At 36.4% G+C, this 60,637-nt stretch overlaps 1 protein-coding gene across 1 annotated transcript; it reads right to left on the bottom strand.

Moving 5' to 3' along the window:
* Nucleotides 1-25,843: 25,843 nt before the first annotated feature.
* On the bottom strand, nucleotides 25,844-59,654 carry TNFSF13B (TNF superfamily member 13b). The gene is made up of 6 exons (XM_010384750.2): nucleotides 59,049-59,654; nucleotides 58,859-58,943; nucleotides 48,137-48,193; nucleotides 30,832-30,944; nucleotides 30,593-30,743; nucleotides 25,844-27,510 (listed from the first exon to the last, which is right to left on the bottom strand). Exons 1-6 carry the CDS (start codon nucleotides 59,385-59,387, stop codon nucleotides 27,398-27,400), a joined length of 858 nt encoding a protein of 285 aa, XP_010383052.1. The 5' UTR covers nucleotides 59,388-59,654; the 3' UTR covers nucleotides 25,844-27,397.
* Nucleotides 59,655-60,637: the final 983 nt, after the last annotated feature.

Genomic DNA, 60,637 nt, shown 5'->3' with positions numbered 1-60,637 from the left:
TTCCCCCTCCCACCCTTTCCCCCAACTCCTCAAAGTTCATTGTATCATTCTATGCCTTTGCATCCTCATAGCTTAGCTCCCACTTTTGAGTGAGAACATATGTTTGGTTTTCCATTCCTGAGTTACTTCACTCAGAATAATGGTCTCCAATTCCATTCAGGTTTCCGTGAATGTCATTATTTTGCTTATTTTCATGGCTGAGTAGTATTCCATGGTCTATATATACCACAATTTCTTTATCCACTAGGTGATTGATGGGCATTTGGACTGGTTCTATATTTTTGCAGTTTTGAATTGTGCTGCTATAAACATGCCTATGTATCTTTTTCATATAATGACTTCTTGTCCTCTGGATACTCATAGTGGGATGGCTGGATCAAATGGTCGTTCGTTCTACTTTTAGTTCTTTAAGGAACATTCACATTGTTTTCCATAGTGGTTGTCCCACTAACAGTGTAAAAGTGTTCCCTTTTCACCACATCTATGCCAACATCTATTTTATTTTTATTTTTATTTTTGGATTTTGGCTATTCTTGCAGGAATAAAGTGGCATCATATTGTGGTTTTGATTTGCATTTCCCTGATCATTAATTATGTTGCACATTTTTTCAAATGTTTGTTGGCTACTTTTATATCTTATTTTGAGAATTATCTGTTCATGTCCTTAGCCTGCTTTTTAATGGGATTGTTTGTTTTTTCTTGCTTATTTCTTTTAGTTCATTGTAGATTCTGGATATTATTCATTTTTCAGATGTACAGATTGCAAAGATTTTCTCCCCCTCTGTGGGTTTTCTGTTTACTCTGCTGATTGTTTCTTTTGCTGTGCAGAAGCTTTTTAGTTTAATTAGGTCCCAGCTATTCATCTTTGTTTTTCTTGTATTTGCTTTTTGGATTCTTGGTCATGAAGTCTTTACCTAAGCCAATGACTAGAAGGGATTTTCTGATGTTGTCTTCTACAGTTTTTATGGTTTCAGGTCTTAGGTTTAAGACCTTCATCCATTTTGAGTTGATTTTTGTGTAAGGTGAGAGATGAGGATCCAGTTTCATTCTTCTACATGTGGCTAGCCAATTATCCCAGTACCATTTGCTGAATAGGGTGTCTTTTCCCCACTTTATGTTTTTGTTTGCTTGGTTGAAGATTAGTTAGCTATAAGTATTGGCTCTATTTCCGGGTTCTCTATTGTGTTCCACTGGTCTATGTGCCTATTTTTATACTAGTACTATGCTGTTTTGGTGACCATGGCCTTATAGTATAGTTTGAAGTCAGGTAATGTAATGCCTCCAGATTTGTTCTTTTTGCTTAGTCTTGCTTTGGCTATGTGGGCTTTTTTTTGGTTCCATATGAATTTTAGGATTTTCTTTCTAGTTCTGTGAAGAATGCTCATGGCATTTTGATAGAAATTGCACTGAATTTGTAGATTGCTTTTGCAGTACAGTCTTTTTCACAATATTGATTCTATCCATCCATGAACATGGGATGTATTTCCCTTTGTTTGTGTCATCTACAATTTCTTTCAGCAGTGTTTTGTAGTTTTCCTTGTAGAGGCCTTTCACCTCCTTGGTTAGTTATATTACTAAGTATTTTATTTTATTACTTTTTTTTGCAGCCATTGTAAAATGAGTTGAGTTCTTGATTTGATGCTCAGCTTGGTCACTGTTGATGTATAGTAGAGATATTGATTGGTGTACATTAATTTTGTCATCTTGAACCTTTGCTGAATTCATTTATCAGTTCTAGGAGCTTTTTGGATGGGTATTTAGGGTTTTCTAGGCACACAGTCACATCATCAGCTAACAGCAACAGTTTGACTTCCTCTTTCTCTTGTCTGATTTTTCTGACTAGGACTTCCAGTCCTGTGTTGAATAGAAGTGGTGACAGTGGGCATCCTTGTCTTGTTCCAGTTCTCAGGGGGAATGCTTTCAACTTTTCCCTGTTCCGTATATCGGCTGTGGGCTTGTCACAAATGGCTTTTATTACATTAAGGTATGTAGCTTCTATGCCAATTTTGCTGAGGGTTTTAATCATAAAGTGATGCTGGATCTTGGTCAAATGCCTTGTCTGCATCTACTGAGATAATCATGTGATTTGGCTTTTTAATTATGTTTATGTGGTGTGTCACATTTACTGATTTGTGTATGTTAAACCATCCTTGCATCCCTCATATGAAACCCATTTGATCATGGTGGATTATCTTTTTGATATACTGTTGGATTCAGTTAGCTAGTAATTTGTTAAGGATTTTTGCATCTATGTTCATCAGGGATGTTGGTCTGTAGTTTTCTTTTTGTGTTATGTCCTCTCCTGGTTTTGGTACTGGGGTGATACTGGCTTCATAGAATGATTTAGGGAGGATTTCCTCTTTTTCTATCTTGTGGAATAGTGTCAATAGAATTGGCACCAATTAATCTTTGAATGTCTGATAGAATTCAGCTGTGAATCCATCTGGTCTTGGACTTTTTTTGTTGGCAATTTTTAAAATTACCATTTCAATCTCGCTGCTTACTTTTGGTCTGTTGAGACTTTCTATTTCTTCCTGGTTTAATCTAGGAGGGCACTATATTTCCAGGAATTTTTCCATCTCCTCTAGGTTTTCTAGTTTATGCACACAAAGGTGTTCATAATAGCCCTGAATAATCTTTTGTATTTCTGTGGTATTGGTTGTAATACCTCCCATTTCATTTCTAATTGAGCTTATTTGGATTTCCTCTCTTCTTTACTTGTTAATCTCACTAATGGTCTATCAATTTTCTTCATAAAGAGAACCAGCCTTTTGTTTCATGTATCTTTGGTATTTTTCTGTTTGTTTGTTTAATTTCATTTAGTTCTGCTCTGATATTTGTTATCTATTTTATTCTGCTGGGTTTGGGTTTGGTTTGTTCTTATATCTCTACTTCCTCAGGGTGTGACCTTACGTTGTCTATCTGTGCTTTCTTTGATGTAGGCATTTAAGGCTATACGCTTTTCTCTTAACACCACTTTTGCTGTATCTTAGAGGTTTTGCTAGGTTGTGTTACTATTATCATTTAGTTCAAATAATTTTTAAATTTTTATCTTGATTTCATTATTGACCTAATGATCATTCAGGAGCAGGTTGATTTCCATATATTTGCATGGTTTTGAAGGTTGCTTTGGGAGTTATTTCCAGTTTTATTCCACTGTGTTCTGAGAGAGTACTTGATATAGTTTTAATATTCTTAAATGTATTGAGACTTGTTTTGTGGCCTATGATGTGGTTTGTCTTGGAGAATGTTCCATGTGCTGATGAACAGAATGTATATTCTGCAGTTATTGGGTAGAATGTTCTGTAAATATCTGTTAAGTCTATTTGTTCTCAGGTATAGTATAAATACATTGTTTCTTTGTTGACTTTCTGTCTTGATGGCCTGTGCAGTTCTGTCAGTGGAGTACTGGAGTCCCCCACTATTATTGTGTTGCTGTCTATCTCATTTCTTAGGTCTAGTAGTAATTGTTTTATAAATTTGGGAGCTCCAGTGTTAGGTGCATATATTTAGGATTGTGATATTTTCCTGTTGGACTCGTTCTTTTATCATTGTATGGTATCCCTCTTTGTCTTTTTAAAAAGCTGCTGCTTTAAAGTTTGCTTTTTGTGATACAAGAGAGGCTACTCCTGCTTGCTTTTGGTGTCCATTTGCATGGAATATCTTTTTTCACCCCTTTACCTTAAGTTTATGTGAGTCCTTACGTGTCAGGTGAGTCTCTTGAAGACAACAGATACTTTGTTGGTGAGGTCTTACCCATTCTGCTATTCTGTATCTTGTAAATGGAGCAGTTAAACCCTTTACATTCCATGTTGATATTGAGATGTGAGGTACTATTCTATTCATCATGCTATTTGTTGCCTTAACATCTTGGTTTATTATTATTATTATTGTGTTTTTGTTTTACAGGTCCTATGAGATTAATGCTTTAAGGAGGTTCTATTTTGGTGTATTTTGAGGATTTGTTTCAAGATTTAGAACTCCTTTTAGTAGTTTTTGTTGTGTTGGCTTGGTAGCGGTAAATTCTCTCAGCATTTTTTTTTTTTTTTTTTTTTTTGTCTGAAAAACACTGTATCTTTCTTTCGTTTATGAAGTTTAGTTTTCCTGGATACAAATTTCTTGACTGATAATTGTTTTGTTTGAGGAGGCTGAAGATAGGGCCCCAATCCCTTCTAACCTGTAAGGTTACTGCTGATAAATCCACTGTTAATCTGATAGGTTTTCCTTTGCTAGTGTGATCTTTTGGGGTGTTAAAGAATTTGTTTCATCATATTCCCAGAATTGTTTTTCTGGTTTCATCTCATTTGGGTAGACTATGTCAGAGGGAAGATCTGGAGCTCAAGAGTTACTGTTCAGATTTCTTTGTCCAACAGGGTACTCCCTTTTTCTGTCTTTCTTCTTCTTCTTCTTTTTTTTTTTTTTTTTTTTTTTTTGAGACAGAATCTGTCTCGCTCTATTGCCCAGGCTGGAGTGTAGTAGTGCAATCTTGGCTCACTGCAAGCTCCGCCTCCCGGGTTCACACCATTCTCCTGCCTCAGCCTCCTGAGTAGCTGGGACTACAGACACCCACCACCACACCTGGCTAAATTTTTGTATTTTTTTTTTTTTTTTTTTAGTAGAGACAGGGTTTCACCGTGTTGGCCAGGATGGTCTCGATCTCCTGACCTTGTGATCCACCTGCCTCAGCCTCCCAAAGTGCTGGGATTACAGGCATGAGCCACCATGCCCGGGCAGGGTGCTCCCTTGATGTAGTGCTCGCCCCCTTTTCCTAGGGATGTGGCTTCTTGCATGTTGAACTACAGTAATTGATATGCCTCTTTTTGGTCTAACCACCCAGAGGAGCTACCAGGCTCCAGGCTGGTACTAGGGGGTATCTGCACAGAGTCCTGCAATGTGAACTGTCTTCGTGTCTCTCAGCTGGGAATAGAAGCGCCTGCTCTAGTGGAGGTGGCAGGGGAATGAAATGGACACTGTGAGTTGTGGTTTTGTTTACTGCACTATTTTTGTGCTGGTGGCCTCCTGCCAGGAGGTGCTGCCTTCAAGAGAGCATCAGCTGTGATAGTATAGAGAGGATCAGGCACTGGGTAGGGCCCTAGTGCTCCCAAGAGAATAAGTCTTTTGTCTTTGGTTACCAGGGCAGGTAGAGAAAAACAACAGGTGGGAGCAGGGTTAGGCCTGTCTGAGCTCAAACTCTCCTCGGCCGGGGTTTGCTGTGGCTGCTGTGGGGGATGGGGGCGTGTTCTTCAGGCCAAGGGAGTTATGCTCCCGGGGGCATTCTTCCCGCATCGTCTATGTCATGCAGGTTGTCAGGGAAGTGGGGGGAAAGTTGGCAATGACAGCCCTCACCCAGCTCCCCATGCAGCTCAAAAGGCCAGTCTCATTCCTGCTGTGTTTCCCTCAACAGCACAGAGTTTGTTTCCGGACAGTGGTGAGCAGGGCTGAGAACTTGCCTCAGGCTACCAGCCTCCTGGCTGTGAAAGCAAGCAGGGCTTTCAGGTTTTGTGCCTCCCCACCTGCTGCAGCTTCTGTGCTTCATCTGCACTCCTGATTCACCCGCTACCCCCACCCCGTGAGTTCTGTCCAGGAACATTTGCCTTCCATCGAAATTGTTAACCAAGTTCAGCTGGAAGTTTCCTTCTCCCTGTCGTCTTTTCCCAGTTCTTCTTGCAGCCTTCCCCAAGGGCGTCTATGAGACAAAGTCAGAGGTGGCTTCCCTGGGGACTGAGAGCCCACAGGGTGCTCTCTGCTGATTCTCTACCTTTGTATCTCACTCAGCTCTATAAGTTGTCTCAGCTCCAGGCAAGGTGGAATCCTTCTTCCGGGATCTAGACCATCAGGTTTCCCAGTGACGGTGCCTGTTTGGGGGTGGATGGCCCCCCTTTCATACTTTCACACTTTGGGTACTCACCGTTTGGGGGCTGCCTCCTGGGGCCTGCAGGAGCCATCTGCTTCCTTCAAAGGGTCTGTGGATTCTCTTGGCTTTCTCGGTATTTTCCTGTGGTAGTTCTTGGAGCAAAAGTTCGCGATGTGAGTCTCCACCTGCTGCTTTTTCCGTCCAAGTGGGAGATGCAGCTTAGTCCTGCCTCCTAGTCATCACTTTCCTCTAGAAAAAAACAACATGTTAAACTTATTACCCAAGAGAAAACACTAGCTGACAGTATAAAGAGCTTCAAAGAATTTAAGAATTAATGGACAGTAGATCCATAATAAATAAAACCACAGTGGTGGCTGCAAACTCCTGATATTCAAGGTTGACACTGGGAGCCAGGAAATAAATCCCTGGAGGGGAACCCCAGAATGTATGCAGCAGGAACCTGTACGGGTGTATTGCTATGGGCGGAATTGTGCCCCATTCATATTTGAAGCTCTAAGCCTCAATATGACAATATTTGGTGCTACAACCTTTAGGTAATTTAGGTTAGATAAAGGTGATAAGATTGGGCACTAATCTAATAGGATTAATGCCGAGAACGAGACAGCAGAGATGCATGCACAGAGAAAAAGCCTTTTGCGGACACAGCAGGAGGACAGCCATCTGCAAGTCAAGGAGAGAGGTCTCAAAAAGACAAACCCTGGTGACTCCTTGCATTCAGATATCTGGTTCCAGAACCACGAGAAAACAAGTCTCTGACTGAATACGGTGGCTCATACCTGTAATCCTAGCACTTTGGGAGATTGAGGCAGGTAGATCACTTGAGGCTAAGAATTTGAGACCAGGCTGGCCAACATGGTGAAACCCCGTCTCTACTAAAAATACAAAAATCAGCCAGGTGTGGTGGCAGATGCCTATAATCCCAGCTACTCAGGAGGCTGAGGCACGAGAATTGCTTGAACCTGGGAGGTGGAGGTTACATTGAACCAAGAGCTTGCCACTGCACTCCATTCTGGGAACAGAGCGAGACTCTGTCTCAAGAAAAAGAAAAAAGAAAAAGAAAAAGAGAATAGGTCTCTTTTAGTTAAGCCATCCAGTTTGTGGTATTTTGTTATGGCAGTCTTAGCAGATGAATACATATGTCATACAATACAGTATAAACACAACACACTCTTATTAACTGATTTTACAAAGCAACTCACAACAATGAGGGCAATCAAGAAAACAAGGAGTGGCATTAAGGCAAGCATTTGTTTTCCTATTTGAATGGTGATGAATGCTATCATTGATGTAAAACATAGGTAATTCCCTATAGTGGAGCTCACAAAGCCAATTCGCCAGCAAGCTGCCAATGAATGAATATTTCTGCAGTTAAAGGATCATCAGTTTCTGGCCCCAAATTTGATAGTTCGATATTAGAAGGTGTTGGTGATCTCAGCACAGTTTGAGAAAGATTGGCTCTGTTGGTAAGGCACCCACAATGTCACCCATGTGCCTTTTGTTCTGTGGGTGTCCTTTGATCAAGCACACTACAGAACACGATTTCTCTCTCCTTGGAACATATCTAGGCCAAAGTGGTTAAAATGAAGATAGTTGCACACTAGATCTCACTCCTGAAGTTTCATTTTCCCTTCCACAAAGGAAAGGGCTAAAGTTATCTTCTGTGTGAAAGTTACAGCAGACTTTAAAATGTGATTCTTTAAGAAACCATCTCATTATTCACTGACAGTAAAAAAATCACCTCCTGTTGGTCTCAATCCATCATTTTAAAGGCTGTATCTGATTTTACAGTATTTAAAATCTGTTCTTAAGCGTTTACTATTGCTAGCCCATGGGCCTTCTTTTTCTTTTCATTTCTAAGTAAAGCATTAGTGTCCAGATGGAAAAATAGACCAATATCAGGGGCTCGCCATCACAACTGGTCTCAGCTGAGTATGAGTGGTCTGCTCTGCAAAGCTAATGAGTGCTTAGGACAAGGGTGATGAAGCAGAAAGCTTAACAGACTGCACTCACATTGCCAGGCTCCGCATTCTAGATACACTTCACACTAGTTTTTGAGACTTTGGGCAAGATACATAACTTCTCTGTGGCACTATTTCCTCATCTGTAAGGCACAGTTAATAATAGCATCTGCCCCAATGAGTTGTTTCAAAAATCAAATTAGATTTAAACAATAAAAAGTCATGGATGAGGAGAAAATGTTTGCAAAACTCGTATCTGACACATAACTTGCATCCAAAATAGACAAAGAATTCTTAAAACTTAACAATAAGAAAACAACTCAATTAAAAAGTGGGTAAAAGATCTAAACTGGTATCTGGCCAACGAAGATATACAGACGGCAGGAAAGCGTATGAAAGACGCTTAACATCATAGGTCATGAGAAAATTGCAAATTAAAACAACAATAAAACACTTCTCTTCACCTGTTAGAATGTCTTAAATCTGAAACACCAACATTAAAGGCTGGGGAAGATGCAGAGCAATGGGAACTCTCATTCCTTGCTTGTGGGAATGCAAAATGATACAGCTACTTTAGAAGGCAAGTTGGCAGTTTCTTGCAAAGCTAACCATAGTCTGGCCATCGGATCCAGTAGTCTTGCTACACAGAATGAGGCATTTGTCCAAATAAGTCAAAAACTGGCATCCACTCAAAATCCTACCTTTATAGCAGTTTTATTCCTAATTGCTGAAAATTAGAAGCAACCAAGATGTCCTTCAACAGGTGAATGGATAAACAAATTGTGGATTATCCACACAATGGAATACTACTAGGCAATAAAAAGAAATGAGATATCAAACCGTGAAAAGACATGGAGGAACATTAAGTGAAGATTGCTGAGTGAAAGAAGACAATCTGAAAAGGCTACATACGATTGTTGCAACTGTATGACATCCTGAAGAAAGCAAAATGATGGAGGCGGTAACGTATTAGTGATTGCCATGGGTTTGCATGCGAGGAGAGAGGATGATGAGGTGGAGCTCAGGGGCTGTACAGGGCAGCAATAATATTCCGCATTACTGTAATGGTGGATGCAGGACTTTATGCACTCGTCAAATCTCACAGAACTTTATGACACAAAGTGATTCTTAATGCAAACTATGGACTTAACACATCAAAGTTTTTCAAGAAACGCAAAAATGTTCATTAATTATAGCAAATGTCCCAAACTAATGAAAGATTTCATCAATAGGGGAAACTGTGGGGTTAGGAAACAGGGAGTATGTGGGAACCCTGTGCTTTCTGCTCAATTTTTCTATAAACCCCAAACTTCTCTAAAAAACTAAAGTTTACTAATTTTAAGAAATTAATTTTTAAAAATTAAATTAGATAATAGATGAAATTGTGTTAGAGCAGTGACTGATACATAAACAGCCTAAAAATATAAACAGAGGGAGACAAACATGTGCTATGTGTAGGTGTCAGGATATATCAAAAAAAACCAATAAAGGGCAGGTATATATCTCATTGTACATCAATCAAGGATGTGCATATTTTGGGCTGAAGATTAAAAAAGTGTTCATAATCTAGAAAGGGATTAGGAAGTCAAGACATTGAAGAACCAGAAAAAAATATGTCAGACCGAGGAAAAATCCCAGTAACCGTTTCCTGGGAAATACAGGCTAATTTGAGGAGGAGCTGTTTAAAGTCAAAAGTAGAAAGAGATTCCTACAAAGCCTGAACCAATTTAGGGTAGACCTTGTCCTTTAACGTCCCTCTCTACAGCCTCTATCTGCCGTCATTCCTCCTCTTTGCTCCCAAGGTGTGGAGATTGTAAGTGTGTCAAAGTCCTCAGGTACACAACTGATATGGAACTGAACTGGAACCATTGGTTCCAACAAATAGGAAAAAAGTAGAAGCTGCCATGTCGTAAACTTTCATTAGGCATGGAATATGGTTTGAGGAAACACTGAAACCATCTGTTTGGTCTCTTAATATTCTTTCTGTTCATGCTTTTATAAATTTTGGTGTTTGTCTATCATCAGTTTAATTGCATTTAAGAATAACCCAACTGTTCGCTTTACTTGTTCAGGTGCTTCCCTCTAGTGGTGAAACACATGTACATCAATGTAAAGGAAGGAATAGGCTACATTGTCTAGCCTGAATATTTTGTGGGTTTGTTTCCAAATTAATGTAGCATGTACAGTTAAATAGTTTCATGAGTAAAGAAAAAAATCTGAATTTCTAAATGGTCTCTTGGGAATTTGGCAAACACTATGTGGCCAGGTGATCATGTACCCTGATTTGATGAGATATATAAGATGTTATTTTCCAAAAGACATATAACCCGCTCCTAACCATAAGAAAAATATCAGATAAACCCAAACTGAGAGTTACTCTATAAAACACCCAATACTCCTTAAGACTGTCAAGGTCATGAAAAATAAGGAACCACTAGAAACTGTCAGAGACCAGGGGATGTTAAGGAGACATGTCAGCTAATGCAATGAGGTACAGGTGACTAGACTCAGGGCCCGAAAAAGAACATAAGTAGAAAGACTACCAAAATCCCAATAGAGTATGGAGTTTAGTTAATAACAATGTACCATTGTTAGTTTCTTAGCTGTGACAAATATTTTGTGAGTAATGTATTAAAAATAGGAGAAACTGGGTGAGGAATTATAGGGATTATCTGTACAAGTTTGCAACTTTTGTAAATCTAAATATATTCTAAAATTGAAAAGATATTAAAATTGACATGTTCTCTCAAAGGGTGCATCAAGACTTTTCTCAGCCTACCTTTCTTTCTCTTTCTCTGTTTCTATTTCTTTCTTTCTTTTCTTTCTTCTTTTTCTCGTTCACCTTCCTCTCTTTCTTTTTCTTCTTCCTTCCTTTCTCTTTCTTTCTTTTTTCTTTCTTCTTTCTTTTCTTCTTTCTTTCTTTTCTTTCATTCTCTCTCCCTCTTTCTTTCTCTTTCTTTCTTTCCTTTCTTCTTTTCTTTCTTTTGCATATTCCTTTAAGTTCTCTCTTCCTGTGATTCTAATTTCAAGTTCCTAATATTTTTAAGTAAATTCTGTAACTTCTTGCACAGCTTTGTAAACATATTAAAATCATTGAATTTCACATTTAAAATAGGTAAATTTTACAGTATGTATATTATATCTCAAGAAAGTCTTAAACTCTGTAAGTTCTATCAATTGATTCTAATTTTATCCTGTCATGTTACTGCTCTTTAAATATCAAAAATATCCCCTTCCTTCTTTTTTCTCTTTTTTGCCTTCTTTATTTGAGAGGAGGATGTCCTTCCTTCTGTAGAGAAGTTTTTAAGTCTTTACATTTCATTATTTGACATTTTCTATGTTTTTCACTGTCAGGTCATTATCTCTTAGACACGTCCCAGAGTCTGAAAAAACTTCTACATTTGTGACCCATTCTGAATGCAATACATCAATTGGTTCTAAAGTGAAAGTCTTATTTTCAGTTTCAAATGTGATTTCTAACATAAGGGAAAAACATTGTCCCTTCTTGATGATACAGTGCTAGAAATCAGAGAAGAAACATGATACAGGAGGTTGAGCCTAACCTTTAGGCTCAAAGTCAAAACATTTACTTGCTATATTATTTCAGCAACAGTAAGAGTCTTGATATGGTTTGGACCTGTGTCCTCACCAAATCTTATGTCAAGTTTGGACCTGTAATATTGGAAGTGGGGCATGGTAGGAGGTGACTGGATCAGGACATGTTTTTCATAAATGTTTCAGCACTGTCCCCTTGATGCTGTGCTCATGATAGTAAGTGAGTTTTCAGAAGAGATCTGGTTGTTTAAAAGTGTGTAGCACCACCACCCCTTCTCACCACCTGCTTCTGCCATGGAAGATGCCTGCTCCTGGTTTACCTTCTGCTATGAATAAAAGTGTCCAGGGGCCCCCAGAAGCAGACGCCACCATGCTTCCTGTACAGCCTGCAGAACCATGAGCCGATTAAACCTCTTTTCTTTACAAATTACCCAGTATCACATATTTCTTTTTTTCTTCTTCTTCTTCTTTTTTTCTTTTTTAAGATGGAGTCTCACTCTGTCACCCAGGCTGGCGTGCAGTGGTGCAATCTCACCTCATTGCAAGCCCTGCCTCCTGGGTTCATACCATTCTCCTGCCTCAGCCTCCCAAGTAGCTGAGTAGCTGGGACTACAGGCGCCTGCCACCACTCCCGGCTCTTTTTTTTTTTTTGTATTTTAATAGAGACAGGGTTTCACCATGTTAGCCAGGATGGTCTTGATCTCCTGACCTTGTGATCCACCCACCTTAGCCTACAAAAGTGCTGGGATTACTGGCGTGAGCCACCACGCCTGGCCTCATGTATTTCTCCATAGCAATGCAAGAATGAACTAATACAAATTTAGATCAAATTTACCTTTAAAAATAACTTAGAAAAACAAAAGTTGGGTTCTAGGTTTCGAAACCATGTGTTTTTTTTAACCAGGGTTTTATATACTACTATCTATCTACTATTGATCATGTCTTCTATTCATCTAGCTTAAATGATTATTTACCTTTACAGACAAATAAATGCTAAGGGAATTCATTACCACCAGACCTGCCTTACAAGTGACCCTTGCAGGAGTGCTAACCATGGAAATAAAGACCATTAGGAGCCATCAAAAAAACACACTTAAACACCTCGACACTATAAAGCAACTACACAATCAAGTCTATATACCAACCAGCTGACAACATGATGACAGGATCAAATGCACACATACCAATATTAACTGTGAATGTAAACAGGCTGAACACCTCACTTAAAGGGCAGAGTGGCCATTGGATAAAGAAGCAAGACCTAACTGTATGCTGTCTTCAAGATGCCCATTCCACATGCAGTGACACCCAGAGGCTCAAAGTATGGGATAGGGAAAGAGCTATCAAGCAAATGGAAAAAAAAAAAAAAAAAAAAAAAAAAGAGCAGGGGTTGCTATTCTTATTTCAGACCAAAAAGACTTCAAACCAACAACTATTATCAAAAAGGACAAAGAGGGGCATTACATAATGATAAAGAGTTCAATTCAAGAACAAGACTTAACTATCCTAAACATATTTGCATCCAACACTGGAGCACCCAGATTCACAGAACAATTCGTAGAGCCCGATGAAGAAACTTAGATAACCACACAATAATAGTGGGAAACTTCAACACCCCACTGATAGTATTAGGTGGATGTTCGAGACAGAAAAGTAACAAAAATATTCAGGATCTAAACATTTGAGCAAATTGACCTAGTAGACATCTACAGAACACTACACCCAACAAAACAGAATATGAGAATATAAGAATTCTTCTTATCTGCACATGGCACATACTCTAAAATTGATCTCATGCTCTACCATAAAGCAATTATCAACAAATTAAAAAAAAAAACTGAAATCATACCAGCCACACTTTCAAACCACAGTGCAACATAAGTAGATACTTCTCAAAAGAAAACATACATGCCCCAAAGGCGTATGAAAAAAAGCTGAACATCACTGATTGAGAAATGCAAATCAAAACAACAATGGGATACCATCTCACACCAGTCAGAATGGCTAACATTAAAAAGTCAAGAAATAACAGATGCTGGTGAAGTTGTGGAGAAAAAAAGAAACACTTCTACACCGTTGGTGGGGGTGTAAATTAGTTCAACTACTGTGGAAGACAGTGTGACAATTCCTCAAAGGCATAAAGACAATTACCATTTGACCCAGCAGTCCCGTTACTGGATATGGGGTATAACTAAAGGAATATAAGTCATTATATTATAAAGACACATGCATGCATATGTTCCTTGCAGCACTATTCACAATAGCAAAGACATGGAATCAGCCTAAATGCCCATCAATGATAGACTAGATCAAAAAAAAAAAAAAAAAAAGTGGTGCATATACACCATGGAATACTATGCAGCCATAAAAAAGAATGAAACCATGTCCTTTGCAGAGATATGAATGGAGCTAGAGGCCATTATCCTTAGCAAACTAACACAGGAACAGAAAACCAAATACCACATGTTCTCACTTACAAGTGGGAGTTAAATGATGAGAACACATGGACACATAGGGGGAACAAGACATACTGTGACCTATTGAAGGGTAGAGGATGGGCGGAGGGAGATGATCAAGAAAAATAACAAATGGATTCTAGGCTTCACACCTGGGTGATGAAATAATCTGTACAACAAACCCCCAAAACACATGTTCATTTATGTAACAAACATGCACATCCTGCACATGTACCCCTAAACTTAAAAGTTAAAAAAAGAAATTAACACCAAGAAGGTAATTCAAAACCATGAAACTACATAGAAATTTAAACAATCTGCTCCTGAATGACTTTTGGGGAAAAAATGAAATTAAAGTAGGAATCAAGAAATTCTTCAAAACTAGTCCAATCAAAGATACAACACACCAGAATCTCTAGGACCCAGCTAAAGCAGTGTTACGAGGGAAGTTTGTAATGCACAATGCCCACATCCAAAAGAGCTAAGAGCCATATCAAGAAAGTCATTCTGCTCACAATAGCCAGAGATAAACAAAACACCTAAGAATCAGCTAACCAGGTAGGTGAAAGATCTTTATAATGAGAATTACAAAACACTGCTGAAAGAAATCAGAGATTACACAAACGAATTGAAAAACTATGCTCGTGGATAGGAATAATCAATATTGTTAAAATGGCCATACTAACCAAAGCAATTTACAGATTCAGTGCTGTTCCTATCAAACTACAATGACATTTTTCACAGAATTAGCAGGAACTATTACAGAATTCATATGGAACCACAAAAAAAAAAAAAAAAAAAAAAAAAAAAAAAAGGCCCAAATAGCCAAAACAATCCTAGGCAAAAAGAACAATTCTGAAGACATCACATTATCTGACTTCAAAATACACTACAAGCCTACAGTAACCAAAATAACACTGATACTGGTATAAAAACGGACACATAGACCCAAGCAACAAATAACAGAACCCAGAAATAAAGCCACACACCTTTAGTCATCTGATCTTCGACAAAGCTGACAATAACAAGCAATGGGAAAAAGAATTCCTGTTCAATAAATGGTGCTGCAAATATGAAGAAGATTAAAACTGGGCTCCTTTCTTTCACCATATACAAAAAGCAAATCAAGATGAATTAAAGACTTAAATACAAAGTCTAAAACTATAAAAATCCTAGAAGAAAAACTAAAAAATATCATTCTGGACATGTCCCTGGCATAGATTTCCTGACAAATACTCCAAAAGCAATTGCAATGAAAACAAAAATTGACAAGTAGGACCTAGTTAAACCATAGATAGTCTGCACAACAAAAGACATCATCAACAGAGGAAACAGACAACCTAGAGAATGGGAGAAAATATTTGCAAATTATGCATCTGACAAAGGTCTAATATCCAGAATCTACAAGGAACTTAAACAAGTCCACAATCAAGAAAACAAGCAACCCCATTTAAAAGTGGGCAAAGATATAAACAGACACTTCTCAAAAGAAGACATACATGTACTCAACAAGCAAATGAAAAAATGTTCTTCATCACTAATTATTAGAGAAAAGCAAATCAAAACACAATGAGATACCATCTCATACCAGCCAGAATGGCTATTAATTCAGCTACTGTGTAAAGCAGTTTGGAGATTTCTCAAAGAACTTAAAACAGAACTACCATTCCACCCAGCAATTCTATCACTAGATATACACCCAAAGGAATATAAATCATTCTACCATAAAGACACATGCATACGTATGTTCATTACAGCACTATTCACAATAGCAAAGACATGAAATCAACCTAGATAACCATCCACAGTAGATTAAAGAAAATGTGGTGGCCAGGCACAGTGGCTCATGCCTGTAATCCCAGCACTTTGGGAGGCCGAGACAGGTGGATCACGAGGTCAGGAGTTTGAGACCAGCCTGGCCAACATGGTGAAACCTCATCTCTACTAAAAATACAAAAAATTAGCTGGGCATGGTGGCGGGCACCTACTCAGTAGGCTAAGGCAGGAGAATTGCTTGAACCCAGGAGGCAGAGGTTGTAGTGAGCCAAGATCGCGCCACTACACTCCAGCCCTGGCAACAGTGTGAGACTCCATCTCAAAAAAACAAAACAAAACAAAATAAATAAAAAAGGAAATATGGTACATATACACCATGGAATACCGCACAGCCACAAAAAATGAAATCATGTCCTTTGTAGCAACATAGATGGAGCTGGAGGCCGTTATCCTAAGCAAACTAATGCAAGAACAAATAAACCATAAACTACATGTTCCCGCTTATTAGTGGGAGCTAAACACTGAGTACACATGCACACAAAGAAGGGAACAATACGTATTAGGGCTTACTTGAGCGTGGGTGGAGGGAGGAGGGTAAAGATTGAAAAAATACCAATTGGGTACTATACCTGGGTGATGAAATAATCCATACCCCAAACCTGTGCGACATGAAATTTCCCCATGCGATAAACCTGCACATGTAGCCCCTGAACCTAAAAGTTGGAAAGAACAAAACAGACAACCATATTCAACAGAAGCAATATATTCAACAGAAGCAATATATTCAACAGAAGCAATATATTCAACAGAAGCAATATATTCAACAGAAGCGTCATCAATTTTTTAAAAGTTAATGATGTAAAAAAAAGCTTCTGAAAAATAGACTATTCTGTCATTCATTAAATTATTTAGATATTGCAGAATTTGTCACTGATTTGATGAAAATTTATAAAACTTTTTTAAAAAAGACTATTTAACAGAAAGCCCGGGACCCTGATCTCAAACATGCAACCTGTTTTTCATCGATGTCATCAACAAACCACTCTGCTCATTGTCTTCTTATAAACTAAAATGTACTGCCTGTCTATGAAGAATATTTACAACATATTGCCTTAATTTGTAGTCATAATATGTGGACAAAATTAGCATAAACTATCAATATGTAAAGTCCTTATGTCTGCATTGTTTTTCTAATTCTTTAATTTGTAAAAATAACAAGAGCAGTCTACTTTGGAAACACAAGTGGTGGCATTTGCGGAGGCATTGAGTAATGGGTATGAGATTCTAGGATGGCTTACAAACATGGCTTAACAAATGGGTGGTGCAACTTTTTGAAAGCAAGAGCCTTCTTTTGTTTACCATTGCACCAGCTGTGGTTATTGAAATAGAATGTGTTGGCAATGGAGCAGGTAAAACCACGTGTAATTCATATTGAGAAACGTAGGGTCTCTTTCACCACACTTTTGCAGAGATGAGCTATCAAGTGCCTCCCTGGAGTTATCACTCAAGCAATCACTACAATTCCAGTTAGTCAGTGTCATAAATGAAAATGACTACGGACTCTCAAACTCATGTGTGGTTGGAACTTACCTCTCTGTCTTGCATCCACTCAGATAATGCAGGTTAAATGGAACTTACTTTGAACTAGATTTCCTTTCCTACAACGTGGTGAGATGGGGCTTTGAGAGTACAAGCCGCATCTTGGTTCATGAGACAAAGATTTTAAACACGAAGATAGGTTGTCACCTCTGGCGATATCCACTCTTGAAACTGGGTGATGACATTCCAGAGGGGTAGAGGAGATTCCTCATTAGGCAGTTTGCTGTTTTAGAAACCCCTTATTCACTTTCACTGTGATTTTTGGACTCTTATCTAGAAGCCCTGTCAATTCTGAGGCTTATGCTTGAGAAAAAATTGAAACAATTTATCTTAATTTCCAAGACAGTCAGATTGCCATGTATTATGCAATAGTCTTATCTGAAATGCAAATACAATCGTGGCTATGTTTTTATTCTCACCAACTCTCTACACCATCCTTCCTTATGCGGTGCTTTCCATACAGCGTCTCCTGTTACATGGGCAAGCGGGAGCCTCCACCATATACTCCCTCCCTCGGAAAAGCCCCTGTGAGAGTTCACCAGCTTCTTATTATTGTAAAGGGAGGCTGTGGGGTGGTGATGGGAGCAGCCCGAGGGGTAAAGACCAAACAGCCCTGTCTTCCCTACTCATCCCCAGCTCACACCTCCAGGGTGGTCCCCTATGGACATGCCCAGGCCCCAGAAATGATCCTCCTCCTGTACATTTGCTTCCTCATCCATCTCCCTTTTATTCTGTTTTCTTGATGCTGCCACCCGGTTCCTGAATCCTGGCTGCCTTTCACTCCTGCAAGGTTAAATTTAGGGCAGCCTTCTGCTCTCATGCTGAAGTCTTTGCCCCAGTTGTCTAAATCTTGGAAATAGGTAGCCTCTGGGGTGGGATATAGTCAGAGCAGTTGCGTTTCTCATTTGCGCTGCTGGGTGTCGTTCTGGGACCTGATGGATGGACCCCAGCGGTGTTCTAAAGTCCAGGGTGCCGCTCTGCTTTCTCTCTCTTTCGCTTTCTCTCTCTGTTTTTTCCTGTCTACCCAAGATATCTTAAAACAAAACAACAATACAAGATAACAAAACCAGATATTCCTCAGTTTCCGGCCAATTTAGCTTTCAGATTGGTTTTCATTGCTAAAATGAAACCAGACAGTACACTTCTCTTTCCTTCTTTTGAATTCAAATTCGAATTCCTCTTGTTATGTCTGTGTATGTGGGTATAGGCATGTGTGTCTTCTAAGCAAAAGCATTTAGCACATATAATATGGAAGGTACTATTGTAAGAGTTTTTACATGTGCATATTTTTCCACACATTCAGTGTTACTAATGTTATAAAATTAGCAGACAAATTGATGTTTGAATGCTAGACCTTCGGCAAAAGACATGAGGCTCTTAACTTATCCTCTACTCTTTCCCTCTAATATCTTCTAATAGAACTGCTACCTAATTTTCAGGGCCCAGCACTAAATGAAAGTGTAGGTGCCCGTATTAGTCTGTTTTCACACTTCTGATGAAGATATACCCAAGACCGGGCAATTTACAAAAGAAAGCAGTTTAATACACTCACAGTTCCACGTGGCTGGGGAGGCCTCACAATCATGACCGAAGGGGAAAGGCATGTCTCACACGCGGCAGACAAGCAAAGAGAGCTTGTGTGGGGAAACTCCCCTTTTTAAAACCATCCGATCTCATGAGACTCACTCACTATCAGGAGAACAGCCCAGGAGAGACCTGCCACCATAATTCAGTCACCTCCCCCTGGGTTCCTCCCACAGAATGTGGGAATTGTGGAAGTTACATTTCAAGATGAAATTTGAGTGGGGACACAGCCAAGCCATATCAGCACCTTGCTCAAAAATGATGAGGATTTCCAAGACGGCAACAGAGGAGTATTAAAGTAAGCACAGAGCCTCTCTGAGTGTGGGTCCTTGGACATAGGGGGCATGCCAAGAAGCCAGCTGTGCCTTCAAACATTCCTTTCTAATTGTACATTTTGTTTGTATGTGTGTGGCTACAGCGGAAGTCAGGGAATTATTACACCTAAGACAGGATGAGCTTTACTGTAATTTGGCTCATTCAGGCAGCAGGGCATGGGCAGATAAAGCTGTCCCTGAGGAGGAGGGGTATAGTCTGGCCAGGAGAACACAGTGCCCAAGGGCACTGAGAACAAAGCTCAGATCAGCTGTATCTGATATGGAAGATAATGTCAAGGTTGTCAAAGAAGAGCAGGGCAATGGGCTGTCTAAGGGGAAATTGATACATGAGCTCTATGCCCTGGCTGTGTTTGTTTTATGGGAGTCATAGGAGGTTGAATGAGTACAGCACAATAAAATTAATTCTGGAAAGTATCAGTCAAGATGGGCTCAATTACACTGCAGAAACAAACATGCCTATAATGTCAGTGACTTTGGGCAATAGAAATTTATTTGTTGTTCACATTGCCTTTCCATCGTGAACCTCACAGAACAAGTGGCCGGATGAGGGAGTTCTCTGATCAATATAGTTTCTGAGGGATCTAGGCTGATGGAACAACATACCCTGTTTTGAAATTTTTTGATCATGGATCAGAGAGAAAAAAGTATTCTATAGGGCTCAGTTCACAATGGATTAGTCAGAAATAGTCACACGGCCACATTCAGTGACAAGACTGTGTCATTCTACCATGTTCCCAGGAGTGATGAGAACTGGAATGGATTAAATATTCACACAGGGACACAAGTACAGGAATGTGTATAGGAGTATTTATTGTAAAGGGAAAAAGAAACAATCCCAATATCCCTGGCCAAACATCTGTTTGCCCAATGTTTCCATCAGATGGCTAACAGCCATCTCCAAATTAAACCTACTAGAACAATCTATGTTTTTTTCTTCTCCAATTCTTACCATCCCCATCTCAGTCAACAACGCCTTTTCAGTTGATGAATCCAAAAACTTGAAAGTGAATCTCACACCTCATGTTAGAAGATAGCTTGTTTTACCTTCAAAATGCATACAGAACCTGACCATCTCTCACAACTTATCTCTGTGGCCCTAGGGTAAGGGAGGTCTCTAATGAAGTTGCACCCTCATCCTCAAGTGTATTAGTCTGTTCTCAAGCTGCCAATAAAGACACACCTGAGACTGGGTAATTTATAAAGGAAAGAGGTTTAATGGATTCAGCGTTCTGGATGGTTGAGAAGGCCTCAGCAAACTTATAATCATGGTGGAAGGGGAAGCAAATACATCCTTCTTCACTTGGCACCAGCAAGGAGAAGTGTCAGGCAAAAGGGGGAAAGGTCCTTTAAAAACCCACAGGTCTTGTGAGAACTCACTCGCTATCACGAGAACAGCATGAGGGTAACCAGCCCCATGATTCAATTACCTCCCACCAAGTCATTCCCACAACACATGGGGATTGTGGGAACTACAGTTCAGGATGAGATTTGGTGGGGACACAGCCAAATCATATCATCTAGTATTTGTATATAGGCCACTTTCCCATCTGGGTGTTTCCTGGCCTCATGCAAATTGAAGTCTGCTCCCCATCCATGCCCTCCCCACCCTCTTTCATGCAATTTAACAGCACTAACAGTCTAAGCACAACTTCTCTCATGATTTTTTTTTTTTTGGCTTGGCTTCAGGACTCCTGGTTTTTACTCTTTCTTAATGGTAATTTCTTTTTAGTGTCCCTTGCTTGTTCTTCCTCACCTCATGGACTCCTGAACGTTGACATTCAGAATCCATTCTTTCACTGTCTTCTCTGCTCTTTGGACTTATACCCCTGGTGATCTCATACAGGGTTTCTATTCCCAACTTCGTAGATGGTGTCTCTGTTTTGATGCTCACCTTTCAACGAAAATTTAATATGTTCAAAATTGAGCTCCCTTCCTGCCCACTCTGAAGCTGCTGCTTCTAGTCTTCCTCAACCTGTTAGAGGATGTTTATTATTCATGTTACTCTGGCTAAAGCTTGGGAGTTATCCTTCATGCCTCTCTTTTTATCTTCCTGCCCCCATGTTTAGAGAATAAACAAATATTGTGGGCTACACTTTTAAAGATATTATACAGAATATGACCATTTTCAATATTCTCATTGTCAACACCTGTGTTTGATTATTAGACCTGTCATAACAAAGTGTCACAAACTGAGTGGTTGAAAACAAGTACTTCTCACTGTTCTGGAAGCTAGAAGTCTGAGGTCAAGGTGTTGGGAGGTCTTTGCTTACTCAGAAAGATCTAGGTGAGACTCTTTCCTTGCCTCTTTTAGCATTTGGTGGTTGCTGGTAATCCTTGGTGTTTCTTAGCTGGTAAAAGCACCCATCTCATCTCTGCCTTGATACTCACGTGGCCTTCTCCCTGTGTGCATGTCTCTGTTTCTTCTCTTCCTCTTATGAAGACACCAGCCATTAGATTTAGGGGCCTACCCTACTCCAGTATAACTTCACTTAAGTTACATCTTAACTACATCTGCAAAGACCTTATTTCCAAATAAGGTCACCTTTACAGGTACCAGGAGTTGGGACTTTAGCAAATATTTTGGGGAAATGTAGAAGTGGTAATAATCATCCAGTGATATCTTTTCCTGGTTGCAAAGTTTATTAGATTTAAATAGTTTTCTTTATTCCTGCTTTGTTGAAAGTGTTTACCATAAGTAAATATTGAATTGTACTTTTTCCCTCCTGGATCTACTGAAGTGATCATGTGATATTATCCTTGAATATTTTGTTCAACACAGAACACACAATTCAGCCACCCTAGTCAAACTACCATGATTCCTTGCCTGGATTATGGCTACAAACCCCTGTTAATCTCCTGCTTTCACCCATTCTCCTATGTAGACTAAACAGTACAGAATTCACAGTGATTCTTTTACAAGTAAGTCAGATCACATCACTTCTCTGCTCAGAACTTTCTAGGGTTTCTTTTCTCACTCAGACTAAAAGCAATTCCCTCCCAATGTTCAGCAAAGTCTTGTAGGCTCAGTGCCCTCCCCTCCCTACCTCTCTAGCTTCATCTTCTACTTTCTTCACGGATCACTGTGGTCCAGGCATCCTGGGACCACTGTCGAGGACCACTGTCCTCGACAAACACACTGAAGGGATTTTGCTCTCTCTTTCCTCTCTCTCAAATACTCTTCCCCATAAATCTTACTGTATTAGTCTGTCTTCATGCTGCTGATGAAGACATACCCAAGACTGGGCAATTTACAAAAAACAGGGGTTAATTAGACTTACAGCTCCACATGGCTGGGGAAGCCTCACAATCATGGCAGAAGGCAAGGAGGAGCAAGTCATGTCTTACATGGATGGCAGCAGGCAGAGAGAGAGAGCTTGTGCAGGGAAACTCCTCTTTTTAAAACAATCAGCTCTCATGAGACTTATTCACTATCACAAGAACAGCATGGGAAAGACTACCCCCTTGATTCAATTATCTCTCATTCAATTATCTACCACAACACATGGGAATTCAGGGTGAGATTTGGGTGGGGACACTGCCAAAACAAATCATTTACATTACCTTCTCCATGCGCTTCTTCAGTGAGGCCTTCCCTGACTGACAGGCTGTATGGCATAGTGCTGAGGTTGACAGACTTACAACTAAAGGACCTGGGTTCAGATCTTGCCTTGCCATTTACAGCAAACGGTTAGGCAATTTACATAACCTCTCAGTTTATGAAATGTTTATGAAATAAACTGAGTTTATGAAATAACTCTCATCTATGAAATAAGGAAATTAATAGTGGCTTGATCTTTTGGAGTTGCTGGACAATTGAAATAAATTAACACCTGGAAGAGTCTCTCACACGATATAAATACTTAATAAATATTTGTGATTGTTATTAAAGTATGCACCACATCTTCCTCCAGTAATGCCTTATGTCTACTACTTTATTGGACTCCATAGCATTTGTCCTCATCTAGCAAACCATATGTTCAGCTTGTTTATTTTTTGCCCCCTTGCCACTAAATAATTACCGGGAGTATTGCCTTAAAATATTAAACATTTAATAAATATTATTTGAAAAAATGCTAAAATGTCTAGACCCTTTGGTATAATATAGAAGTGGTAATAATCCAGGGAGAATTATCATGTTCTGGTTTCTTGCCAAGTTTACAAGATTTTAAAAATTGTCTTTATTCTCACTTTGCTAAAAGTGTTTACCACAGATCAATATTGAATTGTACTTTCTTTCTTGGATTTACTGAGGTGATCCTATGATATTCTCCTTTAATATTTTATTATAATCACTTACATCTGTTATTAATATAGATATAAATGTGCAAATATGGATCAAATCCAACTTGGTTATTATGCATGCTCTTTTTAAATATACTGCTGAGTTCAGTTTGCTAGTGTTTTACGACGTTTGCATCAACATTCATGAGTAAGATTGGCTTGTAATTTTTACTTGTAATTCTGCTCTCAGAATGTTTTGGTATCAAGATTATAGAGGAAAATATAAGTTGAACTTGAGAGTATTCTCTCTTTCTTGTTCTCTAAAATAATTTACATAATATAGAAATAGTCTGCCCCTTGAATATTTGAGAAAATTTTCCCATCTGGGCCTGACCATTGTTCTGTGTGTTTAAATTATAAACTACTTCAACACCTCTAATGGATTCATTTTTATCTCTTTTATACTGATCAGTTTTTGTCAATTTATATTTAGGAATTTATCTCTAATCTAACTTGTTAAAGTTTGTTGACAAAACATTCTTAGTGTTTTTTTATTTTTCATTTTTCTCTTTGGCTTCTATACTTTTGTTCCCGTATTCAGTTCTAATATTGTTTGTGCTGGCTGGCTATATTTTTGTTGGAAAACATTGATAATGAAATATTTCACAAGAAACCTTGAGGTTTATATATAAAATAAAAATACTTTATTTTTATGATAAAAGTATCATTATATTTGTTTATCTCTATATTTATATTTATTTATCTCTATATAAATTTTTTGGCCTTACTGACCTTTTTAATTACCTGTCTTTTCCTGTTTCTGAATTTCTGCTCTTATCTTTCATTGCTTTCTTCTATTCCTTTGGCTTAGGTTTTTTGTTTATTTTGTTTTTATCTTGCTTTTGCTTTGTCTTGTTTTTGTATTTTTCTTGCTGTTGGTGCTTAGCTCATAACTTTCAGTCATTTTTCTCATATAATATAAGCATTTAAGTTTATAAACTCTATGTATGCAGTGATTTTCCTACACCCCAGGGTTTCTTGTGAAGTATTTTGTCAGCTCGTTGTAAACATGTTCTGATTTCCGTATGCTTTCTGTTTAAGCCATAAATTATTTAGAAGTGATTTCTTTCCACTTTAATTTCCAAGTGCATATTTTCCTTACTTTTTAATCACTGATTTCTTTTACTAATGATGCTGTAGAGGAACTGTAATTGTTATAAAGCCAACTATTTCAAATGTGCTGAATCTTGCTTTATAACTTAGCATGTGGTCAGTCTTCACAGGGTCTGTGCATTAGTTGCTGTATTAATGTTAGTGTCTTGACTTTTACCCTTGTGTTGTAAGATGTTAACACTGGGACTATAAGTGAAGAATATAAGGGTTTCATTGCACTTTTCTTTCCCATATTTTTAAAAGTCTGAAATTATTTCAAAACGAAAAGTCAAAAAGTTTTAAAAACATGCAAAGTGATTAGCCCAATGCTAAAGAATTTCCTCCCTTCTCTTATATCTATAATCCCACCTGTTGTCTTCCTTTCGTCACCATAATCAAACCTCAAATGGTGAGGATTATGAATTCTACATTGCACCTTTGATATGGTTTAGCTGTGTCCCCATCCGAATCTCATCTTGAATTGTAGTTCCCATAATTCCCATGTGTTGTGGGAGGGACCTGGTGGGAGATAATTGAATCATGGCAGCAGTTTCCCCAATACTGTCCTTGTGGTAGTGAATAAGTCTCATGAGATCTGATGGTTTTATAAGGGGTTTCCTCTTCCACTTGGCTCTGATTCACTCTTTGCCTGCCACCATGTAAGATGTGCCTTTTGCCTTCCACCATGATTGTGAGGCCTCCCCAGCTATGTGGATCTGTGAGTCCATTAAACCATTTTTCTTTATAAATTACCCAATCTTGAGTATGTCTTTATCAGCAGTGTGAAAACAGACTAATACAACCTCTAATTACAGCAGAGTGGGGGTTGGGCCCAATATGTGATAAGAGGTTGCTGCCAACGAGATTGCCCTCAGTGATGCCTTTTGTGATCCCTACAAGATGCTTGTCTTGGTTGAATTTACCACCTCATAGTCAGTTCCTCAAGAGAAGAATGCTTGGCCTGGTATTAGCTTTTCTCAGTTATACATCTACTTAATATTATAAGTATATATATAAATAGTCAATATTATACCAATAATATATACTTAATATTGTACTAAAAATCCCACAAAATATACTGTACTGTTGGATAAATTCAATTCTAAAGGTAATAATATAACTGATGTCTCCTTCTAAATAGTTTAAGTAGTTAGACAGATGCAGATGTGAACAGATCCTTTTTCAGATACGGAAAATATTCACATTTCCAAACGATCATATGCTAACACAAATTAATTTATCATGTTTCACCTGACTTTAAAAATAACATTTAATTATACAGTGAGAATGCAAAAGGTGGGTGTTGCTAGACAAACTCAGTCAGACAATGAGTCAAAAGGCAATGAAGGTTTTTATTTGTTAATCCATATTAGCAGCAACACCAGAAAAATCATTAACCACCCCTCCTAGCATTGAAACTCTGACTCCACTTATCGCTTCTTCTTTTTAAATTACAATGTAAAACAAAATGAACTGCAAAATATATTTTATTGGAACTTACTGAAGTCGAAATCACAGGAACCAGATATTTAAACGAAGTTTAAACTTAAAGTTTAGATTTTAAACATAAAATTTAAATGGTTTTCTTTGTTTTGAAAAGTGTATCCTTGAAAAGTATTTTGATATAGATGGGAACATTTTCATAGACTGGCATCTATTTTTCCACGTACTGTTTAATGAAGTCAACTGTTGAATGATGTAAACTGTTAAATGAAGTAAACGGTTAAAACTAATGACATAAAAGACAAGCAAAGCAAAGGAAACATGTTATAAAAGATAAGTATTACAGCATTCTTAAGTATGGTACTTTATAAAATGAAAACCGGGATGATGTCTTCTGAGATATCAACATATTTATAAGGAGTACATGGTATGTGACATACTTCAGGATGCCAAGAATTTTAATTAAAACTCAACCTCTATAAAGTGAATATAAAACTAATAAGAGGAATATTTTTAAAGGTTGGGATATGTAAACTACAATAGCAGCAGTTTGAAACAGAAGAGGAAGAAATAAAGGGAAATTACATTACATTAGTATAAATGTATTCAGTCACTTCTGTTGGAGATTATGTTGTTATATATGAACAATTATAGTTATTTTTCAATTAATGCTTTACATGCATAAATTGAAATTACCTGACATTAAAAGTTTCTGAAATTCATTATAGGAAATACACATGAGCATAAACAAATGAGGAAATGAGGATATTCTCTCTCTCCTGTGAAAAAATGTGTGGGTAATATATTACATCATAGATAGAAATTGCATACTTGAAATAACCATAAAATACTTAAATAGTACATGGATACTATTTCCAGCCAAATTGTTTCATATTTAAACTTAAACTTTTAGTTATTTCATGTAACTACTGCAAGATTTCTAAAATTCTTATTTTTTACTTTTTGTAATGTTGACCAAAAAGGAGGGAGTACATTTAACATAAAAATAGAAAATGAATCCTGAGATTTCTCATAAATGTCTTAATGTCCTAGAGATGTGGGCACTTGTTCCATAGTAAATTATGGATGCCACATTTTACAAAATCCTTACTGCCCCTTTGGATTGTGTCCTTCCTTCAAGATAAGAAGCTATGACTCAATTGTTCAGCATGGAATTCTAGTGAAAAGCCTTTCTAGTTCTATCTTTCCCTAAATGGGCTCTGGTTTCTTATAATTCACATGACACTCTTTGGCTGTGGCTGTCTGTTAAATTTCCTGTTTTGGAGTAGTGTCAGCAAACCAAAACAAATAGCTCACAGAAAAGGCAACGGTAACTACTTTTTTTTTTTTTTTTTTTTTTTTTTTGGTATATCCAGTTAGATTCTTTCTTCTTAGAGGTACAGAGAAAGGGAAGAAAATAGTTACAGACATGGTATAAGTAGGTCACAACAGTTTCAATGCACCAAAAAATGTGACATCTCCATCCAGTGATATTTGTGCATTTTCTCGTGGTATTGCAAGCTGAAGTTCATCTCCTTCTTCCAGTTTTGCAATGCCTAGGAAAAAATGATTTACAAGAACTATAAGTGGTTATACAACAGAAAAGAAAAAAACCTAAATGAAACTATTTTGTTCTGTAAAAAAAAAATTTTAACATAGGCATCCACACTTCAGAATATACCAGTGGGCTTCTAAACCATTGCAATTATCCTAGCCTAAAAAAGTTTAGAAGAAATAAGCAAAAGGAGTTACAACAGATATTTATGAATTTATTACCTACTCTTTAAAAAATGGAGTTCCCCAAAAGAATCCCAATATATAACTTTTTAAACAATTAGGTAAATCATGGCACATTCCTTGATAGAATATTAAATGATTAGTGATGATTTTTATTTAATTTTGTTGACAAGGAAAGTTTTTATAATAACATTAAATAAAAATGTGAAAAATTACACACACACATATATATATACTAGATATTCCTAATTATATTTTTAAACATACATATGACAAGCATAAATATTAAAAAGTGAAGAAAACACCATTTCTTAACATACCACATTTATTAATACAGTTTTTCTTGAGAGTTCAGACTATGGGTTTAAGCATTATCTGGATTACTTTTCACAACCTCTTATATTTTGTTTTATTATCTAACCACATTTGTCTTCATAATCAAACACAACAATGAAATTAACTCTTCAAAAATGACCAATAAATCTGTGTGCGACTAATTTACAAGGACAAATGCATCTGTGAGTTGGTAATACAAAGTACATTCAGGGACTACACTCAATGTATCAGGTAATCTTTACCCCACTTCAAAATAAAAATGTGAAGGAGAAGAAAGAGGAGGAATAAGGGGAAGAAAAGGAATAAAGAAACGAACTAACAATAAAACTGTCATCTGAATTGTCAATAATTGTGGCTATTTTTAGAAAAGTTGCATTGTTTCATTAGCATAGTGAAAGTGTACCTACATAAACACATGTATGTTCATGTCTATTCTTACCTAAAGCCGAAAGCATGCGGATTTGCTCAGGCAGCAGCCAGGGGGAGTTTATTTATTGAACATTTACTATGTACCAAGCACCCTTCTGGTAAAACCTACAGTAGTGATCAAGGATGACAAAATTTCCATCCCTACTGGGTATGCTTTTTTGTAATGGGCAAAGACAGACTACAAGCAAAAGAAAGATTTTTAGGACTTATGACAGGTTATGTGTACACTTTCTAGAATTGACAAAACATTTGTGGACTATCTTAAGCAGTAAGAATAAAATGATTGAGATTTATTTGTTGAACAGACTTGTCATTATCATAGAGATTGGAAACGAGCTAACATTTTGACAAAGATCATAGCTCACAAAGCATTAAGTAATATTAACTCTAAAGATTAGGTGGGTGTGAACAACTATAGAGTCTATTTAACATTTTAACACTAAGTCATTGGCTATTTCAATTCTTCCAGATTATAGCAATCAGGTATAATTTTTCTAATAAACATTTTATTAACACAATAAGTAGTAAGATTCAGCTTTATCTATGTAAGTGGTTCTTTGATATTATGTTGGGTTTCTTAAGTTGGCCATTCACATCTTTTCAGGTTACTATGGAAACATTTTATGTACTTATACGCTAATGTGTGGTTTTAAATGGCTTTAAATAAATTTGCCCTAAAACAGATTAAAATTGTAAGCCTGAAACTTCCTAGAGGACAGGACGCATATACAACAGTAAGCTACTAGTAATGAAAAATATTTTTAAAGTCAGGTGAATTATTCTTAAAGTAAGACACCTTAAGAAATCTAGCGGACTCCTCTAATAGCAAGTAAGTGTAAGAGGAGCAGATGATTAGAAAAATGTTTTAAAGAGTTATTTGTAAAATTTTTAGTATTAATGAATATAAATAAATAACAGATTGGAGTAGTCTCACCATTTATAAACATTTTGCAACTCCAAACTACTAGTCAGCACTGGGTGAAGGGAAACATCTCTTTATGAAAATTAGGGAATTCTAATTTTATAAACTTCCTCATCTCCCCACCAATGCTATCTGTGGCTGCAGATCCAGAATGACATCATTTCCATTATTAGAAACTATTTTTCTTAGTTTCTAACTGACTTATTGGGCATTTGTTTGTAAATGCCTTTGAAATACAGTATTTCAAAATGCATAGCCAGTCTCCATTCCTGTGTGTCACACGGTCATTCATAGTAAACATCTGGAACTGAAGCCATTCTTCAGGGTTCTGGATTTTTACAAAATCAACAGAGAAAATAAATGTCTTTAAGGTAAATAGTTTTCTTTAAAACCAGCCTGGATTAATTTTAAATCACCCTTGAAAAATAAAATGAAGGAAATGTTGGCAATTACAGCTGAAACAGACCTGAGGTTTGCAAGACCTGCCCTGCTCTCTGCCTCTCACTGCTCCTGGGTGCAAAGGTAGGTTGCTTCTACACTTTCACATTCCTAAGTCACCTGTCTGGTGTCCACTGACACAAGATGTCACCTGTGTGAGACAGAAGCCATTGTACAACTTTCCCTTACCCTCAAACCCGACCAGGGGCATTTCTTCCACAGCAGGCAAGAAGAGGTTTGGTTGCTCCCAGTGTGGAATCAGACTGGCTGGTTTAAACTGAGTCTAAAAATTAGTAGCTGTGTAACCTGGGACAAGTTACGTTACCTCTCTGTGTCTAGAGCCCAACTCTCTTAAATGGGAAGATTAAATAAGCATGCATATAAAAATGCAGAACAGAGTGCCTGGCCAGTGGTAATCACTCTATCATTGTCAGATATTATTATTGTTGTTATTAAGGGTTGAAGAAAATATAGTTGAATTTTTCTCAGTGTAGAAGTTACTATGTAGAGGTACTATGTACAATGTAGAAGTTGCTATGAAGTTACTACCCTTTCTAAATGTATATAAAGATGGTAAAGTTATTAGTAATAATTCCATCTTTCTCAATTAAAACAGACTAGCTTATCATTCAAGATTTTAAAAACACAATATATTGAGGAATGTCTTTCTGTCTATTCGTATTTTACAGCACTTTCATTTTCACATTTTGCAGCTCAGATTTTTCATCAAATTCTCTTCATTTCACAATTAGCAGGGTGCGAGAACTATTATTTACCAGCGGAATAGCAGGAATTATTGGGTAGTGTTTCAGGCATATTTTGAATACATCGAAACAAAGTCACCAGACTCAATTCATCCCCAAAGACATGGACTTTTTTCCTCTGAATTAGATGTCCCATGGCATAGGTCTTATCAGTGTATAAAACCTGAGAAACAAACCAAAAATCTTTGTCAGAAATGAACACAAAATGGGAGGCTTCCGACAGTAACATCAAAATTAGGGTTTGAACCTACCTGACCATATATAAAAAAGTAACCAGTTTCTTTGACCAATATTTTATTCTCTTTTTCTTCTAGGGCACTTCCCCTTTTAAAGCTGAGAAGCCATGGAACAAATGTGTAAGATCCTGCAATGAAGAGAATCATTTATAAGGAAAGAAACCAAGAAAGGCAGTTTTCACCTCCACCTCCATTAAGTTGTTAAGCTACCACTGAAACTTGGAAGATAATTCCATCCAGAAAAAAAAAAAAAAAAAGAAGAAGAAGAAGACAAGTCACATTACTGCACTGGATTCTTTGCCATCACTTATATATTAACCTGGGTTAATATATCAGATACAAGAACCCGAGAGCTAACCCTTTATATGAATGTCTGGGTTTTTCCTTTATTGGTCCATATTTCGGCTATTTCATAATAAAGGTTGGTCTGGATAAGAGAGTTTGAAGCAAAAAGTGGACAAAATTTCTCTGAATAACACACTAGTAGAGATTTTCCTTTGATTCTCAGAGAGGAAAAAGTATGTCAAGAGTTTGGCAAAAGGTTTCGGGAGGAAGAAATCTCTCCATTCCTTGGCCCAAATGTGGCAACAGAAGGGAGCCTATGGGAGAAAGAAGAAAGTGACTAAGACACAACCTTTACTAAGAACAGTCAAGGAAATTTGTAACAACGATCGAAGATATTTGAGTTTCAATGGCTTCTGCTCAGTTCACTGATAATTCCCCTCCATTACCCATCAAAAATCACTTGGGGAGTGACAAGGAGGCCGCTGTGCTCAAGGGTGAGATGAAAGGGACAGAGAGAAGACAGTAGCCATCAGGGAATAGGCACATGAGGGACTACATTGCTGAGCCAGAATCTGTAAGTGCGTTCGGACATCAAAACCCATTAAGAGAGCAGAGACACTCCTTTCCTGTGAATTCATACTTTACATTCCCTGGATTTCTCATGGGCGTGTCACGTGACTATCTGAGTAAAGGGTGAGCCCTAAGGCTAGAGGTTGGGAAATTTGGAGAGTGTAAATTAAGTGATGTAAAATGAATAAAAAGAAGATTAGGGGGACTGTAATATAAGGATAAAATAGCAAAACAGAGCTATGGTAGTTAGTCTAGAATCCTACTTTAAATGTCCCTGTATAATTGGTAATGGTGGACCATACCTGTGTCCAAATTTCATCCTGATCACAGCAAAAATGAAAACAAAATCGACAATAAAATTCAGAGTCCACAACAGACAATAGGCTAGAAGCCAAAGAAGATAACAATTTTTCTAGAATTGAGATTAGAGAGCATTTTGTTTCTGTGGGTTTTCATGAGGGGCACAGGATGATGTGGTAGTTAACAAAGTGCTCACATTCCGTACCTACAACTGCCAAGTGTATGTGCCTTCTTCACATAGTGTTTCCAAGGCAAACCAAGTATATTTAAACTTTTTCCAAATAAAATTCTTTTTTGATCTTATGTTTTAATTGACAGATAAAATTGTACATATTTGTCATGTAAAACATGATGTCTTGAAATACGTAGGCATTGTGCAATGACTGACTCAAGCAAATTAAAATATGTTACCTCGTATAGTTGTCATTTTTGTGGTGAGAACACAGTATCTACTCATTTAGCATTTTTCAAGAATACATTTCATTAACTGTAGTCACCATGTTGTACAAGAGATCTCTTGAAAGTATTCCTCCAGTCTAACTGAAATTTTGTAACCTTTGACCAACATCTTTTCACCCCCACCCCCACCACCCAGCCACTAGTCAACACCATTCTACCCTCTACTTCTTTGAATTTGACTTTTTTTTTAGATTCCACATATACATCAGATCATGTAGTATTTGTCTTTCTGTGCTTATTTCACTTGTTCTAATGTCCTCCAAGTTCATCCATGTTACTGAAAACAACAAGGTTTCCTTCTTTTTATGCTGAATAGTATTCCACTGTGTATACATCGCACATTTTCCTCATCCGTTCATCTGCAGATGGATACTTAGGTTGATTTAGTATCTTGGCTATTGTGAAAAATTCTGCAGTAAACATTGAAGTACAGATATCTCATCTGTGGTCACACCACTCTGAATGCACTGTATCTTGTCTGACCTCAGGAGCTAAGCAGGGTGGAGCATGGTTAGTCCTTGGATGAGAGATATCTCTTTGACACACTGATTTCATTTTCTTTGGATATATACTTGGTAGTGGGATTGATGGATCGTATGGTACTTCATTTTTAATTTTTAAAGAAACTTTTATACTATTTTCCATAATGGCTACACTAATTTATATTCCCAGTCCAAATAAGATTATTGAGAGAAGAATGTAAAATACGAACCACATATTTCTGATTGTTTCTAAGGAGTAAGAATCCTAGGTGATAACAAAACAAATTATATTGTAAATTCAAGTTGAAATAAATAACATTTCCTTAGTCAGACCTTTGAGTTCCTATTACCATAGACAGAGGGAGGAAAGATGTCAGGGAGAGTGGGGAGGAAGGATGGAGGATCTATGAGTGGATCAAGAAACTTCCTAGGTCTTCTTCAGCATATGCTCTTGTCGACCTGTGCTTCTTGCTCACTCCCAGGAGCCACATACAGGTCTCATCACCCTAATTGGCTTTTCCTAAAGAAGGGAACATTTTCCTTAAAAGAAAAGCCCTCTTGTATAGTAATAGTTAACACAAGATCACCTCAATGACAAATTACAAATGCAAAATCATCATCGCTTCTTTTATGATATAATTTCAGTGAAAAGATTATAATAAAATAGTTTTTAATTTTGTTTAAATGACATAATGTATGCCAAGCACTTTTTGGAGTGCTGAAAAATGAGAAAGAGTTAATACAGTTACTGTCAATATTGTAAAACACAAACTGATGACTTCACCAAGGCAGTTGGTTTCATAGCTTAATGATACTCATTTGATGCTTGGAGTGAAGAGAGATTTTAAAAAAATAATACACTTGATAGATACTAAATTTTCTGAGCTAAAGGGCCACTTGTGTTTGGTTCCCTGTCATTTTCCCAGGGCTTAACATCATGACTGACCCACAGTAGACATGCAGCAAATATTTATTAATTAATTCAAATTTAAACATAATATAATTCAAAATAGCAATGTACTGTAAAAATTAATCGCAGGTATTCAACTGGTTTTTTTAAAGCATTCTACTACCAACTTACTGAAATTCTTGTAATGAAATGCCTTCCATCATTGAGCTAGTATATTCTCTTAAATTGAAGTAAAATACAAATTTCTAAAACCAGTTGTTTACATTTGGCTAGAGATATTTGTTTACTAAAATTTTCATAATAATTTAGATTGATTTCTTAGATGTTTTACATTCAATTAATATCTATATAATTAAAGACCCACTTCTTAGTAAATGTCACTGGTGTATTGTCAGCATAGAAAATAAAACAAGTACATAGTAGGTCTCTATTCTTACTGTCTCTTAATATTTTACTTAGGCATATTATCATCTCTTCTGGCAATAATCTTATTAAAGTGATAGAGAACATGTTTACTTATTTTTATTTATTGTCTTTATTCCTCCAATATCCACACACACACATATGCACACCCACATACTTACCTGGGCTCTCTGAAAACAGCAGATAAAGACTAAGGTTAACTGCAGACAGCCTAGTGAAGGGTTGAAGAAATACCCCGGTTCAGAGGCTGTTTGTAAACACCAAGAGAGATTTTTATTTTTGTTTTTCGACTTCTAATGTTTAACAAAATCTCTGTCAGGATGAGGATTAGCAATAAAATAATCTCTATCAGGCCAAGAAAACAGATAATAGAAGAAAGACTCCACACAGGACAAGGAATAGAGTCTAGGTAACTTTGGAAAAATTACTAAACAAGTGAACAACTGCAGTCCACATCAGTTAACAACAGAAAACCCTGAGGACGGGAGTAATTTTGAGTTCCAGATTTGCTACATCGTAACATCCAAACTGTCCAATTTTCAAGAAGAAACTTCAAGACGTACAAAGAAAGAAAATTATAAACTACTCAGTGGACCAAAAGAATAAAGTCATTATTACAAGATTAACACTCAATAGCGAATCACTTTTCTACCAGTGATCTAACTCTTTTCTACCAGTAATAAACAAGTGGAATTTGAAATTAAAAATATAATGGCATTTAGATGATTACCTCAAAAAATGAAACACTTAGGAATAATCCAACAAAATACGTAAAAGATTTAAATAACTAAATAAATGGAGAGGTACGCCATGTTTATAAATAGGAAGACTTAATATTGTCAAGATGTCAGTTCTTCCTGTAGATTCAATGCAATGGTGTTTTTTTTTTTTTTTTTTTTTTTTTTCCGAGTCTTGCTCTGTCACCTAGGCTGGAGACAGGGGCATGATCTTGGCTTACTGCACCTTCCGCCTCCTGGGTTCAAGTGATTCTCCTGCCTCAGCCTCCAGAGTAGCTGGGACTACAGGCACGCGCCACCATGCCCGGCTGGCTAATTTTTATATTTTTAGTAGAGAGGAGGTTTCACCATATTGGCCAGGCTGGTCTCAAACTCCTGACCTTGTGATCCCACCTTGGCCTCCCAAAGTGCTGGGATTACAGGCATGAGCCACTGTGTCCAGGCGACTCAATGCAGTCTTAATCAAAATCAAAGCAAGTTGAATATCAACAAACTGAGTCTAAAGAATATATGGAGAAGCAAAAGACAGAAATGCCAACATAATATTAAAAGATAAGAACAAAGTGGGAGAACGAACACTACTCTACTTTGAGACTTACTATAAACCTACAGTAATAGAGACAATGTGGTATTATTGAAAGAAGAGAATAACAGATTATCGAAACAATATAAAGAGCCTAAAACTAGACTCACATATAATCAACAGATCATTGACAAAGGGCAAAGGCAGTATGATAAAGAAAAGATAGTTTTTTTAAAAAAAATAGCACCAGCACAACTGAACATCCACATGTTAAAAATAAATAAATAAATTGAAACACACACATTGATTTTAATAAGATTTGGAATCTTTTTGTCTTTACGCTCCTTGAAGTTTACCGAACTTTTTAGATGTGTAAATTTATGACTTTCTTCAACATTGGAAAGAGTGTGGCCATATTTCTCCAAATGTTCTTTTTTCAAATTTTATCTCTCTTCTCCTTCTGTGACTCTCATAATGCATATGTTTAATGTATCCTGGGGGGGTCTCTTATAATCGGTTCACTTTTCTTTATTCTTTTTAAACTTCATTTTTAGAGCCATTTTAAATTCACAGAAAAACTGAGAGGAAGGTACAGTGATATCTCATAGACCTCATACTCCCTACAGATGCATATCCTCCTCCATTATCAAAATCCCCCACCAGAGTGGTACATTTGTTACAGCTGATAAACCTACACTGATATATCATGGAGGAAACTTAAATTTCTATTACTGAAAAAAAAAGAAGTGAAAATGAAAATGTTACATACTGTGCAATTCCAACTACATGGCACTCTGGAAAAGTTAAAACTATAGAGACATTTTAAAAATGCCATTTCCAGGGGATAAGCAGCGGAAAGGGAAAGGTAGTTGGAGTGAAACACAGAGAATTTTCAGGACAGTGAAAATACTCTAATACTACAATGGTGGATACACGCCATGATACATTTGTGCTGATCTATAGAAAGTACAACACTAAGGTGAACCCTAATGTAAACCCTGGACTCTGGATGATAATGATATATTAGTGTAGGTTTATCAGTTGTAACAAATGTATCACTGTGGTGGGGGATTTGATAATGGGGGAGGATATGCATCAGTAGGGAATATGAGGTCAATGAGATATCTCTCTACCTTCCTCTCAATTTTTCTGTGAATCTAAAATGGCTCTAAAGATAAAGTTAAAATAAAAAAGAATAAAGAAAGGTGAACAGATTATAAGAGACCCCCAGGATACATTAAGTAGATGAACATATGCATTATGAGAGTTACAGAAGGAGAAGAGAGAGAAAATATGAAAAAAAAAATATTTGGAGAAATAATGGCCAAACTCTTTCCAATGTTGAAGAAAGTCATAAATGTACACATTTTAAAAATTCAGTGAACTCCAGGAAGGGTAAACACAAAAGATTCCTACCAGAACTTATTAAAATCAAGCTATTAAAAGATAGTGACAAGCAGGAGATCTTTTTTTTTATTTTTTTATTTTTAAGACGAAGTCTCACTCTGTCGCCCAGGCTGGAGTGCAGTGGCCAGATCTCAGCTCACTGCAAGCTCCACCTCCTGGGTTCACACCATTCTCCTGCCTCAGCCTCCCGAGTAGCTGGGACTACAGGCACCCGCCACCTCGCCCGGCTAGTTTTCTGTATTTTTTAGTAGAGACGGGGTTTCACCATGTTAGCCAGGATGGTCTTGATCTTGTGACCTCGTGATCCGCCCGTCTCGGCCTCCCAAAGTGCTGGGATTACAGGCTTGAGCCACCGCGCCCGGCCAAGCAGAAGATCTTGAAAGCAGAGAGGCAATTCATCAAATATAAAATATGCTCAATAAGATTAATAGCTGATTTGTCATCAAAAACCATGGAGGCCAGAAGGCAGGGGAATTACATATTTAAAGTACTGCATGAAAAACACTGTTTACCCTCTATTCCATATGTGAGAAAATATCCTTAAAATGTGAAGAAAAAATAAAGTGTTCTCAAATAAAGAAAAACTAAGGGAGTTCATTGGTAGCAGACTTACCCTATGAGAAATGCTAAAGTAGATAGAAATTAAAAAAAAAAAAAAAAAAAAAAAAAAAAAAAAAAAAAAAAAAAAACACTAAGTGAGAACTGAAAGATACATGAAGAAATAAAGAATAGAAGTAAAGGTACATACGTAGGTAAATATAAAAGCCATTGTAAGTGTATTTTTAGTTTTTAACTTCTCTTTTGTTTTTTATACTATTTAAAAGACAAATGCATAAAATAATAATTATTAATTTATGTTAAGGGCTTACAGTGTTTAAGGGTATATTTTGTGACAATAACAACATAAGAGAGAAGCTAAGTTGTTATCAATTCAAACCACAGTGTTATAAATTTAGGATGTTTATTGTAATCACCAGAATAACAACCATGATAATAACTTTTTAAAATGCACAAAAAGAAATTAAGAGAAAAACAAAATGGTGTACTTATAAAGGTATATTAAAAACAAAATAAAGAAGAAATAAAGGAATTGAGGAACAAAACTTATAAAAAAACAAACAGCAACATAGTAATTCTTTCCTTATCAGTAATCACTTTAAATATAAATGAACTGAATTTAAATTTGGCAATTAAAATACAGAGATTGGCAAAATAAATTTTTAAAAGCCCAAACTCATGATCTAATTATATTCTGCCTACTAGAGACTCACTTCAGATTCAAAAACACAAACAGGTTTCTGTGTTTCAAGGTTTCAAGATCAAAGGATGACAAATATGCCTCCTCGCAAATAGCAGCCAAAGAGAACAGGGATGACTAATACTGATATCAGAAAAAATACATGTTAAGTCAAAAATTTTTATGAGACAAAGAGAGTATTAAATATTGATAATAGAGTTAATTTATCAAGAATACCTAATAATTATAAACATCACTCAACAGAACCTCAAGATATAAGCAGATATTGGCTGAACTGAAAGGAGAAATAGACATTTCTACAGTAACAGCTGAAGATTTCAGTATCTCACCTGAAATAATAGCTAGACCATCTAGGGAAGAGATCAATAAGGCAATAGTGAACTTCAACAACACTGTAAACTAACTGAACCTAACAGACATATAGAAAACACTCCACCCAAAATCAGCAGAATACATATTCTCATGTGCACATGAACATTCACCAAGATAGACCATGTTGTGCAACAAAATAATTCTCATTAGATTTAAAAATATTTAAATTCTACAAATATCGTTTATTTTAAAAAGATATGCTTTTCATCCTTTGACTTTGAAACCTGTTTATGTTTTTTTCCTTTACCTGAAATGAATCTCTAGTAAGCATTCATTCTAGCTACCTTCAATAACATAAGGAAAATTGGAAAACTCACCAATAAGTGAAAATTGAACAAATTCTTTTTTTTTTTTTTTTTTTTTTTTTGTTGAGACGGAGTCTCGCTCTGCCGCCCAGGCTGGAGTGCAGTGGCCAGCTCTCAGCTCACTGCAAGCTCCGCCTCCCGGGTTCACGCCATTCTCCTGCCTCAGCCTCCCGAGTACCTGGGACTACAGGCGCCCGCCACCTCGCCCGGCTAGTTTTTTGTATTTTTTTAGTAGAGACGGGGTTTCACCATGTTAGCCAGGATGGTCTCGATCTCCTGACCTCGTGATCCGCCCGTCTCGGCCTCCCAAAGTGCTGGGATTACAGGCTTGAGCCACCGCGCCCGGCCGAACAAATTCTTAAACAACAAATTGATCTATGAATAAATCATAGAAGAAAATAGAAAATACTTTGAGGTTATTGAAAATAAAAACACAACATAGCAATAATCATAGGAAGCAGTGAAAGTAGCACTCAGAAAGAAACGCACAACTGTAAATGCCTATGTTAAAAAATATCTCAACTTGGCCGGGCGCGGTGGCTCAAGCCTGTAATCCCAGCACTTTGGGAGGCCGAGACGGGCGGATCACGAGGTCAGGAGATCGAGACCATCCTTGCTAATACTGTGAAACCCCGTCTCTACTAATACAAAAAACTAGCCGGGCGAGGTGGCGGCGCCTGTAGTCCCAGCTACTCGGGAGGCTGAGGCAGGAGAATGGCGTGAACCCGGGAGGCGGAGCTTGCAGTGAGCTGAGATCCGGCCACTGCACTCCAGCCCCGGCGACAGAGTGAGACTCCGTCTCCAAAAAAAAAAAAAAAAAAAAAAAAAAAAAAAAAAAAAAAAAAATCTCAACTCAATATTCTAAGTTCAGCTTAAGGAAACAGAAATAGAAGAGGAAACTAAACCCAAAATTAATAAGGATCAGATAATATAATAAAGAAGGTAATAATAAAGAAGGTAGATGGAATAAACAATGGAAAAAGGGCTGGGTGCGGTGGCTCACACCTGTAATCCCAGCACTTTGAGAGGCCAAGGCGGGTGAATTATTTGAGGTAAGGAGTTGGAGACCAGCCTGACCAACATGGTGAAACCCTGTCTCTACTATAAATATAAAAAAAAAAAAAAAAAAAAAATTAGCTAGGTGTGGTGGCACATGCCTGTAGTCCCAGCTACTTGGGAGTCTGAGGCAGGAGAATCACTTGAACCTGGGAGGCGAAGGTTGCAGTGAGCCAAGATCGCACCATTGCACTCCAGCCTGGGTGATAGATACTCCATTTCAAAAAAAAAAAAAAGGAACAGAAAAAGACTGGAAACAATAACACTGAACACTGGTTTTTTGAAAAATATGAACAAAGATGACACTCATTTAGCTACATTGACCAATAAAAAAGACTCCAATTAATGAAATCGTTAAAGAAAATGGAGGCATTATTAATGGCCTATTAGAAATAAAATGTTTATACCTTTTTATTATTTATAATAATCTACTCCAACAAATTAGATAATGTAGATGAAAGGGACAAATTCCTGAAAACACACAAACTACCAAAATTGACCAAAAAATAAATAAAAAATCTAAACAGACCTATAACCAGTATAGCGTTTAAATTAATCCAAGTCTTCCCTCAAAATTCATAACTAGATGACTTTACTGGTGAATTTTACTAGACATTTAAATAAAAATTAACATCAATCTTCTCAAACTCTTCCACAAAACAATAAAAGAGAAGGGAACAATTCCTAACTTGTTCTGTACATCTAGAATTACACTGGTACCAATGCCAGACAAAGACACCACAAAAAACTACAGGCCACAATCAATCATGAATATAAATGTAATAATCCTCAAGACTACCCTAACATCAGGAACAAGACTATGCCTGCATTTACCACTGCTATTCAACAGATACCGGAAATTTTAAAAAAATCCAAATGCAAGGAGAGTAGTAAAACAATCTCTATTTGCAAATATCATAATCCTATATGTAGAAAATTTTCAGCCAGGCGTGGTGGCTCACGCCTGTAATACCAACACTTACTGGTATTACTTATTGGTAACACTTATTGGGAGGCTGAGGCAGGCAGATCTCTTGAGGTCAGAAGTTTGAGATCTGCCTAGCCAAACATGGTGAAACCCTGTTTCTACTGAAACTACAAAAATTAGCCGGGTGTGGTGGCAGGCACCTGTAATCCCAGCTACTTGGGAGGCTGAGGTATGAGAATCACTTGAACCTTGGAGGCAGAGGTTGCTGAGCCCAGATCATGCCATTGCACTCCAGCCTGGGCAACAGAGCGAAACTCCGTCTCAAAAAAAAAAAAAAAAAAAAAAAATCCATGAATTTACAAAAAAATCTACTAAAACTAATCAATGAATTCAGTTAAGTTGCAGGGTACAAGATCAACACTCAAAAATCTGTTGTGTTTCAATATACCAGGAATGAACACTCTAAAAATGAAATTTTAAAAAAGAATCCCATTTACAGTAGCATCTGTTACAGACTGAATATTTCTGTCACCCAAAATTGGTATGTTGAAATTTTAACTTCCAATGTGATGGTATTAGGGGATGGTGCCTTTGGGAAATAATCAGGTCATGGTGGCACAGTCTTTATGATGGGTTAGTGTACTTATACGAAAAGATATAAGAACTTGCTTTTGTCTCTGTTCTCAGCCATGTGAAAACACAATGAAAAGATCGCCATTCACAAACCAAATCGGTTGGCACCTTAATCTTGAATTTTCCAGCCTCCAGAAGTGTGAGAAATACACTACTATTGTTTAAACCACTCAGTCTGCTGGAATTTGTTATAGCAAACCGAACTGACTAAACAGCATTCAAAAGAATATAGCGCCTAAGAGTAAATTTACCCAAGGACATAAAACACTTTAACACTGAACACTACAAAAGATTGCTATAAGAAATGATAGGACATATAAATAAAAGAGAAGACATCTTGTGTTCATGGATTGATAGATTTAGTTGTGTTAAGATGGCAGTAATACCCAATATTATGTACAGATTCAGTCTGATCCATATATAAATTTCAGTGACCTTTTGTTTTCCAAAATGAAAAAGCCAGCCTTACAATTCATTTGTTATTGCAAAAGAGTATCAAATAGCCAAAACAATCTTAAAAATAAATAACAAAATTGAAAGATTCACTATACTAAATTTCAAAGTTTACTATAACTTTAACAGTAATCCAAATAGTACGGTGGTCCAGCATAAGGCAAAGCATATAAACAAACAAAATAAAATTGAGAGTACAGAAATAAACCCATGCATCTATGTCCAACTGATTTTTAACAAGTGTGCCAAGACCATTCAATGTGGAAGAAATCATCTTCTTCAACAAATGATGTTGGGACAACTAGATATCCTCATGCTAAAAGATGATTTCGGACCTCTGCTTCACACCACACACAAAAATGAATTAAAATAGATCAATTGCCTAAAGATAAGACATAAACCTACAAGACTCTTAGAAGAAAACATATGGGTGAATCATGATGTTGAATTTGGCCTGAGTTCTTCAATGATGACACTAAAATCACAAGAAACAAAAAAAAGATAAGTTTTACTTCATTTATCTAATGCACAATACTCTTGTGCCTCAAATGACATTCTTGAGAAAGTAAAAGATAATCCACAAAATAGGAGACAATACTTGCAAATCAGATATTTGATAAGGGTCTTGTATCCATAATATATAAGGAAGTTTTACAACTCAACAACAAAAAGACAAACAACTCAATTAAAAAATGGACAATGTACTTGGATAGATATTTCTCCAAAGAAGATACACAAAAACCAAAAAGTACATGAAAAGATGCTCAACATCATCAGTCATAAGTAAAATGCAAATAAATACCAAAATGAGATATGGCTTCACACCCACTAGGAAGGCAATAATAATAAAAACTTTGAAAATAAGATGTGTTGGTGAGGATGTGGAAAAATTAGAACACTTGTACATTGCTGGGGGGAATGCAAAATTGTGCAGCACTGTAGAGAACAGGCTGACATTTTATCAGCAATTCTACTCATCGATGTATACTCCAAATAATTGAAAAGAGGCACTCAGAAAGTACTTTATGCAAATGTTCACAGGATCACTACTCACATTAGCCAAAAGGGGGAAACAAACCAAATGCCCATTCATAAAATTATGGCTTACATATAATAGAAAAATATACATTCATACAGAGGAATGAAGTATGAATACATGCTAGAATGTGGGTGAATCTCAAAACATTATGCTAAGTGAAAGAAGTCAGGAATTAAAAGTCACATATTGTATGATTGCATTTATATAAACCATCTGAAATAGGTGAATCCACAGAGACACAAAGCAGATTGCTGGTTACAGGGGCGTGGGGAGACAGAGAAATGGTGACTGACTGCTTAATGGATATAGGATTTTCTCTGGAGCTGAAGTAAATATTTTGGAACGAGAGAGAGTTGGTGGTTGTAAAATATTGTGAATACTACATGAGAATGAATTGTGTATTTAATTTTATGTTATATGAATTCAATTACAATAAAAAAGATATAACTGAAAAGGTAGATACCCCGATTATTTAGCATTTAGAAGTCTACACTAACAGAAAAAGCAAAGCAAATAGCCTACGTAGTAAGCAATCTCTTCAAAACTATAAAATAGAAACTCCTTTGTTAACGTGAAAAACAATACACGGTATAGCACAACATGATGAACGAAAGCCAAATACATTTCTGAAATAAGTAAATGTAAATTGATTTATATCACCCAATAAATGAAAATTATTTTAAGATGAGATAAGAAAACAAAGAGCAACTCTGTTTTGCATACATGGGAAACACAGAAAAATTATTTCAGAGAAGTTAAAAGTAAAATTTTGGGCAAAGTCATGTTAGGGAAATGCAATCCAAAAATAAAAACAAAACATTTCAACCCTAATATTGAAAAGACATATCATGGAATTCAAGGTTTTTATACATAAAAAGAACAACCAGCTGGAAAATATAAAGAAAGAAAATGTTTCTATTTATCATAGCATTTGAAAAGGTAAAATACCTTCTAATGATATTAATAAGAAATATGCAAGAACTTCTTGAAGAAAATTTCAATACATATTAAAAGAAACAAAAGGAGACTAAACAAATATAAATATATATATCATGTTCTTGGATTGGATTTGATTTGTACATCATGAGGGTATTTTTCTTAATTTATAAATATGAAATCCAAAAAAAAAAAAGCAGGCATTTTTCTTTTTCCTTTTAACTAGGTAAATTACCTAGCTGATTTTACAGTTCCTATATTTAATTTAAAAAACAGAAAAATTCTAGAAGTAAAAAGAAAAAAATGAGTGAATTTAATTTACCAGAAAATAAAACAAAGCCCTAGTCACCAAAATGCCGTTTTATTGGGGTGCATAAACAGACATTAAGTCAATATGATACAACAGAAAAGTATTTTAAAAGTGAAAAAAACATAGACTAAACACGGGAATTTAATAAAAGTTAAAGTTAATATCTTCAAGCAGTGTGGAAAAGACGGACGATAAAAAACTTGTGATGCCCTCACAGGGGAAAATTAAATTGGTTGCATACTTCACATCTTATACCAGGATAAATTGCAAATAGATACATTATTTAAAGGTATTATGAAAATAACTATAAAGGTTTCAGAAGGAACATGAGCTCTTTCCTTAATACATTTAAATGTAAAAGGCCTTTCTAATCACAACCCCAAATCCAGAATCCTTTAAAAAAATGGATAAATTTGACAGAAAAAAACTTTATGCAGAATTAAGATAAATGACAGCACGGGAGGAAATGCTTGCAATTTGTAATATAAAGAATTAATCTGCTTGAGATATAAGGAGCTTGCAGAAATCAAATTAAAAATGACCAAAGTCCAATGAAAAAAAATGGAAAAAATATGAACAGATGGCTCACAAAAAATAAAAATAGAAATGAAAAATTGGAAGAATGTAAAGACAGAAATACAAATGGTTCTTAAAACATATAAAATAATGGCTTAAAGAAAGCTAAGAGATGCTATTTTTCACCTGATGTTCTTTTACTGCCAGTCATAGCATCACATTTTATAATCCCTATAGGACCACTTAGCAATAACTGTCAAAATTCAAAGTCTGTCCCACACAGAGGCTGACATATGAGAAGTTACGGATGCACACAATTATTTTTTGCAGCACCTGCATTGCAAAAGATGGACACCAAGAAGTCTATTGGTAGGAGAATGATTAAATACATTAAATTCATACAATGGAATACTATGCATTTTTTTAATGTGAGCAACTCTGTACACAGGCAACAAAATATCTGCAATATACATTGTTAAGTAAAGAATGCAGGTTATAATCTCATTTTCAAATCATATGTATTGCAAATATGGTTTTTAAGTGTTTACTATAAGAAAGGAGGAAAGCAGAACTACATTTGCATTTGTTTGTGTTAACAGAGAGAGAGTCTGAAGTCTACATAGGAAACTAAAAGTGAGGTGAGCGTGGGCATGAACAGATGGGAAAAAGAGCAATCCACATTCTTTGTGCTTTTTTATTTTTTGCAACATGTGAATGCATTACCTATTCAAAATTTAGACTAAAATTCAAAAAAACGAACAGAAAAGACATGAGACTACATTCTGATAAACCCCTCTTGTCTTCTTCTGTTTTGTGAAGTTTACTTCTGCCCTCACTGTCTGGCCAAAAGTATGGGGGAGAGCAAGCATAGGAACTCAAAATATCAGATGGACGTAGCCCTGCTCCTTTGAACCTCCATATCCCCGGAATACATAACATGATTTCATCTCACGACCTGATGTTATGTATAATACAATAGGATAATATATAGAATATGCTAATAATATTATAATATATAATATGCTAATAATAATATATTGTTTCCCCGGAAGATAATAATATATTAATATTATTATATATAATTATTATAATACATTATATATTATATCATATATAATTATATATTATATGCTAATAATATTAATAATATATTATTATCTTTTCCCAGAAGACTTCTTATTTTACTGTGCAAGTAAAATGCTTCATTGAGTACAACCTTTTTTAGCAAAATGCAACCTGCCTCTATCTCCCTGCTAAATGTCCATGCACACTAACATTTGTATACTGGTCAAGGGTTTGCTGACATCACAAGGGCAACCTCTTCATCCTAAAGGGTGGAGCACTGCAAGCAAGCATCCCAGGCAAGCATCCCAGGCAAGCATCCCAGGTAAGCATCCCAGTTCAGCACCCCTGGATCTGTGGGAAGCGGCCACCACTCCAGGAAGACCACAGCATACTGTCCAATTCACAAGCACATTGGAGTATAGCAGCTGCAACATTTGGTGCAATTTATAGCATTTTGGGGGGTAGGGGAAAATGTGTAAAGTAAACCTTTTCCAAGGAACTTTTTAAAACTGTAACTTTGGCCCTTAAGATCTCCTGGCTTTCTTTTCCTTCTTAGGAAACAGTGTGCTGCTTATTACAAGTTGCAAACATGATTTGGGAAAATGTTGAGCAATAAATAATAGATTTACAAGTAGTTTAGTACTTGTGTTGTATCTAGGACAATTAAAGTCGCACAGAAAAAAACACAGATGAAAAGAGCATGCCTGGGAATCATTATCACTGCCAACTCACATTCATTATCTGTGCTTGTTTTGTTTTGCCCATTCCTCATTGCCTAGCTTAACCTCCAGATACTCCTGAACTCGTAGTTGGTTCACAACACAAAACTTCCTCCTGCCCCCGCCTGCTTTGTTGCCCTCCACAGTATTTCATCTCATCTGTGTTTCACTTGTTCATTTGTGGGCTGTTGGGTCTTTTGTTTGTTTTCTCCTCATCAAGAGGTAAGCTCTTTCAAAGTAGAAAACCACACATATGGACTTGCGATGGTTTGGCTTAGACTTTTCAACTTTACGAAGGTATGAAAGCCACATACATTCAGGAGAAATCATACTTCAGTCCGGTATTCAAAACATAATATGAGCTACTCAATACTTTCCTATAAAATGGGCTTCGTGTTAGATGATTTTGTCCAATTGCAGGCTAATGTAAGTGTTCTGGGCATGTTTATGATAGGCTAGACTAAGCTATGATATTTGGTAAGTTAGATGTCCTAACTGCTTTTTTCAATGTACGTTATTTTCAGCTTAGGGTGGGTTTATCAGGACATAACTCCATCGTAAGCCGAGGAGCATTTGTACATATTTTAATCACTGATACCCCCAGTGAACATACAGTAATTAGAATATTGTATGTTCTTAATCAATAAATTAAAATAAATGAATCAATGAATGTGTGAGTGAACGAATGGTTCTTTTTTAGAACATTTTTGTTTATTAGTTATCTTACATAAACAAACGCTACTATAGAGCAGCAATTTCCATTTGCTTTTGGAGACAGGTCGATACATGATAAAGTGGCATAGTCACAAAAATTTGTGAAAACTGGATGAAACAAAGTTAAACAAATATTTTTTATTAAAGTAGGACTACTTAGATTCAATAACTTGCTAATGTGCCTTGTGACTCAAAGAAAAATATATAAGATGATATGTTTCCAAATTTATTTGACACTGAAACTCTTATTTCAAGGACCATTTCTCTGGATTAATATTCTGGGTGATACATATTGGGAAATGACATTAAAAGTTGTTTCTTTGTGAACCTGGATTCAGGCCATTATTACAGAAAACACTTATTTGTCTAAAATTAAAACTAAAAAAAGCTTCAAATAACTGAAAAATGTAAAACATTCTACCTCTGTGAGAAAATGGTAAATTATCAAGCAATAATTTGACATTGGAAATTTATTTTAAAAATACAGTTTTTCAATAATCTGTTCAGTTTTATTTTCCTCTTTCTATGATTTTTACAATTGAATATAACAGGAGAATTCATGTTTGTGAAGATGGTCTTGATTCATTCTAAAAGACAAAATGCTGTCTAAATAATAAAAATTAAATTTGATTTAGTATTGATTTTTATTTTATTGTAATGTTAATTATTTAACATTTCTAAGTATTAGTGCCTCTAAGGTCATTCTCCTTATTAGATCATTACTTAAGCCTTAATTATTATTTATTCCCAAGTCATTTTGAATAAATGTAAGTTTATTATTTTTTCTTTGGTTATAAGAAGTTTTGAGATGGATGATTGACTTTAGATGCAATTCAAATATAGTCTTTAGACTTGAAACTCACAAATATTTGGAGTGGACTGAATTCTAAGTAGAACAAGTACTGGGGATATTTCGTTACCTTTTTGTATAGTTGGTGTTTCACTGTCTGCAATCAGTTGCAAGCAGTCTTGAATGACTAAAAAGCAAAAATTTATCATTTTAGTTACTTGAGTAGAAATAATAAAGAAATGAACTGAGAACACAAAGCTACAAACCCATTCTTCCAGAAACACTAAATCAATTACACTTTTTACATTGATTGCATAACATTATTCTTAAAGTTACTTTATGATATTTGCCCATTGATTTATATATATCATATATCTATGAAATTCATGACATTTCAGAAAAGCTCTCTGTGCTGTTAAAATATAATAAGTATATCACCTGTACAGTTTAACCTAATTTGCTTTGAAAAGTGGCTGAAGAGAAAGCAAGTTTAATCATTTGTTTAGCACATCTACCAAATACATGAAACAGTTAACCTTATAAGATCATTCTAAACAGTCTTTTGCTTTAAAAAATCTAACATGAAATCATGACTTATTACCACAGAAAATACTATTTCTGACACTTCTGAAAGTTAAAAAAATGCTAATATTTATGGAACAGATTTAAGTGCAGACAGTATACCAAGACTTAGTATATATCACTTCCATTTATCCTCACAGGAATCCTGAAAATTAGAGATTGGAAACTAAGGCTTGGAAAGTGTCAACAGCTTGTTCAGGAACTCAGAGACCGAAAGTGATGGGAACAGAATTTAAACCCCACCTGTTTCACTCTGGATCCAAAGTCAAGCTTTTGGTAAAATATATTGGACCAAAGAGAGAAAGAGAGATAGAACATCTTTTACAAATAAAATGGAAGACTTCCATGAGACTGCATATAATCAGTAAAGCTTCCTGAAAACACCAATTATCATCATATATTACATATTGAATATTTCAGTCAATATTTAAGAAACTAACATTGCGTTAAATAAGGAGAAATGCCTTTAGGCAAAAGCAAATTAAGGACACCTGCTGGAAGGTATAGGGAAGATACAATAAAGCAGTAAACATCTGTGAAAAATATGAAACACAAATCTAAGCTTGCATGTTTTAGATTAAGAAAATATTAGTTTAGTTTTTTATCTAGCAAATATTTTACTCAGAGTTAAAATAATACTTTATGAAGATGATTCTCAATGCATACAGCCTCCCGAGTAGCTGGGACTACAGGCGCCCGCCACCACACCCGGCTAGTTTTTTTTGTATCTTTAGTGGAGACAGGGTTTCACCGTGTTAGCCAGGATGGTCTCCATCTCCTGACCTGGTGATTCGCCCGCCTCGGCCTCCCAAAGTGCTAGGATTACAGGCGTGAGCCACTGCGTCCAGCCGTGACTTCCTATTTCAAGTCATCCTTTCCCTGTTTCCCAAAAGCTTCAGTAGGAGACGGCTGTGGTCTGAATGTCTGTGTTGCTACCAAATTCCTATGTTGAAATCTAACTGCTGAGGTGATGGTATTAGGAAGTAAAGCTTTGGGGAGGTGACTATGCCTTGAGGGCAGAGCACTCATGAATGGAATTAGTATCCTTATAAAAGAGATCCCAGAGAGCCAGCTTGCCCTTTTTCCTCACGTGAGAACCCAGTGAGGATGCATCATCTACAAGCCCAGGAAGCAAGTCCTCATCAGATACCAAAATCTTCAGCCATCTTGGTCTTGGACTTCCGGCCCCCTGAACTGGGAGAAATAAATCTCTACTGTTTATAAGCCACCCAGTCTATGGTATTTTGTTATAACAGCCTTGAATGAACTAAAGCAGATTTAGATACTCTGTGTAGTCAGAGAGAAGTTTACCTAATAAGTAATGCCTTGACACTACGAAAATGTCTCCATTTTAGTCTCCACAGCCCAATTAAAACTTGGCCACAACCTACACGTTGAAAAACAGTGTTCTGTTCTCTCATGTAGTAGCAGAAATCTAACATTTAGCAGAAAATGTGCTTTAAAGAGAAAAGTTTATTTCAAGAACTGTTCTTCAGAAAAGAAAATAAGATATAAAATTGACGTTTCAATAATGAGGTGTAAATTACAGCCACTGAAGTTGTGTAAGTATGCTCTGATGTTTGCACAATGATAAAATTGCCTAGGGTTGCAGAATGTATGCAGAATGAACAATTGTCCTTGTTCCAGAGAAAGTTACTTGGCTTTCCCAAGACAACTCACTTTAGGAAATTTGATGGCTATTATCAAATTTCAACTATTTCAGCTATTATCAACTTATCTCCTATTCAGTCTTTTAAGACTTTCTTTCTCATTCAACATAGATCTGGTCTTAGGCTGGAAATTAGCACTCAGCTAAAGATTTGTCTCACAAAGAGAAGAGCAAAAAAAGCAATATTATTTTTAATGTCTTCCAGTAGCATAGATATCTAACCACAAGAGTTTTGAAAATGCATAGTCTAACATAAGAAACACAATTTGATAACAATTGTCATAGTAATTGATTATTGTTTGGTTCTCAAATGCCTTTCACACGTCTCTCCCTCTACTACAATTGAAAGGAATTACACAAGAGGTTAAGAATAGATTTTTTTTTTTTTTTTTTTTTTTTTTTTGAGGCGGAGTCTCGCTCTGTCGCCCGGGCTGGAGTGCAGTGGCCCGATCTCAGCTCACTGCAAGCTCCGCCTCCCGGGTTTACGCCATTCTCCTGCCTCAGCCTCCCGAGTAGCTGGGACTACAGGCGCCCGCCACCTCGCCCGGCTAGTTTTTGTATTTTTAGTAGAGACGGGGTTTCACCGTGTTAGCCAGGATGGTCTCGATCTCCTGACCTCGTGATCCGCCCGTCTCGGCCTCCCAGAATAGATTTTTTTATGTTTGTGTTTTTTTTCTTTTAACTAAGCAAGGCAATAATATACATTAAAACCTTTCTGAGCCTATGGAGACACAGTCTGTGATCTCTACCACTAACAGCATTCTCTGATTCCTCAACTTGATGTCTCTCTCACTGGCAATAATCGTAATACCCTGGAACTTGTCAGACCCAATACTTTTTCTCAAATCTGGTGTCACACTTGAAAATTAAGCATGTACAGCTATTATTATTGAAAAAAAATCAGAATTTATAGTCAATAGATAATGAATTCAAATCTTACCTCTCCAATCAATTAGTTGTCATGAGTTTGACACTTAATTTTGAAGCATTTTAAATCTGTATAACGATGTCAGAGACATGTGAACCAGAGCAACTCCATCTTGAATAGGAGCTGGGTAAAATAACTGAGACCTAGTGGGCTGCATTGCCAGATAGTTAAGGCATTCTAAGTCACAGGATAAGACAGGAGGTCATAAAGACGTTGCTGACAACACAGATTGCAGTGAAGAAGCCAGTCAAAACCCACCAAAACCAAGATGGCGAGGAGTGACCTCTGGTGGTTCTCACTGCCACACTCCCACCAGCGTCATGATCGTTTACAGATGCCATGGCAACGTCAGGAAGTTACCCTATATGGTCTAAAAAGGGGAGGCATGAATAATCCACCCCTTGTTTAGCATATCATCAAGAAATAGCCATAAAAATGGGCAACTAGCAGCCCTCAGGGCTGCTCTATGGAGTAGGCATTCTTTTAGTCCTTTCCTTTCCTAACGAACTTGCTTTCACTCTGTGGATTTGCCCTGAATTCTTTCTTGCATGAGATCCAGGAACCCTCGCTGGGGGTCTGGATCGGGACTCCTTTTCTGTAACATTTCTCTGGTAACCACAGAAGGGATTATAGTACAGAAACCCCCGACTCAAAGATTAACTTTGGGTGAGTTTTGGGTCCTGTAACAACGGGAATAGCAATATCCATTTCATACTGTTGCGAAAATAGACTGAAGTCGTAATTTAGATGTGTTTTATGAATCGTAAGTAACTTATCTATTTTATTGTTCTTTTAAATTTTGCATCAATTTGGCTTAACTTCTCCAACTATTAAATAATTAGCTTGCTGAGAGAGGCAATTGATTTTCTGGGTTGCAGTTTTCTCATCTAAAATGAAAACAATAATGCCCAGCTAACAGAGTTGTTCAGAAGGTAAATGATATACATTCCCAGAGCCCAACACAGTGTTTGCACCTGAAACACGCCTAATAATTGTTACGTCGCTCTCCTCTTCTCTGTATATTATGGAGTGCCTACCTCAGATATTTGCAGAAACAGTGGGTGACAAATCTATTCGAAGAGAAACCTTCTCTTTCTCTAACTCTTCAGAAATGTTAGTGTCTTTTAAAAAAATACATCGCCACGACAAAAATGCAGCTGCTCAATGCAGTTCTTTTAAGTAGGAGTTGATCTATAAAAAGAATAAGCATTAAAACTAACATTTTCCATTCATATGGAAGTATTGATAAAAACAACACAGGCATAAACATTTTGAATTTATTTAAAAAATCACCTACCCATGTCTGCAATGTTAAAGAAAAATAAGTCAAAAGTATAAAGAATTATTGAGCTTTCAAGAAGAGATAGAAAGGCTTAATCAACCCGGCCTCTCCATTCAAAATGGAGCCACACTTCTTTCCCTTCCTCACCCTTCACATTCCTGATACCCATTACCTGGCCCTAACCATTCAACGTTTTCAACATATTTACCATTTTTTGGTATTTTAATTTGCTAATTAACTATATGTACTATCATTTTTCTGTTTCTCTTCAACTCACGATAATGTAAGATCGTGTAAAAGAGACATAATATCACATTTGGCTGTGTGGAATGATTTGTTTCCTAGCTCTTCCATTTCCCAAAATCTCAAGCTTAACAAGAACAGGTCAAAGATTTGGTTGGAAGGTCAGTGTTTTCAATTTTAAATACTTTTCCAGAAATTGAGCAGAAGACAGTTCTTGCAACACTGAAAAAAAGTCTCACCATTGAAGCAGGGGAAAAGAAAAAATAACTCTCAGGGAAAGCAGCTGGTTCTGTTCCATGAAGGAACACACCCTTGCTGGGTAAGAGGCTCAAGTCAGACTAATTTTGATAAGGGCTGGATGGTCTAGTTCTACATTGCATGCTTCCAACACTCATGTTACAGCCTGGAACTCACAGCTAAGCCAGAAATGCCAACCGGGCAAAGACTGGACATTACAGACTGGTCAGACATCTCATCTTTCCTTGCACAGGAGTTGGACTTCGGATTTCAAAAAAGAAGACTCAAAAATAGTGTTGATATCTTTACTTTTAGCAACTAGAAAGGTTTATCCTATAGAAAACTTAAGTTATAATATTAGGTGTTTGTTTATACATGCTACATTCAAAATTTTAATTTAAAAAATGTTAAATACAGTCTGATATCCTGATGGATCCTAAAACACAAAATCATTAGTGGAAAAACTCGTGAAATTCAAATTAAGTCTAGAATTTAGCTAATCATTAAGTCTCAATGTTGGTTTCCTTTTTGTAATGAAATACCACAGTCATATAAGATGTTAGGATTAGGGAAGCTGGATGGGGTACATGCCAACACTCTCTATTCTTTGCAAGTTGTGTGTAATTCTTACACAATCCCAAGCTCACTTAAAAATGAAGAAAAATATAACTTAAAGTAGATTGACCAAAATCTCACAATAATTATTTGGAAGGAAAAATATGGACAGTTTTTTCTATTCTTGCTTTACATTACATTGAATTGTTCATATTTTTACCATTATTTTATTATTATAATTGAGATAATTATAATAAACATTATCAATAAAAATAATTTTGTCTTTCTGTAACCTAAAACACATAAATTTCTAATAGTTATTAATTAACAGGAAAGAAAATACAAAGGTTACCTAATTTTAACAATGAACCTTTTTAGGTCAGTGATAACCCATTTGAAAGAATTCACTTTCTTGACAGACTCTAAAGACGTTTATCTTTAGGCTCTTAAAATTAATAAAATTATAGTTAAGTGATGTTCAAAATGTGGATCTTCATGATTCCATTTGTAAATAAATTTTATTATGCAATATTTTCAAAGCCATATTGTTTTAGTTAATTTTTAAATTGGGAATATCTCCAAACACAGTTATGGGCTTAAAAGTGAATTTTTGGCTAATGTGAGCTATTTGGCAATTTTTAAATCCTGGATTTCCCCACATTTCTGTTTATTATACTACAATCAAAAATGGTATTATGAAATACATTAAGCTTAATGAGATTTTAGTTTGAAACACAAAGTAATTAAGAAAAACAAAACTAAAGCCAAAGTACTAAATTCTAAAATTAAGAAATTAAGTAAAACCACTGTTTACCCATGGGATGCCTGGAAGAGAGTATCACTGGGACATGTTGGCTGATGGTAATTCCCCTCCCTTCATCTATAGTTTGTGTGAAGTTCCAATAAAAATACTTGGTTGTAAAACATGTAGACAATTAATAAACATGAACATAAATAAACACTTTAAAAGTAAAAAGGACAACTTACGGTTTTGAGTCCTATTGAAAATAAATCAGAACTTGAATGAAAACAAAAATCAAAGAAAGCTACATAGAATTTTCTCAATGCCAAAAAATTTCTACTAAAAAAAGTCCTTGTGTTACAGACAACTTTTTTGGGAATATAAACATTAATTTTGGAGTATGCTAAACAAAATAAATTTTCCCTCCACCAAAGAATAGTATCTAGAGCAACATTCAAATGAATTTCATAATTTTATTAACAAGGAATAGTAGACATCACCTGTCATTAAGATTCTTATCTTCAAACCTTCCACCTTGGATTTATGAATGTTATGAGTGTGCATACTATGTCCTATTTGAGTATATACACATCACACACACACACTATATATACACACACACACATATATTTGTGTATATATGCATGAATATATATTTATGTATATATTTGTATAAATATATATATTTATGTATATATATTTGTATAAATATATATTTATGTATATGTTTGTATAAATATATATTTGTATATATTTGTATATATATTTATGTATATATATTTGTATAAATATATATATATATATGAACAAATACAGTTGATCCTTGAACAACACAGGAATTAGGGTCACTGATCCCATGCAGTCAAAAATTTGTGCTTAACTTTTGACTCCCAAAATCTTAACTACGAACAGCCCACTGTTGACCAGAAGCCTTTCTGATAACAAAAACTCAATCAATATGTATTTCATAAATTGTACGTATTATGTAGTGTATTCTTACAATAAAGTAAGCTAGAGAAAAGAAAATGTTACTTAAACAATCATAAGGAAGAGAAAATGCATTTACCATTCATTAAGTGGAAGTGGATCATTAGAGAGTTCATTCTTCACACTGAGTGAGCTAAGGGGGAGGAGGGAAAGGAGGGGGTGGTCTTGCTGTCTCAAGGGTGGACAGTGGAAGAAAATCCACATATAAGTGGACCCTCGCAGTTCAAACCTGTGTTGTTCAAGGGTCAGCTATAATGTCATGACTCTTCTTTGCTTCTTGGGAGCATTTCCAGCATCATTAGTTGCACTTTCCATAGGTCTCATGGTGTTATTCAAGGTTTATGATATTGCATTAAGCAAGACGAAAAATACACACAAATCATGAGAAATCATTCTTACTGCAATTCCCAATTTATTGGAGATACAACTGGCTCATGCAGAGATGATGAGCATCACATGGTGTTTTAACCAGATACAGCACTTGAGCTCACTGCAGTAGCAACAGGAGGTGATTATGAAATTATTACAGTAGTACAATATGTACCACAGTTAATTTTATGCAGTTATGACTTAATACTGCATGTTTATGTTTGTTTCCATTTCTCTAGACTACAAATGGCGCCATGTACAGTCTGTTTGTATGCATATGTTTTGAGAATTTTTAACTTTTGTGTATATTTTATGATAGTAATAAGAAAATAGACTAGTATCTACATATATTTTATGCATTCATGACATGGCTAATTAATCTTGATATTTTCAACATTTCAAGGATACACAGTTCTTCCATGAGTTTTTTCAAATTATCGCAAATCTACAAACAATTTTCCAATAGGTTTATTGAAAAAAAAATCCACCTGTAAGTGTACCCATGCTGTTAAAACTTGTGCTGTTCAAGTCTCAACTGTGTGCAATATATACCTATATGCACACTGTATCAAGGTTTATTAAAAAGTCTAGGACAAACCATGAAATAATTATAGTAACTACTTCTGGGCTGTGGAAAACTGGGTACATGTTTTTTCACTTTGTTTGAATCTACGAATTGCAAATCATTTGGTGAGAGATTCTCATCAGTATACTATTCCTGGATACCATTAAAACACAAATACATGAAAGTATTAATAGGAGAATTTTGGGACAATGTGACCCAAGAAGACATTTCTTTCCTACTCTATTATTCTTTTCCTTCTTCAATCTGCTGAAATGAGTCTACACCTTTTTTAACATTGTAAAGTTAAAGTTTATTTTTAAAACTAGTATTTAGAAACAGGGGGATACTAGCAGTGAAGGTTAAAGAGATGGAAGAATCCTGACCCTACTAGTTATTGAAGCCGCTTATAATACAAATGACCTTAAAAAGATTATTTAAAGCATATAAATAGAATAATCAATGAAAAAAGAGTCTCACATAGATTCAACTCTTATGAGGAACTGAATGAAACACAAGTAAGTTTTTCAACACCAAGGAGTTACAAAGAACTATTTAATACATTTGGTTGCGATAGCAGTTTGGAAGGAAGAAAGAGAGAGGAGGAAGTTAAAGCCAATGTGAGATGATTCATCAAAATAAACAACAGAAGGACTAATGAGTTAAAACAAAACACTCAACTATCAAAAAGTCAAAGTGGCGGGGAGTCAACTACTTAACAAATCATGAACAAATGTACTTTTAGCTTTAATATTAGGGAAAATTGTTTAAAGATTATCGCTTTACTATAAAGAAATGCAAAATGTTCAAGTAAAAACAGCAGCAAAACCGTTAAAATATTTACATCAAAATTTTGATCAATAATCAATATGTCTAATTAGGAAGAGCTTATCCAAAATTATGAAAACATGGGACAGACAACTGGAGACAGTTATAAATAAAAATTTGCAAAAGATAAAACTATAAATAATCAAAATATGCAGAAAGTTTATTCATATTAGTAAACAAGCAACACATCAAAATAAATGTGAGATATTGTTTTACAACTACTAAACTAGTCAAAATACATTTTAAAAATAACATGCTAGCAAGAATGTGGAGAACCAGTACACTACATTTTTGACTGCATGTGTAACTCATTTTGAAAACAATATGGCAGTTGGAAACAAGGGTGATGAAGATGTTTCTTCTCCCTAGCTCGTATATTTCACTATATGGATTTTATATTGAATATATAATTTCACAGAAATAAAAGAATTCTGTACAAAACTTTTGCACGTTTTATTATAACAAAGAGAATAGAAATAACTAAAACAATTGTTAGATAAATTTATACAGATATATGAAAAATACTTAGAAATAGGAAAAATCCTTATTGTATAAGTCAAAACAAAAAATGCCATAGTATATATTTCGCATATTTTCAATTATGTCAGAAATATAGATTATAAAGTGCAAACAATAAAAATAATTGATGTGTTAAAATAATAAAAATGTGCATGTTTCCTAGTTTAAGCCCAGTTATTCCTGATCACTGGTACAAAGATATAATAACCAGATACCAAAAATTACGGTTTTATAAAATAAGAAATAATTTTTTTATGAAGCATATAGTCAAAAAATAAATTTATAGTCAGGGTACCTCACATGTGTGTGTGTGTGTGTGTGTGTGTGTGTGAGAGAGAGAGAGAGAGATGGAAGGGTCCCTGGTCTATCTCTCACTACGTTTCTTATGTAATTCTCTCCAGAAGTGAAAATACACATAAATTATTGCAAGTATTCTGTGGACTTCATAGAGTCACTGTGAAGGTTATGTTCGAAAATGCCTATTCTGGTCTATAGCTGTACGATACGTTCCAGGTGTTCAAAAATATTCTTTCAATATATTTAATAGAAAGACAATAATATCAAGAAGTTGTTACATCATAATTTAATAAATGTAATACAAAGACTCTTTTTTTCACCTTCAAATGAAAGAACTAGAGCTGATCATTTTGGTAGGCCCTACCAACTCTGTAAAGTTCTGGGGAATGAGCAGAACATGAAGAAAGTCAGAAATCACTAAAGGATGATGATAAGAAGATGATAAATGCTTGGATCTGCTGGAAAAGCATACCTTAAAGAAAAGCTTTACAATCTGCGTGTGTGTGTGTGTGCGCGCGCGTATGTGTGTGTAAAATAACCTTTTTAACAAATCAACAAAATTGAAGCACAACATACAGGGACTTTCATTACAACCTTTACCTGGTTTCACAACATGTAATGCACATTCAGAAAATAGATGTCTATAACTTTCTATGACTGAGATAAGTAAAGTCTAATTCCAACACATAGTACTTTTTTTGATTTTTCTGGAGCGATGAATAATGCTTCTCACATGGGAGGGCATTATCTACTTGAGGAAACACATATGGCCCTTTTATCTCCTCTGTGCTTAATGCACAGATAAATACTTACACATGCACAGGGAAATGCTTCCACTCACACCATTTGCTCATTGGAGGAAAAAGCACACCCATGTAGCCTATTACATTTGCCAGTGCTGGGGCTTTGCTCTAAAGCAACGTCTGCTTTGGATGGCAAATTTTAGTCTCTATTTAATAGGTTCATAGAGGGGATACTCACCTCTAGCTCCCCCATACTGGATGTTTTTCTCTAATCCCTGACTCCTAAAAGTGTCTGCGCCCAAAACATACCTGTTTCTTCTGGACCCTGAATAGCACGCTTATTTCTGCTGCTCTGACTGGAGTTGCCTTCTCCTGGAGCTGCTGGTTCAAAGATCTATGAACAGAAAAATTCCACATTATTGGAAAGACAGCTGAGGCGAGGGAGAGGCAGCAGTGTAGGCAGGATCTTGCCTGAGGCTTGCAGCTGCTGCAAACTCACTTTCAGTCCCGCGGTGACAGCTGGGGCTTCCTCCAGGCCGGCCTTGGGGGCTCTTGCTCTTGCTGGCAGCTTCTCCGCGTGGTGGCCCTGCAGCTCTGCCCGGAGGCTGGCCAGGTCCCCTTGCAGGGCGGCCACCTGGTAGAAAGACACCACCGTGAGGCAGCAAGACAGCAGTGCCAGCAGCAAGGCTGCAGCCAGCAGCTTTCCGTCTTTGGAGGATCGAACAGAGGGGCTTTCCTTCCGTGGGAGGATGGAAACACACTCCTTCAGTTTCATTTCTTCTCTTTTCTTAAGGCAAGAAGTAAGGCGTGACTGCTCCCTTTCTGCAGAGTCATCCATATCGCGACTTGAACTTTGAAGGTTGGGGCCTTTAGAATAAGTGACCACAGGGAATGGATCATTTCCTGTTATCTGTGTTTGTTGATGTCCTGTGTGCACTACATGGCAGGGCTTGGCTCACCCCTCAGGAGAGTTCTCCTGAATTTTCTTCTTTCTGCCTTTCTGCATCTCGACCCCTACCGTACACTAGGTTTGCTGGCATCTACCCTCCAATTGGATTGCTCAATCTGTCTTCCTCATTTCACTTTCAGTTTTTGTAAGAATTTCAAAGTCATCTCACAACACTCACGCTCAAGTAGATTTAAAGCCCCTTAAATCTGCTGGGGAAACCTGGAGTTTGGATTGGCACCTTCAAGGGAAAGCTTTTAAGATATGCACTGGTCTAAGAAGCCCACACATAAGCATAGTAAGGGAACTGTGTCTGCTTGGGGCCACATGGCTTCATAAGGAAGGGGGAAAAGCAGCTGAAAGTTCCTGCTGCTGTCATAAAAATAATTAATGTGAAGGTCACATAAGCTAAGTGCTTTAGCATTGACTTGTTCTTAGCTAGAGAGTGATTGATTAACAGTCTTCAAGCATGAAATAAAATGGAGAATCCTTTAAGGAAGTGTGGAAGGAAGTCCACTGGGAAATATTCATATTATTATACTAACAATGTCATAAAAAGGATGAGACTAAATTTTACAGACATATTTAGATTAGCTATCTGAAGGATTCCCTAAATATAAGTGAACATATTTTTAAGGAAAACATGCATAAACTGTTTTCTTCTGAGACTCATCATTGAAACTCTATCATGCATATGAATGGCCTGTCCCGAGGAGCCTGGTCTCAGCTTTGCTGCTCAGACTTCTGAAGCTTTAAGTCCCTACTCAGTCTGATGCTAGTTGAGGAGAATCAGCCTTCTCTCCAGCTCCAAATGCCTGACTGCTACCATTAACCACTCTCAAGTAGCTTGTCTACAACTCCCATGTTGACTGTGCTGCAGCCTAACAGGTCGGTGTACAAGAGGTCCTTGATCAAACAAGAGCCACCTTAGCTTTTGATTTTTCTGTTGTTGACTTGGGGACCTGTGAGGACTGTTGCATTAATTCTAGTCCTGCCTTATCCTGATAGCTGGTTCCTGGACATTCCCCAGTTTCTCACTCTTTGCCCCAGCATTGAAATATTGATTCATCTTTCAACAAACATTACTGAGCACTTAGCAAGTCCTGGGTAGTCACTACTCCCCTATGGACTAAGACTGGTGA

This window comes from Rhinopithecus roxellana, chromosome 18, assembly GCF_007565055.1.
Source record: "Rhinopithecus roxellana isolate Shanxi Qingling chromosome 18, ASM756505v1, whole genome shotgun sequence".
NCBI classification, from domain to species: Eukaryota; Metazoa; Chordata; class Mammalia; order Primates; family Cercopithecidae; genus Rhinopithecus; species Rhinopithecus roxellana.
This window is presented reverse-complemented; position numbering and strand designations above follow the sequence as displayed.

Excerpts from the sequence above, each read along its gene's own strand:
- TNFSF13B (XM_010384750.2), bottom strand. The coding sequence starts at position 59,387 with ATGGATGACTCTGCAGAAAGGGAGCAGTCACGCCTTACTTCTTGCCTT. Across the intron at positions 58,944-59,048 it reads CTGTCACCGCGGGACTGAAA|ATCTTTGAACCAGCAGCTCC; the intron begins GTGAGTTTGCAG and ends TTCTGTTCATAG. Across the intron at positions 27,511-30,592 it reads TAATTCCTGCTATTCCGCTG|GCATTGCAAAACTGGAAGAA; the intron begins GTAAATAATAGT and ends ATTTTTTCCTAG.